The following is a 72,089-nucleotide window of genomic DNA, read 5'->3' as shown; positions in this document are numbered from 1 at the left end:
TGCTTGGGAGCAGCATTTGCATTGAAGTTCTCAATATATCTTGGCTGTACAGTGTGAAAGCTCTCCTGGTCCATACCACAGTGGCAGCAATGATGCTTCTTGTTTCATTTCAAGGCTGTCAGTCCCTATGGAAGATACCAGCTAGGCATAATTCTGCATAGCAGAATGGTGTCTCTTCTAGGGACACCCGAATCTTCTAATTTCTGATGTTTTCCACCTCTAATAGTGCCTGAAATTTCTTAAAAGATATGGTTAAAGGGGTTTTAATATCAAAAACCCCATAGCCCTGTGTAAATCTGTGGTAATGTCACTGAAATCAGTGCAGTTGGCCTATTAGTTCCTTTTGTTTTATAGTATCACCAATCAAAAACTCTTGGCTAAACTTAGTGGATCTCTATTTTCATCCTAGAAATACAAAATATAAAGCTCTCAAGAAAAAAAATAATATATATATATATATATGTATATGTGTATATATGTGTGTGTACATATCACAAAGAATCTTATTTTACAACAGAATATTTAATATTTCTCTAATATGCAAATTTATTGTGGTTCATGCTTTTCATTTCCTCACAAACACCTCAGCAGAACAGATCTTCTCCATCAAATGAGTTATTGGCCCTTCTCCACCTATTAATTGCAAATCATAAGCAAGTGCTGGAAAATAAACTTGATATACTTTAAGATGAAAGAGATCAGAAAATCAAAGTGGCTGAAATGTTTCAGGTGCTGAAAAAGAAGCCTGTAAGGCTGAATTTTAATCCTGAGGAAATGATCTGGAGCACAGCTTGTGCACGTTCCTGAGTACTACAGTCCTAGCTGAGCAAAGTTTTTTTGCCTCTGATTTAGTGCATGTGGCAGCTCTGCTGATGGGCCCTCCTAGGTCTCTAATGGTGTGCTTTGGATGCAGTGCTCCACACAGACTGAAGAAATATGCCATCCCCCTAAGACTGTTATTACAGAGTTCGTAGGAGTTAATTGTTTACAGTCTCCTGTTGTTTATTATCTAATGCATTACAGATGCAGCTCTAATTGAAGTATTCATGACTTTATTGAACAAATAGCCACCTATCCAAAACTCTAGACAAGCTCTGCATGTACCATAAGGTACAAATGTAATGCACCATAAAATGACAGTCAGCAGACAGCTGCTAACTCCTCAATGAGTCAAAGACAAACAGAGACTTAAGGATAGCAAACCACAGCCTGTACAGGGGAAAGAGGAAGAAAGTTCAAGCAATTCAAGACTTTGGGTGGTAGTGGCCAGCCAGCAATACTCACTTCCCTACCAGTGGGACTAAAAATGTGAGGAAAGTAACCAGGCCTCAAGTCAAAAATGCAAAGGAGCTCATGCATATATTTCAGGGGGACAAAGCTTGCTATATGCTGAAAAATAGCCTTACATTTATGAATTTTGAAGAGACATGTCTGATAAAACCCTCTGAGATGCTGACTGTATCGCATTGACCATGACACAGGCATGAAACTTGGTTGAGGGATTTTTTTCCACCAAGGAGGACAGACAAAGGACTTCCCCTATGCAAAACATAAATCTATTTTCAAAAAGTGTCTGTGCCTCTACTCTATAACACTGCTACAGTCACCGGAGGAGACAGAGTAGTTACCATATGGAAACAGGAGAGAGATGAATCTGCTTGAAGCACTTAACAAACGTAGACAGATACTTTTTTGACAGACTTTATTTAGGGCTTTGAAGTCCTAAAATGAACATCCAACTCAAAGACAGCCAGCGCAGACAGTGCTGCAGGATGTTGGGCACTCACTCAAGCAGAGCTCAACAAGCAGAGAGCTGAACACTGATGCAGCTGCAACTCCAAGGCTGGTTTTATCAAAACATGACAAGGCTGGGCTCATCCCTCTGCAGGCAGTGCAGGTGTACACATGAGGGCTGTATGCTTTTTGGGACCAGCTGTTAATACAGAGTTTTCCACTTCCCATGAGACATCATATATGCAGGAAGCAGAAAGGATAACACCTCTTACATCCTTATGCATCCTTCTAAAGACCACTGAAGTCAACTGAAAAGAAAGTGAGGTCCAGGTACCCCACAGATCCAGGTATTTCCAACCCACAGACCTCAACTTTCCTCAGCTCCAGCACAGCTGGCAAAACACAGGCAATAACAACATAGTCTGAACTGCTGAGAATTTCTGTGGTTTTTCATACTATTATTTTTGTTATCCTGTGGCTTTTTTTAATGTATACTTAAAGATAACATGGAGATAAAGTCCTGATTACCTGTAGCCAACATTTCATTGATTTAAAGAGGCTCGAATCTCAACCTGAGACAGAACAACAAGGAAAATATAAGAGGTGAAAGACATGAATGTAGCAGATAATGGGGAGAATAATTATGTCCTAAATCTTTATTACAGCTTTTATCACATCCACTACTCCTCACACTGTTTGTGGAACAATGCAAGAAAATTGGTTGTTTAAGTTTTAAAAAGTTTTTACAAGTCCCTTCCTTCTGCAGATAGACTGACAAGTTATCTATGCAAATTAAGAGTGAACGATTAAAAATATACTTTGGTTGATATGTGTAATAGGCAATTGCTTGTAGGGAAAATTTAACACATTTTTAAAGGAAAAAAAATAATAACTTGTGGTAGCCTGGGGGCAGGAGGCATAGACATGATGTTATTGCATGCTTTATGCCCATGCAATATTAATGCAATTGCCATGACAACTGTGACATCCTCTGAAATTATACACCTTTACAATTGCAGAACATCTTCTGAAGGAAAAATATCTCTGCAGCTAGCAGGAAGGTTGCTGTCATCTAAAATCTGTTTTTATGAGCATTCAAACATTTCTTCAATATTTCTTTCTTCTAAAGGCTATCATGATAAATTAGTTTCAAAGATTAACCATGTATTATTCATTTTTTCCATAGTGAAAAACAACTGAATGACTTAAATTTGCAAATAATTTTTTAATGGCAAGAAAGTGTAAAATAAATAAATAAATAAATAAATAAATGAAAAGGGAAAAAAAATAAAATAAAGAAATAAAATCTGAAAGTCAGGTCTTCCAAAAGAGGCACATCAATCATCTTATAATGACTGTAACAAACTGGATAAGGAACTGCTGCACAAAGCAGCAGACCAAAGTCTTATACAAATTGACAGGTTGAGCATGTCAAAATACAGTCATGGCTCATTCAGAGGTTAAGACAGGATGCATCTTCTACATATCCAGTATATTTTTTGCAATGAAGAAAGTAATCTGAATCACACTTAGAATATGGGAAGCTATATAATCTGGGGGCCTGAAGAGCAGCCATAGAGTAATCACTCAGTAAAGTACCATAAAGGCCACCAGACACCATGTCATGAGAATGCTATCCTTTCATAATGTATTCAGAAAAATGAAAATGACATAAGCAGGCTTTAGTAACAATGTCTCACTTCTAGAAAAAGCCTCATGTGCATTACATACACCGCACTCCTTTTTATAGTCTCGTTACAATTCCTTTCAAATTGAAACCAGGCTATGATTCAAAAGCCCATTCCTCTACTTATTTCATTATGAAGTGGAAGCACCCAGTACCTTGGGTTTATTAGGAAGAAAGTAAAGATATATGAAGCAAGAAACATAGTGCTAGATGTTTTTAGCCCCCAGGCATAACCTGTGATGGAGGTTTAGGAGAGAAGCTACTTGCTTTTATTGCCCTTTTACTGAGGGAAAGCTCATTGGGTAGTGTCAGAGAGAAATTAGGTTCATTTGTGTAGTGGCTAATAGCAACAACCTATGAACAAGTTGCCCAGAGAGGTTGTGGAGTCTCCCTCCTTGGACATCTTCAAAAGCCCCAGGGGCATGTTTTTGGCAAAAGGGCTCTGGGTGGCACTGTTTGAGCAGGGGTTGGACCAGATGGCCTCCAGAGGGCCCTGCCAGCCTCAGCTAGTCTGTGATTCTGTGAAAATAATAATTAATAATAATAATAATAATAATAATAATAAAGCATTTAAGAGTGTCAAGGTTCCTACTTATTTCTTTAAAAGTTGCAGATACAGGGGAAAAAAAAAATAACACAAAAGAGGACTCCTTGATCCATTAAAACCATGTGTAAAAGTCCAAATCCTTTCACTGTGTGACAGGTTGGTTTTAGACTTCTCACTAGTATCTATCTACGTCATGTCGTGGTTGGACACGCTCATGGTCTTAACCTTTATTCCCACCTCTCTAGCCTATCTTATAAACTATTACAGCATAAAACCAGGATATTGAGAACTTACAATGAGACCCACAGATGTTAATCAAGATGCCACTCTAATAAATTGGCAGATCATCCTGAACCTGTTTATCTTCCTTACAATCCAAGCAGACTAGGGGAACATGGGTCCGGTGGTCTGCTCTCCCTCTGGACCCAGCTCCAGGCAGAGTGGGAGAAGAGTGCTCCAGCAAGAAGAGAGGTGGCTGGTCCTCACCAAAATGCTCAGCACTGAAAAAGCAAGGACACAGATCTCAGTCACATACCCTGCATGGTGGTGTAACCCCAGCTACTAATGGGAACCATCCAGCATTTTCACCGTTATGCTTAGCTGCAATACTGGCTCTGTCATGTGCCTGTCTTGTGAGCAAAGTTAAAACCATATGGACAGACGGGCTCTGTGCAGCTATGTGACCCCGGCTGGAGGAGTATAGAAAACACTACCTTTCAATTCATTCCTGATGTCATCAAACTTACAGCAGATGTGAATTCGGCCCTGCGACACAAATTCCTGCATGTAACTTAGGTCTTTTCCTGACAGTGGCTGACTGTTGCAATATGGGATAAGTGATGATAAGGAGAGAGGGGGAGCCTTGGCAAGAGAGACTTACATAGTGCTCAAACTCCTTCATGCTTTGCCACAGTAAGGAGAGCAGCATAGCATGGGTGATGAAATATGGGCTAGGTATAAGAAGAGTCAACAGTCTTAAACCTTCTGATAATAATTTTAAAAAATAGTGTAACTAACCGCAAAATGTAGAACAGACCAAATGCCTCTCTCCACAGCCCTTCCTCCCCCGCTTAAGACAAGAAATAAATACTTCAAAGTAAATGAAGTCTGAAAATCCTTAGGACAAATTTTATCCTGTACCTGATTAAAACATATATATATATGTATGTATATATGGTCTCTCTCTCTATATATATATAAAGACCTGCAGATGAAAATACTACGTGTTAAACAGATCAGACTTATGCAAAGCTCAATCTTGTGATCACCATGGTTTTTACTCATCCCACAAATTTCTATGATTATGCCAGTAAGAATCCTTGACCCAACCACAGCAACAAATATTAGACAATTTTGTTTCATAGCTGTTTCTTGGATATACATTTACATACTCACTAAAATGAAACCACTTCTGAAGTAGAGGAGAGAAAACAGAAGGTATTTTTAGGGCAAATTTCAGCCACACCTGTTCAAACTGGCAGGAGCATCTAAGGCACACGTCATGAAATCTTTAACTCTGTATGGAGCAAATCAGTCCTAAGGACTGAGATCACAGAAGGCAGCCCTCAACTCATAACTCCCCATCCAGGCTTTAGTCACTAAATCACTCCTCTCCAGCTTGCAATTTACCCTGCAACTTTGATGATGATGATGATGATTATTATTATTATTCAGATTATCATAACATCAAGAAATACTGTAAAGTACAGGACTGAGAGCACGTTGAAACTATACAACAAAAAATGCTCCATCAACTTGAAAAAGTTATGCAGTCTAAGCACAAAGCAAAACCCAAGAGATTCCACACAGATGGGTGTACAAGCACAGTGCACCAATCCCTACCAGCATGACCAGCAAGGATCCCAGCACACCAGTGGGCTAACTATTATAAATTAAGCCAATGAAACCATGCTGATGTACTAAAAAAAAAATCCTGTTGGGTTTGTATTATCCTGAACTGCTGCTCCATATTTAATTACAAAAATCTTAAAGCAACACAAAAGCCTGCAGCAACAAAGTCAGTGCCTGCTGTGCACCAGCTGTCTGCAGTGATATAGCATGACGGATAGCCCCAGCCTCTGGTGGGGTCTGCAGACTAGAGCAGTCACTGAGCAACCAAAAATATCGCTGTCTTCACGCATTACAATCTTTGTTGCAAGAGTACTGTCCCACTGTGCCCACTTCCATCGCTGGGAAATAATTATCGTGGTCAGGACTTTGATCAACTCCAGTGGAAGGAAAAACAGGTTGCACACCATGAGAAAGATGCGATGGGGCTTGAATTTTAATCCTAATGCATCTCTGGGAAAAGCTGAAAAGCAAACTCATCCAAGCTTCCAAGCGCTCTCCCTCTGGTGGGCAGTGCCTTGCATCCTGGCCCTAGATCTCTGTCACTGATCACAACGCTCAGCACAGATGTTGAAAGAACAAATGCGTACAACAGGCAGAAATCCTTCTTTTTTTTCTTATTTCTTTTCTTTTTTTTTTTTATCTTCTCAAAATAATAATAATATTTAAAAAGCAGGACAAGGATCTAGTGTAAATGCAAGAGCTCACTGCTGCGGCAGCTGTCTAGGGAGGGAGGCTGGTCTGTATTTCTCCCTAGACTCAGATTCACTCCTGAATTCTTGTTTCAGGGGCACAGAAAAAAAAAAAAAAAAAAAAAAAAATCTAGAATGCTCTTTTTTGTCTCTTTCTGGACAAACTCAGTGAGTTTATTTCAGCAAGTTACTGTCATTAAATACATCTGAAAGCAGCTGTAAGTAGGGGAAAAACCAAAGAAAGTCATGCACAGAAGCATGCTGCCAGCACTTTGGCAGCAGTAGTTAATATTTTAGAGGAAGATGAAAGAAATGTATAATAATGCCAAATTATGAAATAACCAAGTCAGGAGAGATTTCTCTTGCTGCCTTCCACTGCTGAAGATGAATTCCTCAAACATAAGTCCCAAAGCATGATCCCTCCCTTTCTCCGTCACCATTCCCCACCCCACCCCTACCCACCCACCAAAAAAAAATAATTTTCTGTGCATAAAGAGTCTGAGTACAAAGGAGATGAAGAGGGGGGTCCAGCACTGAATATCAGAATATCACTCGGAACTTGTCCATTTTATTTCCAGCCTCCCCTTCAGCTGTTTATCATATTTTCCATCTGTTTCAAGAGAGGCTCTCTCTGATTTTGGAAAATCAGACGTGTTAAAATCATGCTAAAAATATTTCAATTGCAAAATATGATGCTTCATAAAATACCAGAAGGCCAGAAATAATTCACAGGGAAGCTTTCGAAATGCTTCAAGAACACTTTTGTATAAAATTGCATGCTGAATCATAAAAACCCTAGGACAGAGAGGACTCCCCAAAGACATTTAAAGCTAACTGAAACTTTTTATACCTTAACATTTAGAAATCTGGAGAAAAAGACATTTTAAAATATGCTTTCCTAATGCACAGACTCCTGAGTGGATGTTTGTATATCCCATTCATATATTTTATTTCCTGCAGTTTTCAGGTAAAAGCAAGAAATTTCAGGGAATTTTTAAGGAACTTGTGCTGCCAGAGCAAACAGGCATGCTGCTGTGTCACCATGTGCCTGCTGAGCAAGGTGAAAGGACTCTGCTATGGCAGTGCTGATGCAAAGTGAAGCATGTTGAATGCAAACACCTCGGTGGCTTGTGTGACATCTCCACCTGGGTCATCACCCAGCTGGGCTGCTGGTGGCATCTCCTGCTGGCACCACCACTGCGCTGGCTGCATGTAAATGTGTGAAAGGGCACTTTCTGGTCTGCCTCTGCCAACCTGACTCATTGCTGTTTTGTAAAAATGCCCACCCCTTGTGTTTGTGACTAATTCACTAAATTGTAATTTTACAATATGCTTTAACGTGTTAATTCCTCCATGTCTTTGGAGAGACTGCATTTTTCAGTAGATTTTAGTTGTCATATTTTGCAGCATCATTTCTTAAAGACAGGAAGAGGTCTGGTGCTCCTTCTCCCAAAACAGGGAGGGCAGTGAAGGGATATTACAAATGAGCTTGTAACACTTCAGTGTTTTATGCTTAAACCACTTCAGCGCCAGCTCTGACAGATACTGCAAAACCAAGAAAATCATGTGCCAAAAAAAGATTTCTGGCAGGCAGGAAACCAAGAATCATTAAGACCACTATAGATTGTATTATTTTTGACTGTTTATTCATGACTCAGTGACAATGCCTCTCCATTGTCTCCCTTTCATTGCATGTTATTTTAAATGACAACACATGGACAATATTGTACTGCAAGACTCAGCATGATAAAGGATTTTCAGCCAAATTCTCAGACAACAGGACCCAATAAATGTGCAATTATTTTAATGCAACCAGACCAAATTACCTGAGTGAGCAACTTGTATTTCATAGACCCACAATAATGAGCATAAAGTTAAAACTTGTAGTTTTAATCCCTTGCTGCAATATCCACCAGTAATTCTGCACAGTGGTACGCACCATCCCAGGATGGTCAGCATGCCAGCATCACAGCCGCATTTAAATAGAGAGCAAACTGGGTAAAACCAAACAGAAATATAATGACTCACTAGCCTTCACTACCTGCGTTAGTTAGGATTGTGGAACGACCTTTTCCTTTCAGCATGGGTTTGCCATCCTAGGTGGGAACCTCCAATCTTTACACTACAAATTTTCTACATGTGGTCTGTAACCAATTCTACATTGCCAAGGAAAGGTACTGTGCCAAAAGTCTCCTTGGTGCTTGGTTCCTGGTAATTGTGCTGCTGTCCATGCTGTTATTCATCTAGAGCAGCCACGCTAGCTTCCTGTAATTCATAACAAATTCTAACAATAATGGGATTGTCTATGGATAATCAGCTGTAAGAACCGCTGACAGAGCAGCAGGAAAGTAGGCTCTCTGTTGTGTCCAGTCCAGCTTGGAGGAGCCCAGAAGGAGGGGGCAGTACAGACCCACAGCCCTGGGTGCTGGCAAAGCACCTCCATGTTCAAAGCCCTGACATTCCCAAGCAGGGACCCAGCAGGGTCAAAGGCAGCCTGTTGTCCTGTTACAGCAGCTCTGTGTGTTGGGGTCTCTCCATTTAAGAAACAGCCTAGATGTGAAGAGAGGGATGGATCCCACCCATGAGTCCACCAGACCCCCCACACACACACATAAAATAGAGGAAGACAGCAGCAAATATTTCCTCTATAATGTCACCTATGTCACGGAAATGTTTGTTTGGCTTATTGCAATGGCCAGTGTTTTCCCAGGAGCATTGAGAAGAGCAGTGTGGTTAGACCTACAGGGCAACATCTGGTTCTTGTTATTCTTTCACTAATTTTCAGGGCCATGTCTCTAGCCCCAGCAAAGAGAGCAGCTCCATATTCCACACTGCTGCCTTGAGGAATGTTTTAGAATACCCTTTGTTCTAAACGTGTCCAGAGTACTCAGAGCAGAAAGGAAGTCTGTCATGAAGAATTACAGAAAATAAGAGAAGAGGAAAAAAAAAATCATTTGTTGCACTGGGTGGTGCAGAAGTTGTGCTATCTTGCTTCTGCCACATATTTGTGGTTGTTGTGAAATAAAATATCGATTGGAGAAAGTACAAAGTAGAAGCATTCATAAAAGCCTGAAACGTCAAAATTGTTAAGTATGCCAATTTTCAGGAATGTCTGATCTAGAATACTCTCAAGAGCACTTAATCTTTTTTTTTTTTTTTTCCCCCTCACCTACAGACATAAGCAACTGCAAATTTAGATTTAAAAAAAAAAAAAAAAAAAAAAAAGCAAGCGGCAAGTGATCAGCTGCACAAAGAAAAAGATGTTAACTTTAAAACTTGTTTTATGTCTCCTACTGCTCATTGCCGGGCATGGCAAATATTTGCCTAGAGGATTTACTTTTACTTTATTAAAGTATAGGGCCAGATTCGTTAACATACCCTATCTGCTTTATACTACCCCCAAGATAAAAAGCAGTCATAAACTCAGTTAAAAAAAAACAAAAAACAAAAAACAAACATATATATATGCTTACCCTGTATGGGTAAAATGAAGTAAACCAGCAAGAACATACTAGTCAGTGTAGCCATAAAATCTGTCTCCACTCCAACAGACAATTTGCCCTCCTTAAAATGTTAAACTTTAAATAGAAAATGTGTCTCTTGGCTACTGATGAAATTTCCATCTTTACTATAACATTGAGGTATGTCTTTAAACTTGCATATTCTAGTAGTTGTTCATGTTTTCCAAAGGTCACTTATATCACATTTCCAAATCTGTTGATGATTGAGCTTAAACACTAGGGGAATCATTCCTGTAATGACTTTGTCTCTCCCCACTTCCAGAAGCAAATCAAATGGTGAGGAATATTTAAGTCTCTGGTCACATATATAAATGTTTCAAACATGGATTCTGTAGTTAGTTCTTAAAAAAAATAAAAGGGTTTCATCACCTCTGAATTACTGTTTTTGAGTGTTACATTCAAAGCATACCAAAGTCAATTCAAGTCTTCTGAATAATGTTATGTCGTGGTTTAACCCGGCCGGCAGCTAAACACCACGCAGCCGTTCGCTCACCCTCCCCCCTCCCTCTCTGGGACGGGGGAGAGAAATGGAAAGTGAAGCCCGTGAGTTGAGATAAAGATAGTTTAATAAGACAGGAAAATAATAATAACAATAATAATAAAATAATAATAATAATAATAACAATAATAACAATAATAATAATAACAATAATAACAATAATAATAATAATAATAATAATAATAATAATAATACAATGGTGATAATAGGAAAGTAATAATAATATGTACAAACAAGTGATGCACAATGCAATTGCTCACCACCCGCTGACCGATGCCCAGCCTAACCCCGAGCAGTCTGGCCCCCTCCCCCCGGCTAGCCACCCCTATATATTGTTTAGCATGACGTCAGATGGTATGGAATACCCCTTTGGCTAGTTTGGGTCACCTGTCCTGGGTCTGTCCCCTCCCAGCTCTTACTGCACCCCCAGCCTGCCTGTTGGCAGGACAGAGCAAAAGGCTGAGATGTCCTTGGCTTGGTATAAGCACTGCTCTGCAACAATTAAAACATCGGGGTGTTATCAGCACTCTTCTCATCCTAAGCCAAAACACAGCATTCCACCAGCTACTAGGAAGAAAATTAATTCTGTTCTAACTGAAACCAGGACATCTATCCACCCCTTATTCCATACCATTTATGTCATGCTCAGGTTACACTCTTTTCCATACATTCTAATTAGTCACCTACAGTAGTCATAGTAGTGATAACATACAGTATTATATAGTAATTAACATGGTACAATTCAGTTCATGGGCTATTCTCACCCAGTATTAAATCTCCTTGAGGTACACACCGGACCTCTCCGTTCTTTTGCATCACCCACCAAGTGTATCCAGGTCCCTGAGCAAAAACAATTCCACGAATAGGTTTGCCTTTTCCTGAGGCAGGAGTAGCCCAGACTGTTTTACCCAGCATATTTCTTACATGCACTACAGGAACTTTATCCCCATCTACAGTACGTAACAGGTTTGATTGGGCAGGTCCAGCTCGGTTGGCAGATCCCCTAGTATTGACTAACCAGGTGGCCTTTGCCAAATGCGTATCCCAATTTTTGAATGTTCCAGCGCCCATTGCTTTCAATGTAGTCTTTAACAGTCCATTGTATCGTTCAACTTTCCCGGAGGCTGGTGCATGATAGGGGATGTGATACACCCACTCAATACCATGTTCTTTGGCCCAAGTGTCTATAAGGTTGTTTCGGAAATGAGTTCCATTGTCTGACTCTATTCTTTCTGGGGTACCATGTCGCCATAGTACTTGCTTTTCAAGGCCCAGGATAGTGTTCCGGGCGGTGGCATGAGGCACAGGATATGTTTCCAGCCATCCGGTGGTTGCTTCCACCATTGTAAGTACGTGGCGCTTGCCATTGCGAGTTTGAGGGAGTGTGATGTAATCAATCTGCCAGGCCTCTCCATATTTATATTTCAGCCATCGTCCTCCATACCAAAGAGGCTTTGACCGTTTGGCTTGCTTGATTGCAGCACATGTTTCACAGTCATGAACAACCTGTGCTATAGCGTCCATGGTCAGGTCCACCCCTCGATCACGAGCCCATCTGTATGTTGCATCTCTACCTTGATGGCCTGAGGTGTCATGGGCCCATCGGGCTATAAATAATTCACCTTTATGCTGCCAATCCAGGTCCACCTGAGCTACTTCAATCTTAGCAGCCTGATCCACCTGCTGGTTGTTTTGATGTTCTTCAGTAGCCCGATTCTTGGGCACATGAGCATCTACGTGACGTACTTTCACAGCCAGGTTCTCTATCCGAGCAGCAATGTCTTGCCACAAAGCAGCAGCCCAGATGGGTTTGCCCCTACGCTGCCAGTTGTTTTGCTTCCATTGCTGTAACCATCCCCACAGGGCATTTGCTACCATCCATGAATCGGTGTAGAGATAGAGAACTGGCCATTTTTCTCGTTCAGCAATGTCTAAAGCCAGCTGAATGGCTTTCACTTCTGCAAACTGACTCGATTCACCTTCTCCCTCAGCAGCTTCTGCAACTCGTCGTGTAGGGCTCCATACAGCAGCCTTCCATCTCCGATGCTTCCCCACAATACGACAGGACCCATCAGTGAACAGGGCATATTTCTTTTCATTCTCTGGTAACTGGTTGTACAGTGGGGCTTCTTCAGCACGACCCACCTCCTCCTCGGATGATATCCCAAAGTATTTGCCTTCTGGCCAGTCCATAATCACTTCCAATATTCCTGGGCGACTGGGGTTTCCTATTCGAGCCCGCTGAGTAATCAGTGCAACCCACTTGCTCCACGTAGCATCAGTTGCATGATGCGTAGAAGGGACCCTTCCCTTGAACATCCAGCCTAGTACTGGCAATCGGGGTGCTAGGAGGAGCTGCGCTTCAGTACCGACCACCTCCGAAGCAGATCGAACTCCTTCATATGCTGCCAATATCTCCTTTTCAGTTGGAGTATAGCGGGCCTCAGATCCTCTGTATCCCCGACTCCAAAACCCCAGGGGCCGACCTCGAGTTTCCCCAGGTTCTTTCTGCCAGAGGCTCCAGGTGGGGCCGTTCTCCCCGGCTGCAGTGTAGAGCACATTCTTTACATCTGGTCCTGTTCGAACTGGCCCAAGGGCTACTGCATGGACTATTTCCTGCTTGATTTGTTCAAACGCTTGTCGTTGTTCAGGGCCCCATTCAAACTCATTCTTCTTACGGGTTACTTGGTAGAGCGGGTTTACAATCAGACTGTAATTTGGGATGTGCATTCTCCAAAACCCCACAACACCTAGGAAAGTCTGTGTTTCTTTTTTGTTAGTTGGTGGAGACATAGCTGTTATTTTATTGATCACATCCATTGGGATTTGACGACGTCCATCTTGCCATTTTATTCCTAAAAACTGGATCTCTCGTGCAGGTCCTTTGACTTTATTTTGTTTTATGGCAAAACCGGCTTTCAGAAGGATTTGGACTATTTTCTTCCCTTTCTCAAAAACTTCCTCTGCTGTGTCACCCCACACAATAATGTCATCGATGTACTGCAGGTGTTCAGGAGCTTCCCCCTGCTCTAGCACAGACTGGATCAGCCCATGGCAAATGGTAGGGCTGTGTTTCCACCCCTGGGGCAGCCGATTCCAAGTATATTGGACTCCCCTCCAAGTGAAGGCAAATTGTGGCCTGCACTCTGCTGCTAGAGGGATGGAGAAAAATGCATTAGCGATATCAATTGTGGCGTACCACTTGGCTGCCTTCGATTCAAGTTCGTACTGAAGTTCCAGCATGTCCGGCACTGCAGCACTCAGTGGTGGCGTCACTTCGTTCAGGCCACGATAGTCCACTGTTAGTCTCCACTCGCCATTAGACTTTCGCACTGGCCATATGGGACTATTGAAAGGTGAATGAGTCTTGCTGATCACTCCTTGGCTCTCCAATTGACGAATTAGCTTATGGATGGGAATCAGGGAGTCTCGGTTAGTGCGATATTGCTGCCGGTGCACAGTTGTGGTAGCGATTGGCACTTGCTGTTCTTCGACCCTCAGCAACCCCACAACAGAGGGGTCCTCTGAGAGACCAGGCAAGGTAGATAATTGTTTAATGCCTTCTGTCTCTAAGGCAGCTATACCAAAAGCCCATCGGAACCCTTTTGGGTCCTTGCAATATCCTCTTCTAAGATAGTCTATGCCAAGGATACATGGAGCATCCGGGCCAGTCACAATGCGGTGCTTTTCCCACTCATTCCCAGTTAGACTCACTTCAGCCTCCAATACAGTCAACTGCTGAGATCCGCCTGTCACTCCACAAATATAGATGGGCTCTGGTCCTTTATATCTCGATGGCATTATAGTACATTGTGCACCAGTATCTACTAAAGCCTTATACTTCTGTGCGTCTGACGTGCCAGGCCATCGAATCCACGCAGTCCAATAAACTCGATTGTCCCTTTCCTCCCCCTGGCTGGAGGCAGGGCTCCCCTAATCCTGGTCAGAATCTTCTTCATTTCTGTGTTTGAAGGACTGTCTGCTGGAAGTTGGAGCAGCAAACTTTTCAGAGAATCCCTTTTTCTTGATTGTTTTCTTTTGCAACTCACGTACCCGTGCCTCTAGGGTCGCAGTAGATTTTCCATCCCATTTTCTCATGTCCTCTCCATGGTCTCGTAAGTAAAACCACAGGGTGGCACGGGGTGAGTACCCACCATATCGTCTTCCTTGTGTGGATGAACGCCTACCCCTGATAGCTGAGACACTGCTTTGTACAGGTGCGGAGGAGAATAATCTCTCTTCAAGTTGGTGAACCTTTTCAGAAAGTTTCTCCCAAGTGTTCTCTTTTGGTCGGTGGACACTGGTTGGTTCAGGTGGGGAGGATGATATATTCTCTTCAAGTTGGTGAACCTTTTCAGAAAGTTTCTCCACAGCTGAGATGCAGGCCTGTAAGGAAGAAGAGAGACTTTCTTCGTACTGCCAAAGTTGTTTAGCCACTTCATCCACTGTGGGTTCCTCATTCTCTTTCCAGGCCATTATTGCCAATGAGCTGGCATATGATGATGGTGCACTCCGTACAAACTTCCGCCACATGGGTCATGTACACCTGACTTCATCTGGATCTTTGGATGTTTGTCTGAGGTCTGGATCCTCATAAATCACTTCCCGTACGGCTAATTCCCTCAGGTACTGGATTCCCTTCTCCATAGTGGTCCACTTTCCTGGTAGACATAAAAGTTCTTCCTTGAAGGGATACCTTTCCCTCACAGCTGAGAGGAGACACCTCCAGAGGCTGTGAGATTGTGCTCCATCTGCAATTGCTTTGTCAATGCCTGCGTCTCTAGCAAGGGATCCCAGTCGCTTGGCTTCCCTGCCGTCTAATTCCACACAATTGGCTCCAGTGTCCCAGCATCGGAGCAGCCAGGTGACAAGCTGCTCACCTATACAGCGACCAAAATCTTTTCGCATATCTCGTAACCCACGCTCGTTTAGGCTTCGGGTAGTTACTGTTGATTTTTCGGCATCCTCATCTTCCTCCTCCTGAACCCTTGATGGCCCAGTGTCGTCGTCGTCTCCGTCGTCTCTATACCTAGATTTGGCAGAAGACTCTCTGCGTTCTAAACGACCTGAATCTCTATACCATTTTTTCACCTTCTCTACAGGGGCAGCTTGCACTGCTACTGCTCGTTTCTCTGACCTTGTTACAGGGTCTGCCACAGAGATTGGAATACTCTCTGCAGGGTCAACTTGCACTGCTACTGCTCGTTTCTCTGACCTTGTTACAGGGTCTGCCACAGAGGTTGGAATACCCTCTGCAGGGTCGACTTGCACTGCTACAGCTCGTTTCTCTGACCTTGTTACAGGGTCTGCCACAGAGGTTGGAATACCCTCTGCAGGGTCAACTTGCACTGCTACAGCTCTTTTCTCTTACCCAGCCACAGGAGCTGGAGCGGCTGCAGGAGCTGGAGCAGCTGCAGGAACCGGAGCTGGAGTGGCTGCAGGAACTGGAGTTGGAGCAGTTGCAGGAGCTGGGACTGGAGCGGCTGCAGGAGCTGGAACTGGAGCATCTGCAGGAACTGGGACTGGAGCATCTGCAGGAGCTGGGACTGGAGTGGCTGCAGGAGCTGTCACTAAGTTGATAGCAGTATCAATGGCAGCTCTATAGGCATGAGCCAGGCCCCAGCATGTTACAATGATTTGTGTTACTTTGGAACTGCCAGAATCATGACACCTTTTTCTCAAGCATTCTGCCAGTTTTTGAGGATTTTGCAGTTGTTCAGGGGTGAATTTCCAAAACACTGGGGGTGCCAACTGCTCTAGATGCCTGCCCATATCCTCCCATACTCCCTGCCACCCACAACTATACTGCCTCCGGGCAGATCTCCGGATGAGCTTCCTAAGTAGTTGTTTAACTTTAAGCAGAACCTGAAGTGCATTCAGGAGGCAGAACAACAAGACTATGCTGGTCTGAGTATCCCAAGGATATTCAATATCTTGGAGAGCTATTGTAGCAAGCTTGGAGGGTAAGAGGGTGGTGAAGGAGGAAGGCATAGTGATCCAGGAGGATACAGGGGTGGTGAAGGAGAAAGGGAGAGTAATCAAGTAAGAAAAAACATCTTCCCCTTTCCCCTCCACAGATTGACTCCCTAATGGAAAAAAACAATAGGTATAATTGCTAATAGTTTCCAAGATACAGTTTCCAAAATACAGAGTCGACGATGTTACTGAGTACAAATACCAAGTTAGAGTCATGACCAGATATCTCATCGTCTCATAAGCCATTGCTACAACACTCAGTACCATAATGATCTGAAACCAGGGCCCGGAGAGGATAAACAACATGACAGAGAGCAAATACGGAAAATAATGTACTATAATACTCAATTTGGAAAACAGGCGCAGCAGAGTTGAGATTAAAGCAATCAGCATTATGACAAGTGACTATTAAGCAGGTCTAATACTTACACCAATTTTAGTTTAACACACTGTGGTCAGATCTGCCGTTATCTCAACCTTTCGTGCCCCACGTTGGGCGCCAAAAAGACTGTCGTGGTTTAACCCGGCCGGCAGCTAAACACCACGCAGCCGTTCGCTCACCCTCCCCCCTCCCTCTCTGGGACGGGGGAGAGAAATGGAAAGTGAAGCCCGTGAGTTGAGATAAAGACAGTTTAATAAGACAGGAAAATAATAATAACAATAATAATAAAATAATAATAACAATAATAACAATAATAACAATAATAACAATAATAACAATAATAACAATAATAACAATAATAATAATAATAATAATAATAATAATAATAATAATAATAATAATAATACAATGGTGATAATAGGAAAGTAATAATAATGTGTACAAACAAGTGATGCACAATGCAATTGCTCACCACCCGCTGACCGATGCCCAGCCTAACCCCGAGCAGTCTGGCCCCCTCCCCCCGGCTAGCCACCCCTATATATTGTTTAGCATGACGTCAGATGGTATGGAATACCCCTTTGGCTAGTTTGGGTCACCTGTCCTGGGTCTGTCCCCTCCCAGCTCTTACTGCACCCCCAGCCTGCCTGTTGGCAGGACAGAGCAAAAGGCTGAGATGTCCTTGGCTTGGTATAAGCACTGCTCTGCAACAATTAAAACATCGGGGTGTTATCAGCACTCTTCTCATCCTAAGCCAAAACACAGCATTCCACCAGCTACTAGGAAGAAAATTAATTCTGTTCTAACTGAAACCAGGACATGTTAATAGGCATAAAAACAGGCCTTGAAATTGTTTATTGGAGAACAAGGGTGTGTCTTTATGTCTTGTTTTGTTTGTTTGTTTGCTTTGTTTTCTGGTGCAACTACTGAACTAGTATATTATCAATATTATTATTTAATCATTTAATCATTATTTATTTTCACCTTTACTTTCAACTCCGGAAAATAAAAGAAAATATACACTTCAGAAAGATCTTGGAAGGCTCTTTCCTCATCCATCCTCTCACCTCCCTTATTGCTACATAATGTAGCCCAAAAAGACTGTCAAGTTTATACACAGCTAACTTAGGAAGTACACACAAAATTTGGATGCTCGTCAGGTATTTTCTTTATAGCTCATAGCAGTTTCCCTGAGCTGTTAAGGGAACTGTCTATGCACTATCTCAGACTGAAAAGCATCAAAAAGATCTCAAACCTGCAATTTAATATACTCAGCTTTAAAACATGTAACAGCTCATGGAGTTCAATCACAATTAATGCAGTTTTGAGGTCGTTTATTTAGAATCCCTTTTTTGAAAGTTTTGCAACATTTTAAAAGGTTTTGGGGTTTTATTGCTCTTGAGATAGAAAACAAGCAAACAAACAAACAAAAAATTTTATTCTTGTCTAAACAGATAAGCGGTTTCTTATTGCTTTCAAGGCAGTGTTATCTTTACAGAAGGAACATTCAGAAGATGTACCAGCTTGCATTGTTCAAGCAACATAAATATGTTGCTGGAAATTATTCTTGCTAGACTTCAGCTGTGATAACTAAATAATGCAATATCCCCTTGAACTTATCTGAAAACGGCAATGTAATATTTTCAAGACAGAATTGTAAGCAAGCCTACCTGGAAGAAGAAAGGATGCCTGGCAGTGAAGAGCACATGTATTTACATCAGCTTTCATTGTATCTAGATTAGGTTGAACCTAACAGTTCTTTGGCTGAGTACATTCAGAGGGGGGGAAGCGTGGGGGCTAAGGTGAGGGATTATTGGATCCTAAATACCAAATGTTAAATCAGTCTTGGTGACTTAACCAAAAGCACCCTACATTAATAGCAACTCAGATCCATCAGCACACAGCAGCTTTCCCTGAACACTCATTATTCTACTAAGACTTAAACAGTGTAACCCTAGAAAATTCTTCCTCTCTCTCATTCCTGCAGTTTCTAAAAAAGTAAATCTTCATTTACTTTCAACACAGAGTCAATGTAGCTTATTAAACAAGAACAGAGCTGGTGTCAGACACGCAGGAACCGTGAGGGTCCTTGTGCTAGGCAGAACAAAGACAGAGCTTCAATGTCTACTACTTTTCAAGACAGAAAGGAAATAATATTACATATACTGAGATCTGACCATATTTGACACGACAAGATACAGACATCTTGAATTGCAGTATCTGACATACAAAAGACAAATATAGCTCATCCTAAGGAGGGAATCACACAGATACAGGGAACCTCAGGTTTTGGCTTTTTGTCTGCAAATTTTCAATAATCAACAAGATTTTTGTCTTTAGAGTAGTACAGTGACGGTGCTTAATATTTTAACATATTATTTTTGCCTGTGGGTGCTGGACTTGTCCTGTATGGTAGGTACACATACCACCTATATGGATGGTATAGGATACATTGAAACAGGACAATCTTTCTGATTTTAACAGTGATATGTCAGCCTAGTGACACTTTTCAGTCTTCAGTTTCTCACTCATAGAAAGGGAATAACTTTTTTTAATAAAGCACTTTGAAAATATAAATTAATTATATAACAAAAAAAACTTGTAATGTTTATTTATAGAGAATATAAGGATGCCATTCCTATGAATCTTGATGGAATACTTGCACTAAGCTAAAATACCTGAGGTGGAAAGCATAATGTAAAAACATGGCTGAAGATTATTAATGCAATGAGGACGATCCCTCCTCTTATTGCCTCCTCTTAGATGTACTTATTGTCAAAGTAAATATGAACATCACTTTTCAGACAGAAAAAAAAAAAAAAATATATATATATATATATGTATAATTCAGTCGAAAGGAAAGTAAACAAGAAAAAAACATGGGATTCTTTAGTGATTAAATTTAATCTCTTCTATTAGGAGTCTAGTGTGTAGGCATCGACATACTTAAACAGACTTAAACAAGAAAGCAGAAAAAGTAAGAAAACACTGAAAATTGTAATATAGGTTAGAATTGCAAATCCTTCTATTATAAAAAAAATATCATTGGCTGCTAAAGTAGCCACTTAAATTGTCTCTGGGTTACAAGTTTCACTTGAAACCAGTACCTTTAGCTTGAGTCATGGCACTTGAAAGGAAAAAGTTTTCAACTGCTAAAACCATTATCATTGTTTTCTAAAAAGCAGGATCCTGAGTACCTCAAATTGAACAGATCCTGAATTTCCTTTATCAGGACAATAGAGTAATTTGCTCCCTCCTTCTCTCCCTCTCTGCTATTCTTACACAGAATTCTGACAGCCCAATTCAAATACTGACAAGTCACTCATATTATCAGGTGATTTTATTAAACTAACTGGGAAAATAAGGACCTGCAAAAGCACAGTTTTATTAGCTGTATTGGTAAAAGAAACACAATGTTAAATGTATGTGTTTCATCATTGGTTTTATCACTTGAGGAAAAAATGTATATGAATGCACATGCTTTTTTTCCAAGATGACAGTAGCTGCCCCAGAAGAAAGCTCAGACAACCCTGCCTTCCTATTCCTAACTGCTCAGCCCAATAGCTAAATGGAAATCATCTCATTCAAGTATAGGATTGTGGAGCAAAGAAAATGACTACCTTCATTCTTGGGACCTAATCCATCTTTTAGAAAGATGACATCATTACCAACTGCTTGTCAACAACTACGGCTGAAGTGATTTCCTGTTACTTATTACACTTCCCTTAAAGCTGCATTTTTGCAGTCCATATTCACAGCCTTGCAGGAAGAGGATGCATATTTTAGCAACACCCTTGAATGTTTCTGTCAGGGAGCAGAAGAAAACAGTGCAATTGCTAAATCCCATTGGTCTACCTGGTTATTTGCTACTGAAGAACAAAGTTAAACTAAAATGGTGGATTTATGTAAAGCAATTAAACACCAAAGACTGAAAAGAGCAATATAATCATATATTTTTTTCTTTTTCTTTTTTTTTTTTTAATAGTGTTTTATTAAAAAAAAAAAAAATGGGGTCACAGCTTATTTATTTTATTTTAAACAGCATGTTTCACATTGGGAGTTATGAAAGCACAGCAAAATTCAGGATGTGCAATCATGTCCTGTAGCAGACATATAGACCTGCTTCACAAGGCTTGACTTCAGAAAGCTCCAGCAGGAAACCTGCCCTTTTCATTTTCTTCACACGTCTACAGCTTTTGTTCTGCCATATTATCCCCCATAAAATTCTTGACAGGATGTATGCACTATTTCACTGGCTTTTTCTTCACCCCAATCAGTTCCAAATATATATATACATATATATATATATATATATGTATATATACATATATATATACATATATATACAATCAGTTCCAAATATATATATACATATATATATATACACATGTATATATGTACATATATATATATATATGTATATATATATTTGGAACTGATTATATATACATATATATATATATGTATATTTCTTCAATCAAGACAAGGGCAGAAATTGCAGATTTATTTGCAGATACTGCAATTCAAGATGTTTATAGCTCTTTGGCATGCCAAAATACCATAATCCACGTCTCCATGGTAGTTCCCCTTGGGTTTGGGAAATCCTAAATCTTCTATATTTTATGACTGCTCACTCTGAGAGTGCTAAGGCCATAGAGAGAAGTCCTTAAATACCACTGCATCACTCCTCATTCTGCCTCAGTCATAAACAGTTCATCCCCACATCCTTTATGGTAGGACAAAATGCAGGAACTAAGCCCTACTGCATGCCTTGCTTTGATTGTGCTCGCTTGGGGCAGGAGGAAATGTCAATATAGGCTACACATAAAGGACAGATCATATAGGACAGTCAGAAACTGTTAGCACCTAAACGGTGAGCATCCATCACAGGCTTAGGCCACAAACAGATCTACAGCCTCTTTACTTTAAGTTGATTCCTCACTGACCAGTGCAAGTGAAGGATTTCCAAATCCTGCAGAGGACAATGGTAAACCTCTCTAGAAGGAATAAAAAACCTTCCTCTAAACAGAATGAGTTCTCAGGAGATCATATGCTCCTTCAGCAGAGGTAAGAGCTCTGGGCATGGTAATTGCAGACCATGGGCATGCCTACCAGGCATAGGTAATTTTAGCAGGTTGATGCCTGCTGCTGTGCCAGCGATACACTGGCTGAGCAGCATGCACACCCTCTTACCTAGAGTGGATAGTGTAAGATGTGTCTACATTAAGAGTTTTGCTGTGGATCAAGAACGTGCTTCCAAAGCAAATTTCCCAGTCATACTTTCCCGTTCCCACCATGGACAAGTCCCACAAATTCTGAACCAGGAGTGCACCTACCATGTTCCAGCTGCTAAGGGGCACTTGATCCAAAAGAGCAGATCAGAGCTAGAAATCCCTTGAAACACACAGAACTTAGGCAATGCATCCTTAGCACCAGGGATTTTACCCCCCAAAAATCTGATCACTAGCTGACATAACCACATAGACAAATCACCTAGGAACATAGGGAACATCAGAGACCTTCCAGAAGAAACAACAGTTCATGATGTCATCGATCCATGGTACAGCGCAGGCAAGACACTGTGGAACACATAAAGTGAGGATAGTATGGTCACAGGGTAATCTACAGCACCTGGGGGAAGGATTTAAAGTGATGATGCCTATAAACAATAGCATAGACACAGCCTTGCTCAGCTGCTTCCTATATTTAAGGTGTATTTGGGGTGTTCTCTTCTGTTTTTCTCTAAGGCATATAAAATCATTCCAGGCTGGAATGGGTCTGGCAATTTCAGTTTCAGCTACAAACTCTTTTGGTATTAGCTTTTATGAATCCTTGAAAAGAGGTTCAGTTTTACTTTAATAGGATTACTGTCAGGTTGTATTGTAAGCAGTGTGAGTGCATAAGGTTTACCAACTTACCAGTGGACTGAAGAACCTAAATGTGAAGAGAAGCTATGGAATATATTTCTGAGAAATTAATCTGAAGTCAGCTATCTTTTGTGTCAGGGACAATAGGATAAAACAGATTAACATAAGATAAAGTTTAGGTGGACTTGCTTTCTAAATGGGCATATACATTTTCTGAGAAAAAGGTTATATACGTAATTTTCAAAGCAGTCCAAATCTGTGTCCTTGGAATGTTTGGACTACTTTTCTATTCTACGCCTCTACAAAGAAAGGCTCAGTACCATTCCAAGCCATATGAATTATTAAGCACTAAATACATTGTCTATATTACAGGTCAGAGAAACAGACATTAGAAATGACTGAGGAATAATAGTGCAATTTTGAAGACATCCTAAAGAGTAAGGCTGAAAGATTATCTCATATTCACTTGTTCTGCCACAGACTTTACAAGCAAGTTCTTATAATGAATTAGATATGCCAGAAAACGGTCTTTGAGAGATTCTATTGAAATCTGTTTCAGTCTGTTTTCAGTTATAGAATAATCACCCTACGTCGTTTCCATTAGCAGAGCAGAACTTTCATTTCTTTCTTCCAGAAAAATACCCTAGACACAAGACACCGAATTGCAGTGCTGAGGGATGAAGTGTGATGAATGCTCTGATGTTTGTGTGCTTCTCTAAAGAGGTTTCCTATCCCGATCCAGACCAGGCTAACCCCTCAGATTCATTTACTGCAGGAAAGTCCTATTTGAGTGGGAAATCATGATGTCACCAAAAGAACTGCACATGTCCCAGCTACCCTAGCTGTGATTCTCATTGTGGAATGACTTCTTACACATCGTAATTAGCTGTGGATCTGGATCTTACCCATGTCTTGTCTCTATGAAACGCTATTCCAGATAGTTCACCTCAAATAATCATCTATGGAAACAAAGCCAAAAGGATTTTATATTCTTGGTTAGAGCAAGTAATCGGTCTAGGAAATGAGGCAACTCCAATTCAGGATGTTTGCTTGCTAAAACAAGCTAAAAGATTTACAAACAGGCTGATTTTGGCAGTCCTCTAAATCATCTCAAATCAGCTTGGTTTTCTATTTCACAGTCCACTGCCTTGGATCAGCTGTGACTACCACCATTAAACCGTCAGCAGAGAATTGAGAGGTGCCTTTCTCCATCAGCAGGGCCATGGTGACTGAGAACTGCACTTTTATAAGTGCCAGGACTATGAAACCACATGATAGAGTTGATAGTTGTGCGCAAAACACTTAAAAATGCAACCTAGCAAGTACTCAAAAACACATGCCAAAACTTTCTTTGATCATACATGCAGCAAGGAGCTCAGGAGTTGCATGGAGGACAGCCAGAGGCTGCCCGTATGTCCATATGATCAGCATAGTGAGACCGTTACAGAAGAGAGATTTACAAGTAAGGATTATATATTGCTTTAAAAGGGTTCATTGTTTTCTTTCTATGTTCCACAGAATCGTCAGTCTCTTTCCATCTGCTTCCTCTCCAGAGCATTAAAAATAGCATTCACAACAGAGACGTTCAAATCTTATTTTTCAGCTACAACAAATCCCACAGCCACTGGCATGCCCAGCTGCTTCCTCTTCCCCAAGATCCATTCACTGCCTTTCCTGTTACCTACCTCTGTTAATAATAATAAAAACAACAACAACAAAACACTAAATCAAATGCATTACTTGGCAAGTGCATTTATTGCCACATTACATAAATAACTAGAGGGAAAAAAAAAAAAAAAGCCTCTAAAGAAGTAGAAAACGTACGCTGGTTCACAGTTTCATTAATCTACTCAGCTTTTACCAAAGTCTGTGTTTCATGAGCTAATAGCCCAAGATAGGCTACAGAGGCATTTCAGGCAGCCTGCATTTAAAAATAATCTGAAAAAGGCCCCAAATCCTTCAGTAGAGTCCCAAAACAGAAAAAGAAAACATGAATATTTCTAAACTCTGGAGAAAACATTTAATAATTGTGGTCCAAAATAATCATTGTATCACCAAGATTGTTTAGCATCCGTGCTTTAGTCTTCCCAATATTGTTGCCATGTATCATGTATATAGTGACACAGAAAACAGATCAACAACAAAGAAGAATTTGGAAGAAAAAAAAGGGGGGGGAGGGGAGGGAGGAAGAACTCCTGTTAATTTATCCCATAAAATGTTTAAACCTAGAATAGGGCCATGAGGACATACCTGGGGATGGAAGGATATTTGAGACATTTACCATAAAGAAGATCACAAATCTGGAAGAGAGACACAGTTAGGATAAAACACTTTGCAACATAGGATGTTTTTTTTTATTATTATTATTATTGTTTATTTTTATTTCATTTTTTTTCCCCCAAAGCATTTCAAAATACCAAGGCCACAAAATTAACTATCTGCCTATTGAGCTGAAGATCCTCTAGTAAGCAGCAGACAGCCACTGCTAGCTGAGATCTATAGCAAAGATCCATTAAGCAAACCACTCAAGTGCTCCAAAAAAGCACTAAGTTCAGTCATTTGGCTTTTACTGCTCCGTTATTCATACCTGAAAACCAAATGAATCTTTATGACTCAACTTGCACGTTGATTATGCTGTTGCATGATTATGTGGCTCTGTGGCATGCTCTCCATGCTGTCTGACAGCGGAAAGAAAATCAGATTTAAAAGACTAATGGATGTAGGAAGATAGATGATGGCAGTTAGCTTCTCACCATAGCTCTGTATCTCTTTCAAATAATTCAGTGCAGAGGGGCAGAATGATGCACCACTGGATACCTACAGAGAACACAAGTGAAGAAGAGCTGGGCTGATACAATGGCTAACGACATACCTTATTTTGATATAATGATATGCTAGAAACCTGTTTGCTGTGTTTAAAGCACAGAATCCTGTACAGACACTAACTACAGTATTTTCTCTGCAGAATACTCTTCCTAAGAAATATCTGCAGCAAAAGTCCACTCCTCCTGGGCCACTGCCCACCTATGAAAGTGCCCTGAGGAGCAATGAGAATTAAAGCTGAAAGAAACCAATTTCCTAGGAATTACCTTCTGAACCAAGTAGGAGAAACTCATGCCTCTGGAACTGAATCCCAGTACAAATGGTTGACAGTTGAGCATTGGGCAAAGTAATGCATTAGTGAAGATCTTTAGTCAAAATCAGATCAGGCAAGAGACTTGTGGAGAAGCAGCATGCCTTTGCAGAAATGTACTGTTCCGCTCTCTAAACTCCTCATATTGACGGTCTTTCCTTGATATGAACGAGTTCTTGTAAAATGAATGCTGCATTCTGATTTTTATCTATCTTTCCTTGGTCTCATAGCATGGGGTAGACGGGGTTTGGGGTATTTTGGCCTATGGTAATATGTTTTTCTGTTTTCAAAAAAAAAAAAGTATAGAAAATTGTTTAGCAATCTACAGTCCTCTGCAGTAATATTTAAGCTTTGGGAATGGAAAATTTTGAAGCCTCGTTGAGATGATTCAAACTGATATTTTTTGGTAAAACACTCATTTTGTATTCTTCTCCCATTCATCTTACAAAAAGGAAAATTCAAAAAAAAATGCTTTCCACTTTTAAACCCCTTTCACTTATAAATAGCCTTGCAATTCAAGATACTCAGGGAGAATTGGAAACTGATACAGGAAAGAATTGCAAGAATTATTGAAGGACTAAAAAACATACGTTGTAAAGAAAGTCTCATAGGCTGAATCCATGCAGCTCAACAAAGGAGAACTAGATTAGTCTTCAAGCAAGCTCTGTATGTAACTTTTTCCTGCTTGCTGGTAGTTCCAAAAATAGTTCATAAATTAATTTCAAACTGAATTAGATGTTGTAAGCTGCTGTAAATAAGGTGCCATCTGGGAGGGGAAAAAAAAAAAAAAAAAAAAAAAAAGTATAAAAGGTTGATTTTAAAAGGTTTTTTGATTACCATTTAAAGGTGAAGTGAGAAGGCAGCTGTAATGTTATGCAGCATAACACAGCTGGCTAGGACAATTATTCAAGACATCAGCAAATAAATTTGGCATCTGCTTCGATTCAGAGCAAGAATCTGAGCAAACGTCTAACTCTCTGAGATCTTCTATCACACTTATTTTACTTGGAATAAAAATTGTTGTGAAAGAAAGCATGATTACGATTGGTAAACGATACATATAGATTCTAACCCTTGTGGAAATAAGAGAACTATTTCAGAGTACTTACTAGCCCAGACATGAAGGCACTTCTCTAATTCATTCGCCTCAGAAATCAGATTGTGTTTGAACTTTGGTACCCCAGTTGCCAGCTGAATAACCTTGTAGCAGGATTACAGGTAACACTATTAGTGCCATCATCTCCTCAATTCTTTGTATAGTGCTATCACCAAAAATCCAGCATAAATCTACCTCATAAATTAGTTTTTGAAATGCAGGCATAACACCATCATGCACTTAATTGTTATTGGAAGCATGCAAACCTTTGTCACCTAATCTTCATAATTTTAATCTTACAAATTATTTCCTTTTTGATCATTCCTTTGTTTCTTCTTAGATGTACAAGTTTCACTGTGTTTTAAATATGCCAAACTGCCTTGCAATTGCCATAGGCTAATGGCACATACTCATTACCACACGCCAGCTGGTAGGTGACCACACATGCCAACACAGGGCCATGAAGATAATGAAGGGACGGGAGCATCTCTCCTATAAGAAAAGGCTGAGAAAGACTGTTCAGCTTTGGGGTGAGCAATTGGCTAACGGGCAGGGCCCAAAGGGTTATGGTAAATGGGGCTATGTCAGGCTGGCGGGCGGTCACCAGTGGGGTCCCTCAAGGCTCCATTTTAGGGCCGGTACTTTTCAATATTTTTATAAACGATCTGGATGTAGGAATAGAGGGTATTTTGAGCAAGTTTGCTGATGACACCAAACTTGGAGGAGTTGTGGAGGACTCAAATGAGGGCGTAAAGGCCTTACAGAGGGATCTGGACAGGTTGGAGAGCTGGGCGATCACCAACCGCATGAAGTTCAATAAGAGCAAGTGCCGGGTCCTGCACCTGGGACGGGGAAACCCTGGCTGCATGTACAGACTGGGCGATGAGACGCTGGAGAGCAGCCTAGAAGAGAGGGATCTGGGGGTCGTGGTAGACAGCAAGTTGAATATGAGCCAGCAATGTGCCCTGGCAGCCAGGAGGGCCAATCGTGTCCTGGGGTGCATCAAGCACGGCATCGATAGTAGGTCAAGGGAGGTGATTGTCCCGCTCTACTCTGCGCTGGTGCGGCCTCACCTCGAGTACTGTGTGCAGTTCTGGGCACCACAGTATAAAAAGGACATGAAACTGTTGGAAAGTGTCCAGAGGAGGGCTACGAAGATGGTGAAAGGCCTTGAGGGGAAGACGTACGAGGAACGGCTGAGGTCACTGGGCCTGTTCAGCCTGGAGAAGAGGAGGCTGAGGGGAGACCTCATCACAGTCTACAACTTCCTCGTAAGGGGGTGTCGAGAGGCAGGAGACCTTTTCTCCATTAACACTAGTGACAGGACCCGCAGGAACGGGGTTAAGCTGAGGCAGGGGAAATTTAGGCTGGACGTCAGGAGGGGGTTCTTCACAGAGAGGGTGGTTGCACACTGGAACAGGCTCCCCAGGGAAGTGGTCACTGCACCGAGCCTGTCTGAATTTAAGAAGAGATTGGACTGTGAACTTAGGCACATGGTCTGAACTTTTGGGTAGACCTGTGCGGTGTCAAGAGTTGGACTTGATGATCCTTAAGGGTCCCTTCCAATTCAGGATATTCTATGATTCTATGATTATTAGTGTGTATAAATACCTGAAGGAAGGGGTGTCCAGGAGGACAGAGCTGGTCTCTTTTCAGTGGTGCCCACTGACAGGACAAGAAGCAATGGACACAAAATGAAGCACAGGAGGCTCCATTTGAACATCAGGTAGCACCTGATTATTGTGAGGATGACTGAGCTCTGGTACAGGTTGCCCACAGAGACTATAGGGTCTCCTCCTTGGAGATCTTCAGAAAATACCTGGATGTGGTCCTGGGCAATTGTCTCAGAATGTCCCATTTGAGCAGGGGTATTGGTACAGACGCTGTCCAGAGGCCTCTTCCAACTTCAACCATTCTATGGTTCTGAGATTTGGGAAACTACTTTAACTCAAGATGCTGAACATTAAAGTGAGACAAACATTGTCAACAATGGCTCATTGTTTCCTAAAATCCTTTTGAAAGTGATTAAACAACTGCTTTTACAGCTTCACTGAACGTCAGTTTATGCACACAAACCTTCTACAGCATTATCACAGTTTGGCCTCAAAGGACTTTAACACTTGCACTCTGGTAGTTTATTTACTTATTTATTTATTTTAATGTGACCATTTTTATGTCTATTGTCTTCATCAAAGATGTCAACCGTAACAGATAAAAACACCAGACCTACCAGGAAGCACTACCTGTTCTTCATTGCAATCCCATGGAAGACTAAAATGCTTCATTCTGCTTCCATTACAGACTGTGGAAACATTGTATTTCAGCACTGATCGCAAAAAGGCTCACACCGAGCACTTGAATGCTCCATTAATCTTCGTTTCACAGATTTACCAGGGGGAAAATGAAGTTAGAAGCAATAACTTGTCCCTATCTCCACATTTTAATATTTAAAACACTATAAAACTCATTTAACAGCCTCAGGATTCATCTTTTAGATCATCTTTGAAATTCTATATCACTAAAAATTCTGGTTGTGAAGAAAAACTCATTTAAGACTAGCACACTGCAGCTATATTATCATTTTATTCTTTCTGGCATGGCTTTTAACTAGAGGAAAACAGATCTTCTAGGGTTAAGAGTCTACGTATGACAACGTGTTTCAGGATTCAGTGTACAACACACCAACTTTCCACTGGTGCCATCACCTCTTCTAAAATTATACTAAATCTGAGAGCATTCAAATACAATATTAAGAAAGATCAGAGTAGCAGCTGCCCCCCACAACCTCTGTTCTGTCCTATGGTTCTCTCCTTTCTCTCCCCACCTCCTCAGCAGAATCTGGGGGCCTCTTCTGTATGGCTTTTTGCCAGGTTGCTTTTTATTCCTGCTTATGAAGTTCTGACAGGCTGGAGTGAAGCCCTAAACGAGTATAATTGCCACCAGTGACATGTCCCTTACATGTAGCAGGCAGCTCAAAAGTTTTCAGGCTCAAAAATACCCCATGCGGAAAGGAGCACAGCTATTTTCCTCAGTATTTATAAGATCAGGCCTTCTGGGCTTTAAATACACATGCATCTCACAGCCTCATCTGGGAAACAGGTATGCAGCTGAGACTGTATGTACCTCAGTGTGCCTCCTCCCACTTGGAGCTCCACACAACAAAAACAGATGCAAGCACATACAGAAGACTTTATGCCACATCACTCTCCAAGAGCTGCTTTCTTTCAAATATTGGACACAGCTGTCAAGTTCATCACAGAGTATTCTCTTTAAAGCTTTCCCAGAACATCAATCTCATACGCCTCACTGACTACAAACATCTTGAAAATGTTTTTAGTCTCAGTAGATGATATAGTTTATGACTTTCTCTGATCCCTTCCTTAAACAGACTCAGAAGGCCAAGGACTGACAATTTCATACGGAATTAAGTTGTAAGTAGAAAAACAAGGCAAATTAATGATATTTAAGCTGAAGCAATGTAACTTGGCTAGGAAAGATACTGGCAGAATCTACAAGCAACAACTTCAGAATTTAACAAAATGTACTCACATTTCCACGAGCAGTATCTGACAAATTGGGCTTTTTTTTTAAGTAACATTTTGTAATTATGAAGGAATAAAACTGTATTTTTGTTAAAGATTAGAAATACTGGAAAGATCACCAGAAGTTGGATGTGATGAACTACTCCTGTTATCTTACTCCAGATATCTTAAGATATCAAAAACAGGACAAATAATCACATCTTAAACACAAGTTCAAATATGCTTGCTAAAATAAAGTATAAAAATGAATATAATTTGTATATACCTTTTCTGGTTGTTGGTGTTCCATTTAATATTCTATAGTATGCACTGTTGAACCTCAATTTCTTCTTAATAAATACACATATACACAAGTATATAGAAATTTAACCTTTGTCAATTCACATCGAGTAAAATTTAATATTATTCTTTGTGGAAAATTATCTTGGTTTTATTAATAATGCTTTTGACAAAAGTTAAATTATTTCAAGTTTGTGATCTATGTAATCAAAATGGAAATAATTGCACCTTTGTTTTAATCCACACACACACACAAATCTGGCATGCAAAACAAGTATAACTTAGTTTCATAGTGATTTTAGAATAGATTTTTGTTTTCTTCAACTGATTTCAGAAGAATCAGTATGTTGAAACAGGAATAGTCTGAACTTGTGACTACACCTCAAAATATTTTTTCATAATAAGACATTACAGTTCAAGTTAAATAATTACACCTTTGAGTACAAATTAGCTTTGAGTGCAAAGCTAATGGATTATTTGTTTCAGTTTAGGCAACTGCTACTATATGCTGACACATGGCCTAGACCTTCTGAACATAAAGTGGTATGATTTGAAACGTCTGTCCCACTCAGCTATTTGTACATTACAGTCTCACAGTGCCTTCTGATTCTTGCAGAAACAAGGACACTTATCTTTAAAAGGTGTTTGAGATGTGCCCTGCGTCACTGTGATCAGACTCTGGAAACTAAACTACACCTGCTCAGGTTCCTGGTTTGCTACTTTTCTTCATGCTTTCCAAAATACATCTGTACAGTTTTAAGTACACTTACTAAATCAGCCTGTATATTCCTACATTACTGATACAGACATTTGCATGATGTCTGTAAGCGGAATTAAATATCAGTATATTCCACAAGACTCAAAGTAGCCATTCTTGCGATGTCCGCATGCAGGACAGCCCAACCATGAGTGGGAAAGCACACTGGCAACACCTCTTCCCAAAATTCTCTATTAGTGAAGAGACAGACAGAGGAGATAGGAGGATAAAAAAGTGAGCTGGGAACAGGAAGTTCTGTGGGGCTGCGATGACTTCCGCTGACAGCATATTTGGTCTTAACCATCTTTTGTTCCACCTACTGTCAAAGCAGCTTCTTTGCAAGAACTCTAGAATCAGAGCTGGAAATGGTTTTCTTGCATCTATGCAACTTGAATTTTAAGATTCCTGTTTTTCAGAGACCACAATACCAACTTTTCTTTTTTTTTTGCAAAAACTTCAGGTACACCCTGGTATAGATAAGGACTGGTAATTAAGACACTCACGTGTACGTGATATGTTCCCGTCAAACTTCCACTTCCTGTTTTGCCATCTCATCTTCCTCGTGAGTATAATCTCTTACAAGCTATGAACTATTCAAGCACAAGTTCCTTACAGCCTCTTGTTGCACCTCCTACTTTTTTCAAAATGAAATAGTCAAAGAATTGAAGTTTGCAATCCTGGCATTACTCTTTGACCCACAGGCTATTAGTTATTAATATGAGGTATAACAACTTGAAGAGACATCCACGCCGTAGGATAGCTAGCGTCTTGGTAGGGTTTCCTTTTTGCTTGATTTGAAACAGGAACTTATTTTCATTCTTCCCAATTCTAAATGCATACTTGTTATCATGCTGTTCAGCATGCTACAGATTATTTCCTCCCCCCTAAGGTTTCATGTAGAATTTAAATAATGAAGCTGCTAATTGTGTACATCAAAACAGGAGCTGAAATCCAGCAAACACTACTCTCCCTATGCTATGAATCTGGACTCTGTCATTGAATTTAGTAACTACTTCATAGACAAAGTAATCTTCTATCAAATAGGTAGCATCGTAAAGCCACATACCAGATGTTCCAAACCCCATTTCCTCACAACTGATCTTCTTAAAAATAACAATGCTTAATGATGGCTGTGTTTTAGTTAGAGATTTCAACCATGGACAATAAGCTCACAAGACCCTGGAGGCTCGAGAAGCCTCCATCGAGCTACAATTCCCTAAACATACTAAATTGTTAATAACTTAAAATAGTCTGAAGGAATATCTTGATAGTAGAAGGAGCTGCCTTGTTTAATGCTAGAAAAAAAAGCAGTTTGCCTGGATACTTTTTTGTGGAAAAAATTCAAGGAGTGAAGAACTGGAAGAGAACAGAGGCTCAGACTGGTGAGGCTCAAGACTGTCCTCAGACCAGCAAGATTTACTCCTTTGTTTCTTTCTTTCGGACTCTTCAGACTGAGAAGGAGCTCACTGACAGAACAGAGATAGAGTGAAGCCCTATTATAACTGCAGTGAAAACTAAGCATGTAGCTCCCACCATTGCATGTAAGTCCTCATAGCTTTTCCTAGACCGGCAGGTTAAGACGATAAACAGCTTTCATCTTAGGACAAAGAATGATCAACTCCATTATTCAAGATACTCAAACAGTTTTGCCCAAAGTAGTTAAGACAAGTCCACTGCAGCATGTACCAACAAAAAAAAAAAAAAAAAAAAAAAAAAAAAAAGTATGTAGTTAAAATTTATGAAGCTCAGGCAAGTTCATATGATCAGTCAAATGTAAGTAATATTCGTATTGGCATTATTCTGTATCATCTAATTACAACCTAAAAAGGAGAAAGGATTTATATCAACAGTCTGCTTAGTTATTATTAAGATCCGTTGGGCTGAAAGACAAAGCTAGACAAATTCAGAACAGAATCAAAGTATTTGCTTTCAGTACAGATAATTATTAGAATATGTCATACAAAAAATATATATAACTTTTTATCATATCACTATTGTTAACATATACAGGAGTTCTCAAATTAAATTTAACAAATTAATTTCTACCAAAAACCTAATTTTGGAAAGTTCTTGATGGATGTGATCAATTACATACTTGGCCTTTAATATTTGAATATGAACAATTTTTGTACAGTCATTTTATAAAACTAGACAAAGAACCACTACAGAGAGAACATCCATAAGGAAACATACCAGCTGTCAGCTCAGTAAGTCAAAAAAGACAAGCTCATCCTCCTGGACTCAAAAACAAACGTATTTCAGAATTTTGTTCTGTCTTAAGACACAAATATTGCAGAAAATACCAATTAGGAAATTCCCAAAATTCTCAAATTGAAGCTGTTAGGAACAGTAGTTGTGGAAAAATATTTAGAAACTAAACTGAAAATGACAATTTTATGCTCATTATTGTTTTTGTTTCTTGCAAAAACTTTTGCCTTTGCATCTTCTAATTTTTACTACCTAGTTATCTCCATAGGATGGATGCAGAAATATTTCTATCAGCATCTTTAAGGAAGAACATTTCTTTCAAGCAAGGCACAAAATTTAGATTTATTTATGCAATTTGATTAATCCCAATTTTTGTTTACATCAAGTACAAAAACCAACTTGAACGTAGGTGTAAATACAATTTCCACAAAGTAGTTCAATGAGATTTAAAATCAGTTACATATCCAGAACTGTAAAGCACAATTAAAAGCAGCCCAGGATATACAGATTGTTTACGATAACTGCTGAAAGATTTCAATGTATGAATATATTTAACAACCTCCAGTAATAAATTAGAAATTCCTTTCTAACCTTTCATTTGAAACACACGTAATAATTCTGTACCTAAGAAAGGAAACATCAAAGCATAAGAAGTGCAGTTTTACTTAAGCTGAGGCCTAAATGAAACATATGCACAATTAAAAATTAAATAACAGAACAATGAGTTGAATATTTTGGTTGAACATTTCTAAGAACATATAAGCTATGATAATATAGAAAAATAGCAACAGATTCAAAGACTTATTCTTCAGTGTACTGTAGCTGCCTGGAATATTCTAAACAAGTATAGAAAATCATACTTCCAAGTTTGGTATGTTTGTATTTTCTAGATGACATACATTTGAGACAACCATCCATGAACTTATTTACAAATAGAAGCTTATTCCTTTTAAAATAGGTATAAAAATCAGTTTTGGCACTAACCATAAGGCAATGGATGACAAATACCTAAGATTGCAAGTCACATAATGAAAGCACAACCAGAAGAAAATCATAATCTTTAACTTATTATTTAAAGAGAGTATGAGACTTTAAATATCACTAAATTAAAAAAAAAAACAGTATCTGCAAAATCACCGAATCACCTTACTCAACATAATGAAGATTCTTTTTTATATGCAACAAGAAATTGCTTTAATTCTTGAAAACGTTGTGCCATGTCTAGTTGGAGAACTTAATATTTCTGTAGTGATTAAATTATCAAAATCGTTTTAGTTTTATTACCAGAAGATAGCAAAGAGTTAAAGGAGAACACAATTTTAATTCTCAATAATAATAATAATAAAAAAAATCATATTACTCTGAAGTCCTGCCTTTGTTAATGGCATTTTTTAAAGACCATTCACTCCAGTGAGTAAAGACCACAGTTTCTTTTTTTTTTTTTATTTCTACAAGTGTATTTGTGTATTTTTAACTTCCTTTTTGCATTTCCATGAGTTTCAATAATAGCTGAACCTTAAAATTCAATTTCTCAGTGTTGCCACGTTTGTGCTGCAATGACTGTAAACCCAGATTTCATAAGCTGTGAATTTAAGTTTTAAAAATATTTTTTTCATTTACCCTAAATTTATAAAAACGTTTTTTTCAAAACTTAAGGCAAAAAAACAAGTTTTATTGGTTAAGCTTCTTTAAATGTGAGCAGGTGTATGAGGCTGTTTAAATATCAAAAAAGCTAACGTCATATACAGTATTACCAACAAAAGTAATAAGGCAGCATGCACCCTCAAGATGAAAAGAAAATTTAATTTTACAAGATGTTTAAATAATCCAAAGGCAAAAAGTGTCTGTCTCCTCTAACAGTATCTTCATAAACCATGGAAATTTTAGAGGACATCAAATTACTAAAATATTCCGTTCAACGTTTATACAAATACATTACTACAAGTTTACATACAGTCAAAAGACATCTCAGTGTTACCTAAGTAATTAAATTTACAAGACAAACATAAATAAAGCTGTTAAAACAGGCAAGTACAGTACTGATCTATCATTCAGCACAACATATTTTGTATTTCTTTCAACTTGAAACCAATCAGATTAGAATTGTGCGAAGTCATTCTTCAAACCTAAAAATAAAATAAAGAGAATTAAGTATATGTATGCAAGTTTCACACAACATTGGCATGTTCCAAATGCCTAAGTCCTTTTTTCAGGCATATAATTTACCATTTAACAACCTCTTCTCTGTTCTTAGAATAAGCCACAGTCTTTAAGGTTATTTTTAATAATGACATCAGTTACAGCATCGAAAACAAACTGCACATTTTTTGTATCTGTGGCACATGTGAAGTGAGTGTAGATTTCCTTTGTGTCTTTTCTCTTGTTAAGATCTTCAAACTGACATTGAATGTAAGCAGCTGCTTCTTCGTAAGTGTTTGATCCTAGAAGGAAAAAATTACTCAGGTTTCAAACAGGAAGAACAAGATGTATATTATATCTTTGAGGGAAGTTATTTCCAAAGAGTAACTTAAATAAATAACTACTTAAACCTAAAAAGGAGTATGCTGATTTAAGTAACCTCACTTTACAACAAAGTGAGTAACCTGCTTTACAACAAAATGTATAGGAAACCCTCTGGACACATTTTTAATAATAATAGACTAAGGACTGCAGGAAGAGTATTTACTGCAGTGGTAGATGGAACAAATCATTACTGACTAAACGCTCTTCCCTAGACTAGGATATTTTATTTCCTTCACTTTCACTTTTTATATTTTTAACACGTTTGTTTATTTCCAGCCAACGTCCATTAAGTTACAAACAAATAGCATACATATTTCTCCTAAGCCTTTTTTTTTTTTTTTTTTTTTTTTGACTCCAATCTAATATCTTCCGTACAATAGAACAGTCTGGAGTTACAATGAAAATGATACATAACTAGTCTAAGACTTATTAGATAAACTTTTGCTATGTATTTCCCGAACAAGCCAACTACTTCTAATATATACTCTCCCTCAAATAAACTCTGATGTATGCTTAGGGATTTCTGCTCAGTTAAAAAAAAAAAGTACAACAGACAGGAGGACAACAGAATAAAAAATGGGCTAAATAGATTAGGTTGACAAGCACTGCAGCAGTAATGTAAATGTTACCAGTGGACCAGCATTATTTCATCTGGTTGAAAAGATTAATCTTACTTCAGCACTATTTTATTTGTGATTCATAAAAAAAAAAAAAAAAATCTACCAACTTAAACTGCATTTTACTGAAATAATTTAGACACCTAGAGTTATTAAATTCCTCCTAATTTGTGCATCAAAAATAAGGAAATTACTTGACATTTGCCCATTCCCAATACCTGCATATTCAGGGTAGCAAATAGTGAGAGGACTCCTCTTGATTTTTTCTTCAAAAAGATCTTTCTTGTTCAGGAAGAGAATAATAGAAGTGTCTGTGAACCATTTATTGTTGCAGATACTGTCAAACAACTTCATGCTTTCATGCATCCGATTCTGTAATTTGGAAAACAAAACACAAACAAACAAAAAAATCTTACTGTATTTTATCAGACTTCAGCAGTAAAAGCAGGATACATATGTTTTGTTAGCCACAAATTAACTAGGTAAGTTGTAAAACTAAATCTAAATTTCCAGCATGCAGAACCATATTTTACCAAGAGAAACACAGAAAGGCCAAAGAACACTTTCATGAACCTAACGATTTTTAATTTTTTTTCCAACATAAATGATTCCATGATACAATGAAGGTTTAAGCAACTGCTTTTTGATTTTTCTTTTCTCATTTCCAGGCTTAAGTTTTTTCTAATTTGATAGGAATTTTTAGTGTGGTTTGACGTTTTGCAGTAAGGATATTATAGAAAGGTTTCCAAGTAACCTGAATTTGCCTTACACTTATTAGACCTTTTGAAAATTGAAAATTAAATTCTGCATGTAGTCAAGATTCCAGCATAAGGAAAGGAGTAGTTCCAAAGAAGTAGAGAATTAAAAGAGCAGGTTGGTGGATTTAAAAATAAATAAATAAATAAAATAACTCTGTAGAAAAATTATCTAACGTAAGTAATTTGGCAATGCTTCCAGCCATTTACGTTGCAGGATAGCAGATATGACCTATTTTAACAACATTTGACTTGCTGTTTTTTTTTTCTTTTTTTTTCTTTTCTTTCCTCCTCCAACAGCATTTTGCAAGAAGCTACAGAACACGAGGACTCTGTTAATGATTTACACACAACAGACTAGCATCACTTTCAACTACCCAGATAATAAAAAGCATACACTCTGTGCACATTGATGTGGGAGGAGTCACATCTCGAAAGAAGAGAAAGCATAGAAAAGGAAAAAGAAAAAGAAAGATTTCTACAACTAAGGAAAAAGAACTGAGTAAAACATTTGGGAAGAAGAAAAACATGAAGGCTGAAGAAATGAAACAAAACATAGGAAAGTAGAAAGAGAAAAAGCCATTTCTTATTATATATTGCTAGCACCTTTAAAAATGCTAGGATATGTACTCCTGACATCCTCATTAATTTTTGCATCCTTTGAAATATGAAAAAATGCAACTGAAAGAATACTTGTCTTAATGTACGCCTGAGAATATGAGGAAGTATTTTTGAAACTTGAAAGCACAAACTATCATCATTTCTCTAAAACCTTTCACACAAAGACTATGTATTATAAAGGAGTACTACTGTAAGAGATACTGAGCTTTCCTTTCAAATTTATTCAGTTTCTATATAGCAACTACACTACTTCAACACCAAGGTACTTGCCATTTCCTCATCTTCAGCCAAAACCAAGTCATAATCACTTAACGCCACACAAAAAATAATTGCCGTAACACCCTCAAAACAATGAATCCACTTCTTCCGCTCTGATCTTTGGCCTCCAACATCAAACATTCTGTAAAACAGAAGTACAAAGCAGGAAATGAACTTTGGAATTTCCAGCTTTCTGAATGTTACGTGATAAACTCTGAAATCATCAGCTGTGCAAGCTTGATCAAGGAATTTTGAAAAACAGCATAAAATCTGCAACATTTATTTCAATTTAACATCTCAGCATAAAAACAACCTTAAAAAACACTTCGAAGTTTTACTATACATTTCCCAAAACATAAGAGAGTGAGTTGAAAGGTATATAAAACTGCTTATTTATAAATAAATTGTACAATTACAAATAACTTTATTAATGAAATTAATTGTAATCTATAGAAAAAAATACACAATGTTAGCTTAAAAAAGTGCAAACTATATGAAAGTTTTTCAATCTTTCTCCCAAATGAATGAAAAGTCTTAAGTAATAAAAGGTCAAGAATATAGAATTCTTTACAACTAAGGGCAGAGCTGCCTGTTTCAGTACTCAGGAGAAAAATGTTATACTAAGAAAGTTGGACACAAACACCACTTTATTATTGTTGTTATCTCAGTATTCTGAATCCAAATCTGAATGTAAAATATATTTCTCAGTTTTTCATATTTAACTTGGAATCTCTAAAAACTGATGATTTTCAACTCATCTCTACTAAAATCTATTACAACTTGATTTTTTCAGCTGACCATGTTTAAACAGGTTTTTTTATTTTTTTATGAGACACTAAACATTATTTTAAAATTATCTTCTTAAAAGACAAAATAGGCATCAAATAATAAGGAATAATGATAATTTCCCCTCAAATAAAGACACTTTTTGGAAATGCAGTTAGGTGGAAAAAATAAGACATAAAGGTGTTTTGTTTGTTTGGCTTTTAAGTTCTCAGCTTTACTGAAATAGAGTAAAAGGAAAAGACCACACTCCAGAAGTTAGCAGCAGATGATCAACAAATTACTACTCTATAACACTATTTGCTTTTCTCTGCCATCTACGTACTTTACTGGCCATTTCCTAACTGTTCTGAGCTAGAGTGACTGAACTTCTCATATCATTATGTACTTCAAGTATTTTGGAGGCCAGATATAATGAACTAAACCAATAAAATAAATAACTTCATCAAAAAGAGGGTAACAGTGCTATCCTGAAACAAATGTACATAGATGAATCTTCTCAGTAGGACAGAGCACTGACTTTTTCACCTGTCTCTTTCCTGTCACAGAACAAGAAGTCTTGTTTCAAATTCTTGTGATTACTTACAGTTTCAAAACAATGTGAAAAGGTCACCATATGACTTCCCTGGCTTGCTTAACAAATACTCTATCATGCAAAAATTGAATTTTTCCTCCTAGTTACAAGGAAATGCAATTATTCCTTTTAAAAAAGACCTGACTTTTAATGTCCTCAGTTGATTTTTTCAAGTAATTTTAACTTCCTTCTAAGTTATCATGAAGAAGCAGAGAATTCAGTAGGTACAAAAATGTTAATATGGGAGGGAGAAGACAGAAGAGGAAGAACAGGACAGACCATTTCCTACAACTCCATCCAGTTTGCTCTAAGTAGAAAAATAGCCAGCATCTGAAAGGAAGTTGTCAGGAGCAGGGGGTCAGCCTCTTCTTGCAGGTAACTAACAGGACCAGAGGGAATGGCTTCAAGTTGGGCAAGGGGAGGTTCAGGTTGGAAATTAGGAGAAATTTCTTCTCAGAAAAAGCAGTCAGGGACTGGGACGGCTTGCCTGGTACAGGTGGAGTCCCTGTCCCTGGGGGTATTCAAGGAAAGGTTGGATGTGGTGCTTAGGGACATGGTTTAATGGGTGACATTGGTGGTAGTGGGATGGTTGGACCGAATGATCTTGGAGGGCTTTTCCAACCTTAATGATTCTATGAAAGCCTTATTTGGTTATAGAATGACATATGACCAGGGAAAGAAATCTAAAGTAATAACTGTTAAGATGCATAATTATAACTCCTGTAAAGGTATTCCAGCATGGACTGAATCATTCAGTATTATACCAGTAATAAGGCTACCACACTGAGGTCTTTTGGTAGTCAGCATGGCATGTAGGCTTGAACAACAACATATCTCATTGTTCATAGAACATACCAGAATATAAATAAGAAAGTAACTAAGAAATTAAGAAAATTGTTCCTTGTACATTTTCTGTGGATACTAGCTTTTAAGGAACATGATAAATTAGAAGCTTTATACCAATGGCAGAACTGTAATATCAAACTGCATGGATCTCAACTGGATTAAGCATATCACAAGGCACCACTCAATGCAAAAATATTATTACTAAGATGATAACTGAGATGTGTAAGGAAACATGGCACAAAATTGCACATGAAAAAAGAACCGTGTTGAAAAAAAAAAACTCTTTCAAAGAACTGCAAAAATATGACATCCTCATGCACATCCTCGTGCATTTGGTGCTCTTACGGTATTTCATGGTCCTTATGCCAACCATCATTTTGACTTGTGCAGACTACATTGCCAGGATAGATTCTGGGAAGTGAGGGAAAATGCATAAGACTGAAGACTTTCAGAAGATAAAAGAAAGTGTAATTTTCAGTTTATATGAGCAGATGCTGATTTTCACCAGAAATCTTTGTTTCAATTCAGAATAGACTCTCCACCAGTGGCATTATTTTACCAATGATGCCTGGTTTTGGGTTTGTCTTTTTAACAGTGCACTGAAATGTCCAGTACTTTACAAAAAACACCTTTTCGCACTCATCTTTGATTTTTTTTTTTACATGCTAAAACTTAGTGCTAGGTGAAGTTTTGGCACCAGCTGGACAGAACATCTCAACAGAAAGTAGTAAGAGCCTGATGGTTTGGCTTTTGTCATGAGGGTTCTTTTACATATTATATCAGTACAGAGAAAGACAGGCACAGAAGAATAATTTGGCACACAAAATTCTTCTTCAAAAAAAAAAAAAAAAAAAAAAGATAAGGTAGCAGTATCTTTCCAAATAATTAGCCATTTCAGAGTGGTCTCAAAGCTCCTAAGCCCTGCATCTACCCCATTCGAAGCCTGTATATATAGCCTGTTAGGTCACAGTCCCAGCACACAAACACTGACAGCAGCTGCCTAACCTGCAGACAAATTTAAAAGTTTTAAAGAATGAGAAGCTTAAATGCTTTACGTATTTCTCCTCCCAATGTGTGAGTGTTTTGTGCAAGCCCATCCTTTGCCTCTGGTTCTAAAACTCATACTGCAGTCAATGGTTCAGCTACTCAAAAGAATCATGTATTGCTTATTCATGATAAATTTGTCTACAACAAACTACACGAAATACAATGCAGTGCTGGAAGAAAGTTTGTAACAGCCAAATCTACCTCCCTTATCTAAAGAATGATGTCATTAAAGAAATGCTTTATTGACTTTCCATTCCATTTACTTAAAGAAAGCAAACATTTCCAGTGAGATTGGTGGCTATGCCATATTAAGACAAATTCACTGAACTAAAGGTAAAGCACTAAAGATGCTTCTGCAGTCATCACCCTACTTATCTATGTTACTTAGCTATATAGGTAGCTCTCTCAAGGGTTTATCAGCAATTGTGCAAATTTAAGGATTTGTGCAACGTATTTCATTAGCATGTTGTTTTTTTGTAACTAGTGTTGCCAGATTTGACATGCTCTGCTTCTTTCAGGTTATTTAATCTAAGAATATGATTCCAGTACCCATACAAAATATGAAAAGTGTGACATAGGCCAAAAGAATACCAGTTATTTATTGTGATTTTTGAGTTTGTTAAGGTTATACGAGTCGTTTATTTTCTCCCTCCAAGCCCCAACCTTGTAGAAGACTTATTATTTGACAAATATTTTAAGGTAGGGTGGGTGGTTACCAAAAAAAAAGGTAAGATAACTATCTGGAAAGTCTCACTTTTATTAAAACTGAAAGCATCTTTGATCATCTCACTTTCCTGTTTTCCCCAGGTTGTAAGAGGAGGTGTGGGGTACAAACTTAGATAGAAAACCAACTGATTTAGTGTACTACATAAGATTAATTGAACGCCCATCAGCTGCAACTTGTCATTTTTAGACATCTTAAATTGTTCTGAGTCACTAGATTTCTATTAAATATATATATATATAGAGAGAGAGAGAGGGAGAGAGTGAGAGAGAGAAAGAGAGTAGAGAAGGAAACATTAAAAGAAAAAAAAAAAAAAAAAAGGTTTGTCTTTCTGACCAAAATCTGTTGGAAATATTATAACCTCTAACAAAGTCTTCTGCTTAGGTATACTGTTATGCAAGCGATAATCCTCATTATTATTGCCCATTTAATACGTTCCACAAAAACATTTTCATAAGCATTTTCAAAATCATTTCCAAGATTACTCCTTAAGAACTTAAAAAGAAAAAAGGATTCCTCAGAACACTTTAAGAGCTATTATTTCATGGAGGAAAAAAATGCGTACACTTAAACCCCTAAAATTAAGAAACAAAATATATTTTCCACAGTACTGGTGATGTTGAAACATCAATATTACAACACTTACTAAGCAATTACATAAAAAACAGAATTTTCCATGACAATTCTGAACAAATTTACTCTATAGATGTTCTGACAACTACGTCTACACAATCTAAAATGTACATACAATGCAATTTTTACTGAGATTTCTCTTCATTCTTGCTAATCAGGAGTAGTTACAATAGTATTACATTTATATTATTCTTTGCTTTCATCATGGATGTCTTAGGACATAAAATGGTCAGAATATTAATGTTATTTTGTAAACCTCACATCACAGGGAACATAAATCACAGTCCCTCATCACTAAATAAAGTACTACCTTAAAAAACTACCAATCAGTTTTGAATTCAGTTCTCCATGAAAATTGAGTTGTTGTTTCTTTAACAAGAGCAACAAGTGTTTACAAGCCTCCAGTTCTACAACAGAATTTAAATGGAAAAATCTGATAGCACAGCTACATATTAATGCAATACAATATTGAGTATTATGAGATTTGATTTACATAGAAAGTGTCTTTACAAAAAGCTTCCAATATAAACAAAGCATTTATTACTTAGTATCTCCATATTTATTATGAGTTATGATAGGATTTCAGATGACTCCCAGTTGCCTTCAGAAAATTGAGCCAAGCATGAAGAAGCTTTTCAGCTAAAAGAAAAATAATCAAAATTGTGGCTATACAAAATTTGCTAAATTGCATTACTGAAAGTGTACCTACAAGAACTTTACAGAAGCCATAACAGACAGATAAACATGCAATATAATTTACATACTTAAAGTGAAGATCTTTGAAAGTAAAGTGAGTTTCCACTATTCCTGTAGTTTTCACTCTAGTCCTGAGAACATCCTGTTGGGTTGGAATGTAGCTGGTTTGTGCTATTCTGTCCAAGTCATTCAAGTAACTGAAGATAAAAATAAACACTGCTTTCAGTTATTCCTAAAATAGTAGCCAGATAATTGCAAACAATCACAGAAGTCTTAGGTCTATTCATTACATTGTACCTGACTTTTATATGAACTCTCTGAGGTAAGACAGAAACGATAAGACACAGATTATTTTCCTGCTAATTTTTTTTTTTTTTTGAAGTTTTAGATACACTTTCATCCTAGAAGAAAACATACACAACTGACCCCAATAGAAAGAATTATCATCAAATTCCAGGATGTAAATTTCCACATTTACCAATTTCCACGTTTGTTCCACATTTACCAATTTTATTTGTATTAACTAGAAGACAACCTTAATTTTTGTAACCTCTTAGTGAACTACAATTTTCTTTGAACTATAAAGCAGAAACTAATTACTCTGGAACTGATAACAGGTGTGAGAAGGACAACCCAGTATGTTGGCCAGAATTAATAAATATTTTTAGACAATGCTAAATATATGATCAATATAACTTTGTATTGAGAATTTCTAATTACACATTTTTTACAATATTAAACTCCAGTCACTGATAATTAATATTAATATTGTGCTGCATACCAAGAAGCGTGAAGTTTCTCATAACAATACAAATCTTACTTGTGCTTTTTTCATAGTGATAGAAAATATATCAAGTTCTCTCTTTACTGTAACCAGAAGTTTGCAATTTTCAGGATAAAATAATATGATTAAAAGACCAACTTTCTTATGAAATTGGGGAAGAATTTTTCTTAAACAAACAAACAAACAAACAAAAAAACACTGAACAGAGGAGGTAAGTCATCCTCCAAATTATTTAAATTCAGTTATACCACACCTCTTCCTCTCCACTCACAAAAGTTATGTGCACCATTCTGACCCAAAGCAGACAAAATCTTCGTCTAGGTACTTCTAAATTTTCTATTTGTATGGGAACAGAACTGCGCAAATGTTAGCCTTTCCTTTTATTCCTTTAGCTACTACTTGAAAACAGAAGTACTGTTTGTCACATAGTACTTACTAGGCAGCAGAGTCATTAAGCTGGTATTCTCTAGATCTGTTGAAACAAGCTTGTACTCCACTGTCTTTCCACAGTCTTTTGATAACGCCAGCAAGCTCTGCAGTCATAAATCCTTCTTCTGCTGCTCCAGCTAACACAAAGAGTTGACGAGCATCATCCTTTAGTGTGCAAACAGAAAATGGAAAGAACAAACATTAAGAAATATAACAAAGGCTATATCCTTATCCTGTCACTCAGGATTAATAATTACATTCAGTAAAGGAGTAGGTTACTTAACCTAGTATACATTAATGTAACCAAACAAAAAATGAAAGAAAACGATTAGTTTTCTACACATACTATGACTTCCCACCTTTTTTCAACAACATAAAAAGACAAGGCAACTCAGTTTCACATAAGATGACAAAACTTCTCATCAGTTTGTCACTTGAAATGAACTTCTATAAATGGAAGTAGTAACATATGTTAAAGTCTAACATTGACCTTATGTGCTTAGCATATGCCAGAAACTGAATAGAACAGTTACAATGCATATTAGAACCTTTGGATATGCAGATGTATATTGACTGCAGAATACACATTAATTGTGTAACATTCAAAAGATTTGTTTGGAATTGACAAATATTCATTAGTAAAGAGAAATATACTTAAAACTTTTCCAGATAAATCAGTTACACATATCCATCAACTTAACTATTCTACATAGATCAAGGTTTCTTGGTAACTCCATGTCAAGAAATCAAGTGGGTTTTTTGTTTTTTGGTCACATATTTTGGTTTGTTTTTAAGAAAAATAGCAATTGGTGCATTCATATAATGACTGCCTCTGAAAATGAGGCTATTGTAGTACAGGACATCAATCCAGCAGTCTCCTTTAACAGAATTTGAATAGTTGTCTAACTTATCCAATTCTGACTGAGAAAAGAGACTAAAAATGTTAGATCTGTAAGATACTGGAGAAAAAAAAATGCAGCAGCTGGGTAGAGGAAAAACATATCCACATTAAAAATATCATGTGAGTAGCTGCCTGACTGTAGTTACAGTTTGTATGTGATCTATTGCCAAGGTGTGCCAGCCAGCAAAATCAGCATACTTGTGGCCTGTAACTACTACCCACAGCATGTACTGTTTGTCCAATAAATAAAAGAAAGAACAGATGAAAAGGGAAAAAGAACAAAGGTGAAAAGAGAGGGGTTTAGGTAAATTAGCTGGGAACTGAATTTCAAAAAAGAGAATTAAAAATGCAACATGTAAAGTTATTCTCACAGAATAGCAAGTATAGATACTGATGCAAATCTGTAGAAAAAAAAAAAAAAACAGTTTCTATCACCTTTGCTGTTCAAACAATAAGCTGTGAGGAATAACATTTTCAGGATAAACATGGAAAGTAATGGTTATTCTAAAGAGATTGCCTGCTGTAGGCTTAAATAATCAATGGTTTTATGACAACTAACAGGGAAATTGTTTGCAGATAAATTGAGTAACACTGATATTCATAGCCTGGAAACAAAAAGTCAACTCAAGGTAGACTTGAAGACATTTACACCTATCTGTGTGTATAAACAAGTAGTTATACATATAAACAACAGGTAACTAAGACATAGGTCTTGTGAAAGCTACATTTCTAAAAATGGACATTTGTCAAAAAAATGATCAGAATGCTGATTATTTGTACATCCACAAGAAAAATTACTAATAAGAGTTCAGTGGATTGCAATAATAGTTGCATAAAAAGAAAGAGCATTAAAGATCAAAGAGTAGGATAGTCAGATCTCACTGACTGTAGCTTCAACAATATGCCCGCATAAAAGAAACTTGAATAACAATTCTGGTTTTGAATGTTGTTTGTGGATGAAAATGTCAAGGATCTACAACTGATAGAAACCACAGGTCTTGAAGGATGAGCCAATATATTACAATACATGACAGAAACTGGAAATCGTCAGCCAGTCCTGTCATGAACTATTAAAATGTCATTTCACACCTACCATGGTCTGACTTTACATGCAAAACTTACTCTGTTTCAAATAACTCTGTAAGTTCTCTCTCTATATTCTCTAATATTGTGGGGCTTTTTTTTTTTTTTTTATTGCAAGGGTGGAAGAGGGAGCAAGAAGAGAATTAGTTTCTATTTTTAAAAGCCCAACTATTAAAATAAGAAGTGTTATTTGTTACCCCCATATACCTTTTTTAATCATGGCAAGTACTAGATACCATAAATGATATAGGACCGAATCACAGAATTTCTAGGTTGGAAGAGACTTCAAAATCATTGAGTCCAACCTCTGACCTAACACTAACAAGTCCTCCACTAAACCATATCACTAAGGATATAACAGCTGACTCCTGTTTTCATTATTAGCCAATGTTAGATAATTTCCTTTAATCACACTGCAACAAGGCTGCTTCCATTCAAGTCTAATACTGACTTTCAACAGCAGTGTTGCTCTCTAAAGAGACCACAGATCACCAAAACCTGCCTAGGTGCTAGGGGATAGGCAGTTATTTCACAACCATCCTCGACAAAAGTTTCCATTATCACTTATATTGTTCTCTGAAGTTGACAGATTATTTCAAGTTGATACCATACATAGAACAACTTTCAAAATCTTGCTAGTTACTTTAGCTGATCACACCTAAATTCACTCCTCACTCTCTTTTCTTTTCACATGTATTTAGTAACAGGCATCTACCACCTGTCTTTTCCAAACGTTAACTGCCAGACTCTAGGCAGGACTTCATCAAACAAATGCTGAACTAACATGCAGTAAGATACCACTCCTGCCCTGGCAAACTTTGGTCTCAAGATACAACACAAAACATGAGAACAATGCTAAAGAGGAATAACAAAACAACACAAAGCTTTTACTAGTTACATTTACAGTTAAGCAGGTTTCAGATGGAATTAACATATGTATATAAACTAAAAATGATGAAAGACTTAAAGGAAAATTGTCTAATAATTTACATGTGACTACCAAACCGACTTAAGATTTCACTTACAACTTCAATACCCACTTCACGTAACGTTTGTCTTTGTGACGCATACCCAATGCATCAAACAAGGTTATTGAGGTCACACTTTTTTAAGCCGTCAATAAGATTTTGAACAGAAGTCTTTATCAAGAATGAAACATTTGCATACTATTTCTTATTCTTCAAGACTCCCCCCCCAACTGTAATTCAATCTTAACACAATGAAAAGAACCTAATTATGACAGGATATCCTTCCAACTACCTTACATATTTATTTCAATACATGAAGAATGAAATTTCTTCCTCCAACCTTCCTGCAAGATAGCTGATATCTATACTAGTTGGCACCCCCTCTCACTAATGTCTATGCAAGGAAAATAAAGCCACAAATCCTGAATTAAATTACAGTGCTGTTCAGACTAGGAACTTTGGTGATATATATCAGCACTGCAGCACAGAGTGGACTCCTCCAAACAGTGCACAAGCAAAAACGATTAAGGAAGCATTTTATAGAGAGATTTCGAGCATCTATCCCCCTGACCAGACAGGGACACAAACAGATTCACCACAGGTAAGAGTACAGGGTTAGGATTTGAGAAGATAATAAGCAAAAAGGATCAGTTCTGAAGACTGTATCTAATAAGTGGATGAAATCGGATTCAAAATGTACAGGAAAGCCTAGAAAAGATCTCTGATTTCTTGGGAAAAATCCCTAATCCATGTGGTATGATGAAAAGAATGGATAGCAGCAGCAGGTATCCAGCCTGTGACTTAGAGTACAATAAAGTTATCCACACTGGAAATCAGTATGTAATGGGATCCAGTCCAGAGGTGGGAATGTTTTAGGCACTACTGTGCCTACAAGTCGATAGAGAAGTGCAGAGAACAGATAGATGCCTACCTGCCTACTAATAAGTATCACTACACAGCTTGTTGTTTTTTCAAAAAAGCCCTAAGACTCAGGTGTTTAGTTCTCCAAATTTAGATACACTTTGGAGAATTGTATCTAAACCAAATAGGTGTTCTGAATCAATGAAGAGCTGATTGCTCTGTAGAGCATTGTGCAGTGATAGAAAACTAAATGACATTCATCTTTATCAAACCGTCTAACCTACAAAGATTTTTAGATAGAAGAGATTTTTTTCCAGGAAATAACAATGGACAAAAAATGAAAATGAATTTTATGAACTTTATATGTGCATGTGTACTTCAATACTCACAGCCCTGGTTGGATCACCAAAGTCTATCTTCAACCTCCCCATTGCTCTAATGATAGCAATAATGGACTGAATGGTGTTACTGTAGACAACAGCTTTGTACTGTTTACATTCTTCTTCTGAATAACCAGCTTCATGGATAATCCTACGTAAAGAAAATAAATAAATTCTCTATTCAAGTAAAAAAACAAACAAAAAAAACCAACAACAACAAAAAAACCATTTCTCTATAAATACATTTTACCGTACTTACTTCATTTGTTTGACGATTGTGCTTTTCCCTGATTCACCAGCTCCTGCAAAATAAATGTGAGAAAATTCATTAATTAGACTTCTACTCATCTTTGACAAGGCATTTAAAGTAAGTTTCTACGTTTCAAGTACCTAACCAATGTAAAGAACTTCGGTAGTTCAAAATGTGCTTCCAGCTGGAAGCTTCAAAATCAAGACATTTTAACATTTTAACACTCAACTCTGAAAAGTTTTTGTAATGCAAACAGATCACCAATTGTCCAATTTCAATATGACCAAAGGAATTTCTAACACCTTTAAAGTTCACTGTGACCAAAGGAAATCACTAGTAAAGGCAAGAAAAAAAAAAGGATAAAAGGGAAATCTGAGAAACTATAAAGCCAGTCAGCCTCACCTTGTTCCTCAGACTAATGATAGAGCAAATATTCCCATAAGTCACTTCCAGGTCTGCAGAGGACATTAAGTTGTCTGGGAAACACTAGGAAAGATTTATCAAAGGCAAACTGCGAGCAACTACCTTGATAACTTTTTTTATTAGGAAACAGCTGGTTCTGTGGAAGTAGAACACCAAAGGATGTTATTTACTTTGTCTCCAGTAGGGATTCCAATGCCATCTACCATAGTATCCTTGAAACAAATTGCATAAATATTGATGTCAAGGTGTCTGAAAACCTGTATAGACAGCCAAACTTAAAGGCTAGTGATCAATCACTTAAAATCTAAAATTTAAAATCTAATCAGTTACAAAAGAGAATCTTCGGGTGCTGATATTGGGTTAATACTATTTAAAATGTTCATCAATGACCTTAAAACCAGGATGGAATGCTCCTGCATTAAGTCTGCAGACATCAGGCTTAGATATCAGGAAGTAGTCAAAGTGTTGGGAGAACAAAAGTGTTATTCAGAGGGTCCTCAACAAACTAGAGCAGACAGGAACCTCGAGAAACTGAAATAAAGCTGAACTGAAACAAAGTCCTGCACATGGCACAGAATAACCCATGCAATAATACAGGCATTAGATTAATGGGTTAGGGAACTGCCTTACACAAAATGACTGCTGGATCAATGACCTGAACAGTCAGCAGTGAGCTCTTGATGAAATGAAAGTAAGCCACATTCTGAGCTGCTGTACTGGGTCTGTCTGGAATAGAGACATAGCAGCCCAGATAGTGCTGTATTTTAGATTTGCGGTTAAAACAGTGTTTCTAGCACACCAGCATTTTAACTATTGCTGAAAAGTGCATGCACAGCATCAAGGCTTCCTCACTCTGACCCTGCCACTAGGCTGAGGTTACAGAATCATAGAATGGTTTGGGTTGGAAAGGAACTTTAAAAAACATCTAGTCCAACCTTTCTGCCATGGGCAGGGACACCTCCCACCAGACCAGGTTGCCCAAAGCCCTATCCAACCTGACACTGAACACTTCAAGGGATGGGGCATCCACAGCTTCTCTGGGCAACCTGGTCCAATGACTCACCACTCTCATCGTAAAGAATTTCCTCCTTATATCTAATCTAAATATTCCCTCTTTTAGTTTAAAACCATTCCCCATTGCCCTATCACTACACAAACTTCTGATGTCCATGTAAAAGGCTTGCTTTTGACAAACATACTTCATAGAGTAGCAACAGTTCTCAGATTCTGAACAGTCACAGAAGTTCAGTACCAGGATATTAATGTAAACAGAAAACAGCACTTTACAGAAATATAAAGATGAACACTAACCTCAACAAGTTCCTGATAAATACCACACATTTTGACAACAAGACAGATTCAGGAACAATAGTTTTACTGTAGAAGGCAAAATCGATGCATACCTTCCAAGAACCAGGGGGCATCATGACAACATCAACACTTGTAATGGCTACCAACTAGAAGACAAGGCCTCTTAACCAACATTACACTTGCAAAAATACAATTATGGAAGTTATTCATTACTGTGACACCTGAAGCATTTATAAACTAAATACTTCATCTATAAATAATTGTGTGCCTCAGCACAAATAGGTGTCAATGGTTTAATTTCATGAATAAAACTGATCTTTATTTTGCTTTGGTTTAATATCTTTATTCAGATCACGTGAAGAAAACAAATGGAGGTTTTTTTGTTTGTTTGTTTTTTTAAAGCTTCATGCTAAATTGCCTGCAGTTTGACTAACAACTTTTATAAAATATGTCAGAAAATGACATATTTTATTCACTGTCCCATACTGAAAGGAGATTTGCTATTTTTGCATTCCAGAAAGCAGAGCTCAGCCAGGCTTTCAGATAGACGCAGAGCTGCACTGATATAAAATATCATTTCCTTTATCTCAGTGTGTTCTGTACAGCAAAATGAGAACTGTTGTAGGAAGTATTACACGGGAGCAAGCAGAATTAAATATTTCATGTGACAGCTGCACATAAAATGTCAGAGATGGCCATACTGTCACTATGAAACCCTATCCAAATTTAGACAGACTTGAATGTATGTTCCTCAATCATCTAGTAAAGGATACTATTTATCACTTCTGGTACTGGCATATTTGATTTCAGCTTCACTACTGCCAATAAATTTAACACTGAGAGCCTTATTGGTTCAGACAGTAATATAAAAATATTATTAGAATAGTAATAATATAAGAGAAAATGATTGATAAAAGGAGATGGCAGTGCTGCTCTGACTAGAAAAGCAGCAGTCTTTCAGTTCCAAACTTGAAAGAATGGTGGGGAATTTTTGTTTGCTTGGTTTTGAATGAAAGTAAGTTAACTGTCAGGTCATCTCCACAGGACAAAAGGCAGCTTTAGGAACTGATGAGTATTTTCATCCCTCCTGCGTACTTGGTGTCCTTTGTAATACATCATAGGAGCTCCTCAGTAAGACAAGTCAGAGGGCAACATATCCTATGAGAATCCCATTTAAAACAGAGTTGTCTTCAAAGCTTTTATTGACATAATCCAGTACATCACCTACGTCTAGTACTCTTATTATACCTGTTTGCCAGAAGGCAGATAGATCTTTATGCTTCATTATGCAAACTGACAGTGTGGAAAAAAAGTATGTCCACCTTCATCAGCACAACTGAACACAGGAAACAGAACCATGTTTCCTGCATAAACCCTACTATATAGACACTAAATTGTCATTTTTCTTTTGAAGAAAACTTTCAGCTTTGGAAACAGAAGGGAGAGGAAAACAAAATGAGGCTTCTTTGTGTGGAAATAGCTTAAAAAAAAATAAAATTAACAGACCAACTGTATAAATAGCATTCTGAATAAACTGAGTAGGGCTACCAACACTCAAATCTAAGAAACAGCTAAACAAATGTTTGGCTCTCCAAGCTTCTATCAGGCCAATTACACAGTAGACTTACACAAAATATTAAGACAACTACATGAAACTTTAGCAAACATCATTATAAGCAGGTTTAATACTCATTTACTTTCTAAATGGAGCATGTCTGTATTAAAAAAATAATTTTAAAAAGTATTTTTGTAATTTGACTATAAATAACAGGTCGGCAAAAAATGTTACTTTAAACTACTCTCAGTATCTCATGATTTATTATCCCCCACACTGCCCACATAATAAGTATTCCAGAACTACAGATTTCACAAACAAATGTTTTATGAACTCAAGCATAGAAACTGATGGTTTTAAGCTCTAAGATCTTGACAGTAACATTTCCAACTTGTGAAGGACTTGATAATTGCTTACTGAAGAAGCTACTCATATACCAAAATAAATAGCAGTCCAAACTATTTCAAGTACATAGTATCCCTCTTTAGAAGAAACCAACTGTTAAGTGCAACCATTTCTAATAGTACAAAGATATTCCTGGCAACGTAACACAAAAATAAATGTGGATTAAATTTGAGTGAAAGAAATACTTGGTAGAGTTAGATAAAAACTGATGAGTAGAACAAGGCTGGCTTTGAACTATCAAATCAATCTGAAAAGGTACAGAACCTACAAACAAGTAGAATAGTCTTGTATGTTTCCAGAGAAGAGCTCAAGTCTGGACAAGAGTAATTAATGTAAAACTTTCAATGCGTGCTTGTCAGCTCTTCAGACTGTAAAGAAGAAGACTTGCATCAGACCAGCTTAAATAGACAGGCAAAGTTTATACTAAATAATTAAATTGTTGGATTAATCCACCGTAACACCCTTTCCCCACAACTCTCCTACCCGGTCTTCCACCAGATATTACCACTTTACAGTAGCAGATACAAGGTGAATGGTGCCTGCTCCTCAGCTATCCCTGAGGACGGCACAAGCAGAATGCCCAGTGATTTCTGCTGCTTCTGCTATGGGGACAATAACCTCTTACAACATCACAGAATTGCCAGACAGCTCGCAAATATCACCTCTTAAATTTATCACTTCATGAAACGTTACCAGAAATGAGACTTCTATTAGAACTCAAGCTGTTAATCATTGTTACTATATTCAAAAACACCTACGTGCCAGCTAGTACAAGAAAAACAGTGAAAACTTTGTTTCTACATATCCACTAGACAGGCTGACCACTAACTGAAATATTCGCCCACACCAGCCTCTACACAAATATATTGGTCTCCGGTCTCTCTACACTCCTCACAGAGTTTATTTTTGTCTTGTGCTTCCCCCTTCACCCTTTCTGAAACCACATTGACAGTTATGCTTCTTAATCATAGAATGGTTTGCGTTAGAAGGGACCGTAAAGATCACCCAGTTCCAACTCCCCGTCATGAATTTCTTCCTAATCTAAATCTAGTTTAAAGCCCCTTGTCCTATCATTACACCCCCTGACAAAGAGTCCCTCCCCAGATTTCCTCTAGGCCCCCTTAGGTACTGCAAGGCCGCTGGAAGGTCTCCCCGGAGCCTTCTCTTCTCCAGGCTCAACAACCCCAACTTCCTCAGCCTGTCTCCATAGGAGAGGTGCTGCAGCCCTCTGATCATCCTCTTATCCCTCCTCTGGGCTCATTCTAATACGTCCATGTCCTTCATGTGCTGGGGGGCCCAGAGCTGAATGCAGGGCCTCAGGAGGAGTCATATGAGAGCACAGCAGAGGAGGACAATCACTTCCCTCACCCTGCTGGCCACACTTCTGTTGATGCAGCTCAGGATGTGGCTGGCTTTCTGGGCTGCAAGCACACATTGCTGACTCATGTTGAGCTTCTCATGAGCCAACACCTCCAGGTCCATGTGCCTTACCATAGTTTCCAGGAGGATCTGCTCCATGATCTCGCTGGGCACAGAGGTGAGACTGACTGGGCTGCTGGTCCCCAGGTCTTCTTTTTTTTTTTTTTCCCTTTTTAAAAATAGGGTTGTTTCCCCTCCTCCAATCAGCAGAAACTTCACTGGACTGCCACGACTTCCCAAATATGATGGATAGTGGCTTAGCAACTACATCCACCAGTTCCCTTAGGACTAGTGATGTATCTCATCAGGTCCCATGGACTTGTGCACCTTCAGGTTCCTTAGCTGGTCTCAAATTTACCTTCTCCTACAGTGGGCAGTTCATCGTTCTCCCAGTCCCTGCCTCTGCCTTCTGGGGCCCTGGCTATGTGGCTGGAGCTCTTGCCAGTAGACTGAGACAAAAAAGTCATTTAGTACCTCAGCCTTCTCCATAACCCCAGTGACCAGGTCTCCTATTTCCTTTTGGAAAGGGCCCACAATTTTCTTAGCCTTCCTTTTATCACTGAGGTAACTATAGAGGCCTTTCTTGTCCGTGACATCTCTGGCCAATTTTAATTCTAACAGGCTTTTCTGCCCTGATCCCTGGCTGCCCAGACAATGTCTCTGTTCCCATGCTCTCTGTTCTTACTTACACTCTCTGTAGGCCTCCTTTTTCTGTTTTGAGTTTGTCCAGGAGCTCCTTGTTCATCCATGCAGGACTCCTGGCATTTTTGCCTGACTTCTTTGTTGGAATGCATTGTTGAATATTAACCAGCTTTCTTGGGCACCTCTTCCCTCTAGTGCTTTGCCCCATGGTACTCTACCAAGCTGAAGAGGACAAAGTCAGCTCTCACAAAGTTCAGGGTAGTGAGCTTGCTGTGCCCCCTCCTTCCTGCCCTCAGGATCCTAAACTGCACCATTTCATGGTCACTGCAGCCAAGACTGCCCTTGAGCTTCACATTCCCCACTGGCCCTTCCTTGTTGGTAAGAATGAGCTCTTGCACAGCGCATCTCCTCGCTGGCTCTTCTATCACTTGGAGAACAAAGTTATCGTTAATGCATTCCAGCCCTGCTGTGAGGTCCTTCCAACAGATAACTGGGTGGTTGAGGAGCAGAGCTTGTGAACATTAGGCTGCTTCTGTCTGTCTGTTGAAATCCTCATCTGCTTGGTCTTCCTGATCAGGTGGCTTGTAGCAGATCACCACTATAATGTCACTCGTCCCTGCCCTACCTCTAATCCTGACCCATCAGCTCTCTGTCAGCTCCTCATCCATCCCCAGGCAGAGCGCCATGCCCTCCAGCTGCTCACTGATACAGAGGGCAATGCCCCCTCCTTGTCTCCCCTGTCTGTCCTTCCTAGAGCTTGTATCCTCCCATTCCAATGCTCCAGGCATGGGAGCCATCCCCCCACATCTTCATCATGTCAATGAGGTCATACCCCTGCAGATGTACATATATCTCTAGCTCCCCTTGTTTATTCCCCATGCTACGTGTGTTTAGCATAGAGAGATTTGAGTGTTGAAACAGTTCTGTAAGGGCATCTCAGGCTTTGGAGAAAGACTCTCCCTCCTGCTGGTCCTTGTTACCAGCTTCTTATCCACTACCATCTTGCTTTCTTCTAATTCTGTGGCAGCTATAACTGCTGACAGCTTGTGCTCCTTTTCCCCCCTAACTGTGTTTGTGGAGCCAACCAAAGGTTTTCTCTTAAAGGGTACTCATTACTTATGAAGTGGCATTAGTCTGGGAATTTCTGCAGCTACTGGAATTTGAATATGTCAGCAGATTTTGAATGAATTAAGAATGAAGCTGTGTGAGTGTTATCTGGAAGAAAATATTTCAGTAACTTAACAATGCAGTAATGGAGTGTGAATCCCAGATTACATCACTGGTTGAAGCCACAGGAGTGACAGATTCTAAAATTGTGACACTGACTCAGATGAAAGAACTGAAAAAATTCTCAAAGTTTCAGTAGCCACATGCTGGTTTATTTCTAGAGCAGAATAACTATTTAAACCTACAATCTCTTGAAAGAAAACAGAAACATTGCCTTAGATGAGCAACAGTGTCATCATAATTTAAAATCTGAAGTATTTTCTTCAATTAATATGTTAATTCATATGCATAGCTTCACACAAATGGCAAGAAATGTCCAAACCATCAGAACCATGACAAGCTGAGATTCAAAGGTTTTGAAATAAGCCTCTTACATGATTATGCCAAAAATCAAGGGAATGGATAAATTCTTAGAGATGAAAACTACAGTTGTCAAAGATCATACATGATCGCTAAATGCCACACCGCCAACAGGTAAAAGACTTGCGGCGCCAAGTTTATTTAACATGGCAATGCCAAGAGCAGCTTGATAAGGCTATCATTTAACTACTTAAATGCAAAGCTATGCTACTATCTTCTAAAAGAAATGGCAATCTCCTAAAAATTCAAAGCCCAGACATTTGGTGTTTTTAATGGAATAGCAAATAACCGACCTACTCTTCAAAATTAAGGACTTTAATTTGTTTGTTAGTTAAAAAAGTGTAAGTAAAAGTGGTTATCTTTGGAGGGTACATATTGGTACGCTCAGAAACAATAATCACTATATAGTTTGAAGTCATGTTATGAAAGGATGTGATTAAAGATATTCTAGAGTGTGAGTTTGAGTGGGTATTGTATGACCCTACTACATGCCAAGTGCTCCAACAGAAATAACCACCCTCTTTGGTTTACTTTAATCAAGATGGCTACCATCAAATTCAGCCATCAGAGTACAACATGCTTAATATCATTAAACATGTAGAAGTCCACCCTGCCCTTTTTTCTTGACAGTGTGGTTGGCCTTCATGGTCTTTTACAGTTCACTATAAACACTAAATACAGTTCAGCTATAAACACGTTGTGCAAAGATGGAAAGTTCAGTGACTGAGATACCAGACAGAATGTCTGCTATTAAGCAGACAATCATTAGTCACAACCAAAGAAACTTTACAAAGAAGTTACAACTGCTACATAGGTATACATTATGCCAGTTATGCTGGTGGAGACATGTAACAAAAGAACATGGAATTCACATCTCATGCTCCACTTGCGATTCAGAACAACACTATTGTAATACCTACAGTTGTGACAGTTCCAATTGTCCCTGCTACCTCAGATTACTGTGTAATGATACAAACAATTGGGAAAAATCAGAAAGCAAGGTGGTTACATTCATAACAAAACAGAAGGAGATCTCTTGTGTAAATATGAACTGTTTGTTGTTTTTTTAAAGCTCTATTTGTCTTTTGACACCAAGGCATCATTTGCAAATGAGACAAATGGGTATTGTCAAAGTTTATAGAAGGGCAAATGCAGTTATACTAAAGGTCAGCCCATTATTTTAAAAGTAGCGTAATAAATCTTAGTTCACACAAATTTTTAGTCTTCACTCATGTCTAGAGAGGTTTTCATCTTGTACAGCTTGAGGACTATGAGATCCATAAAGATGAGGATAATAAACACATAGATTGTCAACTGAAATTCACTAACAAAAGGTCTCTACCTCTACCAAAAAGTTGTAGGGACTTACAAGCAACACAGAATGGAATATTAAATGAAAAGGTCTAGCTATCCACACCGATCTTTTTCAAAAACACATTCAGAACTCTTATTTGTATTTGAATCAGAAGAAATAAAGATTGCATGCACATGTATTTTTCACACAAAGCTCCCTACAAGCAGAATATTATTTTTGGTTAACACTACTGAAAGAAAAATCTATTTTTTAAAATGGATTTTGAATTAAACAACTGGTCTCAAATAAAGCTGAGAAAGCTTTGCAGTTCATCAAATTTCAACCCATTTGAACAAGCAGTCACAACCAGCAAGACCAGAAGTGAGAAATAAAGATACCTATATAAATAGCAGTTTGTTAGCCTCAAACAAGTATTTTGTCAAGGTTAAATCTATTCTAACACCAAAAGGCCCTACAATTCAGAACAGCAGACAGAAAATAATCTAAGTAGCTTCTCATCTAGGAAATAAAATGACATCGTTTGCTAGCAAACACTGAGGCACTAAAGCATATTAGAAGGAATCCTTGTTAATGTCTTTAAAAGCTTTAGAAGGCATATAATGGTTTTGCTAAGAGTCTACCGGATTTAATAAGGATCAGTAACTGAATCAGCATACAGCTGAGAAATCCTCTTTCAAAATGCTTAAAGAAATATTTAATGCATCAAAAATGCAGACAATACTTAAACAAGACTTAGCAGCCTACTTGCAGTCAGTCTCGTACTGTACATCACTGGTAGATTCTGAAGTGAATGGGAATTCAAAATTACATTTGATTGACCAGAATCTGTAAGTAATCCAGACAGTTGTCTCTTTTACTCCCAGTTCTGTTACTGCAAGCCATTTTACCTCCAACCATAGACGATTTTAAAATTACATTTCAATACTCCAATCACATTGTACCCAGTTTATAATGTTGGTATGACTTCACTGTTTTAACTGGAGACTACTATCTCCATTCTTCTGTGTACTCTACTGTTTGGACACGGAGCTGGTAAAATTATGGTTCTTAGCCACTACCATCTGGCTTCTGCACGAAGCACTGGGCAGAAAAGGACTCTTCCTAATAAAGACTACAACCTCTAAGTTAGAACAGCATTCAGAAGAATAAGGAAACATAGGTTTCACTCTCCTTAGACTTGGAAGGAAACCAAAATTCACACCTCCATTTTCCAGTGAAGTGCTCTGATCAACACACTTCTTGAAAAAGCCTGGCACTATCTCCTACTCCAGCAATGTTTTAAAATAAAAGTGGGTTTTGAATGAGCTCAACACGTCCACCGTCTGGACCTGGTAGGTGAACACAATTTCACATGATTGTTAATTGAATTGTACAGTAAACTGTGACAGAGAAACACAGAAACTGAAAGAATCTCATTCAGTATCCATTTGCCCTTACAACCACTGCTGCTCATTTCCAGTGCTCCATTTGCATCAGGCACATACCTCTGCTGTTCATTCTGCAGTTACCGATCCAGGTGCCCAGCAGCAGACCATTATGTTATTATCATCAGTTAAATTGACCACTCCAGCAGCAAACTAAGTCAAAACAGAATAGCCAATTTGACTATTAAACCAGCACAAAACTGAATTAAACACTCAGAAGTGCCAGGGAAAGGGTAGAACCATTCAGACAGATGCTCTAAGAGCTCTCTCCTGTTAGCAATACTGAGTTTTTACACTGGTGCAACTGCTTATGTCACTACATTATTAAACAACATACCCTGCTTATTTCCAGCATTCCAGTATGGATTTAGAAACCAGGCAGAAACATTATTAGTTTCCCTGGAATCTATTAAAAACACAGAGATTCAGAATTTCCTCCCCATCAAGATGCACAATTCATGTTATGAGCAAAACAAATTTTATCAGCTTCATCTACATAAGAAAATTATATAGATAGATGCATGAGAGAAATTTTTAAAACTTTACAAAAGAATGATGGGGTACAGGTTGCCATTTAACTCCAACAGCTGTGCCTCTAATCAGTGTTTTCATGTCAAAACCCAGACCATATTAAGTTCTAAAAGATACTGAGAATTATAAACCTGCTGCAGTTTCAACAGGAATTTTCATTACAGTACATTGATTTCTTCTTTAAAAGCAATCAGTTTAGAGCAATGATTGTAGGGACTTCCTGTCCACTTTGGTTGCCTAGATACAGTTACATTTCACCAAAAAATGCAATCAGGTACCTTGCTAAGCGTATTATATATGTTTCAAATGCAATAATACATTTCTAAAAAGCACATATGAAAAAGTAACGCTGTACAGTTTATTGCATAGACTGAAGCACTATATATGCAAATGTTGATTCCTTTAAATAAGTAGTTATATGAAACGTATTTTCTAATTTCAGTATCAATTTTTATAGGTATATCAAATACTGCAGGTTACATGCATCTCTCAGTACAAATGCATAACTCTCATATCAACATACGGATGTACATCAACACCTCTAGTTGATTTATCAAGTTAATACCTAAATAGAGAAGAAATGGGGTTACTCAGAGGTTCAATGGTCCTTCAATTATTAAAGCCAGGAAAGGAAGGCAATTCATGTGCTTTAAGGTATGTTTAACATAAACACTTGTTAACAAGTCTCTAAAGAATTGTTTCTTAATATGCTGTAAGTGAAGTACCCCAATGGTTCAGATCCTGAAAGAATGATATTATGAACAATTAAAAAAAAAATCAGCCTCCCTGGGCAGCCTGTGCCAGTGCTCAGTCACCCACACAGCACATAAGCATTCCTGGTGTTCAAGTGGAACCTCCTGTGCTCCATTTTTGTCCATTGCTTCTTGTCCTGTCAGTGGGCACCACTGAAAAGAACCCAGCTCCATTTTCTTTGCCCCCTCCCTTCAGATATTTATCCACATTGATGAGATCCCCCTGAGATTCCTCTTCTGAGGCTGAATGGTCACAGCTCTCAGCCTCTCCTCACAGGAGAGATGCCCTAGTCCCTTGGTCATCTTTGTAGCCCTTTGTTGGGCCCTTTCCAGCATGCCTAAGTCTCTCCTGTACTGGGGGCCCAGAACTGGACACAGCACTCCAGGCATGGCCTCACCAATGCTGAGTAGAGAGGAGGGGTTACCTCTCTCAACCTGCAAGGAATAATCCATTTGGGTATCTGTGACACTAGCTAATCTTTAGGTCATTTCACTGGGATAGCATACACAGACACATAACACTTTACCTCTTGTAACATATTCACGCTATGGACAGTTCCAGAGATCTTCAACTGGCTCTGCAGCTTTGCTAATTCGAACAGCAAAGTCACAATACTGTGAAAGATCTTTTAAATTCCTAACTAATACTTCTACACTGTGAAAGGGTTATGAGCAGACAGGTGCAAACAGAGCATGACATTTCATTATTCCTCCATTTCCCATTCTGATTCTCATTTATTTTGTCCTGCCTGCACCTACCAAACCAACTCAATGGACAAGGAGAACAAAGCATATTTAAGAAGAGGTAAGTCTTTTTACAGGCCAGTCAGCCTCACCTCAAGAGGACAAAGCCAGGCTCTTTTCAGTGGTGCCCACTGACAGGACAAGAAGCAATGGACAAAAATGGAGCACAGGAGGTGCTGCCTGAACACCAGGAGCACTTCTGCACTGTGTTGGTTATTGAGCACTGGCACAGGTTGCCCACAGAGACTGTGGGGTCTCCTCCTTGGAGATCTTCAGAAGCCTCCTGGACGTGGTCCTGGACAGGCTGCTCTGGGTGTCCCACTTGAGCAGGGGCTGGGCCAGATGGACCCAGAGGGCCCTGCCAGCCTCGGCCTACTTATTGCACAAGCACACATTCCTAATAGGCAAAACTGTCTCAGCAAAAAAGCATTTGCTATTTTGTCTCTGTTTTCTAATATATTGCAGTATCTTCACTATCCTTCAGCTCAGAAATGCCTCTAAGTTGAGCCACTCCAAAAACTCTCCATTTTTCCCATAGTACTTCCTGCTCTCACAAGTTTGAAGTCTCAAGTTTTCAAACTACCCTTTATATACATTATGAGCTTAAATATTTCTTTTTTTTTGCATACAGAATCTCTCAGGCGAAGCCAACCAAACTCCATTTAGAGAATAACAAAACAGTAATTTACACAAAGCCTGAGACAACAGTAGGACACTGAACAAACAAGAGCAATAAATAGAACAGCTGAGCTCAGTAAAGCTGGTCAATGACTAAGAGTCAGCCTCAGAATAGCAAGTTTTCCATCAATACAGGCTCTCCTATACACATTTTGGAAAAAGCCTTATAATAGCTAATTATCAAGTCAGTTCCGATCTTTATGGCAGCGTTTCCATGGCAGAAAAAATCTTCACACTTAACAGAACATCTTAAATCTCTCTTCTCTACTTCCAGTTTTCTACCTTGACATTTGCCAGAAAGCACATTACAGGAAACACTGCAGACATCCATCAAACCCAGCAGCAAAACTCACTTCAGAATTTCATGCCCTCTGAAGCAGACCGATGGCTGGGTTTCAATATATTTGGCCAGATTTTAGGATATGCCCGTTTCTTCCTTCTGAGAGTACCGAGACAACTACAGACAAATACAGCAGCAACAGAACAAGGTACTTCAGGGATACAGTTACATAAATCAGCATGGCCTAACTCTACAGGACAAAGCTTGAGTTCAAGTTGTCCCAACAAAACTATGTAAGGAGCATTACTGCAACCCGCAGTTAGTTAAAAATGGCTCTTCATGAAAGGGGGTGAGCTTCAATAATAAAATCTCTAGGACTGAAGTAAGCTGTCATATCAGCACGATGGTACAATTAACTGTGCTGCTAGAGAAGGTAAAAAGAAACCAATTAAGGTAGTGTAATACAGAATTTGTGTTGTCTTGAGGCAGCGTTGATGCTGGGAGTGAACTGTATTACTAAAAAAAAAAAATACCTTACTGGAGCTTTTTTGGTTTCAGATTCAAGAGGGCGAAAAACATCAAGAAAAAAAAAAAAAGCACTGTGTTGCTTTTAAAAGACAACTAAAGGGAAAATAATCTTAAGCATAGACACTGGAAATATTTGTTGGGTAACTCTTGAATTCCCCCTCAAGAAACGTCTAATGGTTGATACAAAAGTTAAACTAATTTTTATGTATATCCATAAACTACACCTTTTAATCAAGAGAGGAAAAAGGACAGCCCCCACTGCAGGTATCATGGCACAGTACAAAACACACAGTTTCTCTTTAGCCATTTCTAAAATCATTTCTTTCAGGGTATGTTGTACTGAAGTGAATTTTTCATCAGGATGTTAAAGAATTAAAATCACAATGCAATCATAAATGGCGACTTCATACAGAAACTTTCACAGTGAAAATAATTTGCATCGTAGTAAAGAAGTCTATATGCACATCAAAGACCAATATTATGATGTTGCAAATTATTACACCAGCATTAAAATAGAAAAAGACAAGCATAAAAACCCAAACTGCAATTATACATAGCTGTGCTTTCTGCGCATGCATGAGCCTCCTTACACAAAAACAAGGCGAATTATTACACTATGAGAAATCTAGTAATTTTGATTTTATCCTTTGAAAGTGTTATATTCCGTACTAAGGCTTGAGGATTACATCAATTTAATTACAAGTCAAATATAGAAGTCCACATAAATAACATCCTGATGCCAAAGTCCAGCTGTATCACATTAAAATTCAAGAGAGCTGCTGTTTCAGAGCTTCTCCTAAAAAGCACCTAAATCTAAGCAGATTAGATAGCAGAGTCTGCAAAACAAAACCAAACAAAAAAAAAATGGGGGGGGGGGGGAAGCACAAACTATTAGCTTAACTTCAGTACCTGGGAAAGTTATGGAGAAGATTGTCCTGGAGGATGTTGAATGGCCCTTAAAGAACAAAGCTATTATCTGGCATAGTTAACATCAGGTCATGAAGGGAAAGTCCTGCTTTAGTAATTTGGTCTCCTTCTATGACAAGGCCACCCACTTAGTGGCTGAAGGGAAGGCAGCGGATATAATCTTTCTGGATTTCAGTAAGGCCTTTGATACCATCCCTCACAGCATCCTTCTGGACAAACCGTTTAACTGTGAGATAAACAGGGTGATACTATGCTGGGTGATGAACTGGCTGTACAGCAGACCTCAAAGGGCTGTAGAGGGGCTACAGCTGGCTGGTGAACCATTCAGCACTAGCAGTGCTCCCCAGGGCTTGGTTCTAGGGCCAGTCCTGTTGAACTTTGTTATCAATGATGTGGATGTAGGAGTGGAGCGCATTCTTTGCAAAACTGCTGATGATGCCAATCTGGGACTTGCTGTTGACTCCTTGGAGCGACAAGAGGCCTTAGAAAGAGCTCTAGATCGGAGCACTGAGCAATCAGCAACCGCATGAAATTCGTCAAAGGTAAATGCCAGTCAAAAATAAGTGATTCTCCCACTATATATTCTCCCAAAGCTGGTAAAAGGGCAAGAAGGCACATGCTTTGAGGAAAGGCTGAGGACACTTGGGTTGTCTCGCCTATAGAAAAGGAGGCTGTGAGGTAACCTCTTTGGTTTCTGCAATGCCCTGAGGAAGAAAAAAAGGAGAAGCCAATCTCTCCTTCACGATAAGCAATGATAAGACACACAGGAATGGCACAAAGCTGGGCCAGGGGAGCTACAGGTTAGATACCAGGAAATGCTTTTTTACTGCGAGTGTGATAAAACACCGGAACAGGCTTCCTAGAGAGGTGGCTGATGCCTTATGCCTGCCAGCATTCTAGAGGTATTTGGATTAACAATACGCTTTAATGTTTGAGAGGTTTTGATCAGACAGCTGGACTTGATGATCTTTGTAGGCCCCTACCAACTGAAATATTCCATTCTAAACAAAAAGTAATATTAACCACTTCTTTTAGGTATCATTTGTAAATATCTGATGGATAGTTGCCTTTGAAGATCAGACAGGAGATATTGTCAAGAATGTTTTAGGCCAGTACAATCAAAGTTGGCATAACTTAATAAAGATGCGGTCAACACCTCTGAAAGGTGCAATATATGTTTGTAAGAATAAGGCTTGAGAACTTCTGTAAATTGAGACTTCTAAATTCTTGTAGGTTTTCAAGCATGGAGAAAGAATACACTGGAGGAAAGGCAAGAAAATGAATGATACAAAAAGCACTTTTTTCTTCCCCATGGTGCAGCGAGGTCTGAAGGAAAGTAAAGATTATGAGGATGCTGCTGCTGGAAAGATGAGTATGCAGTGGGAGTCAATTGTCTAAGCAGAGATATGCAGGTCTGGAACAAAAGAAAAGCAGCTAGAGAAAATGCTTGAGATGTGAAGGTTTAGAACTGAATGTAATTCTAGTTAATGCCTTAAGCATCAGGGAGGACTGCAGCGAAAAAGATTAAGAGCAGTACTCTGCCTTAAACTGAAAAATAGGTTAAGAACATGACAACATTGTTCCAGTGTGAATCACGAGCATCTGTTCAGGAATGGAGAAGTAGCTATACTGGTCACCAGTACAGAAGTATCTGGTGAACTAAAATCTGGACACATGATTATCAAGAAAGATGATGCAGAACTGCAGTTGTCAAATGTGATCCGTGGCTTCCTGGTCCCCAGGATCCACTCCTAAAGAATGTGAAAGAAATACCTTCCTGAATGCCTTGTTCGATGAGCCTGAACACTTGATTTGCTGTATTAGGCAAGAAATGTGATAATCCACAAATCAAATGTGCTAATCCTATAAACTCATACTGCCAGTTTGAATGTATTCATAAAACTTGATGAGTTAACCTCATACCAGAAGGCTTTCTTCTAAATGAGGTACTGCCTGTTCTCCTGCAGTTGGCATAAATTCAGTCTTATGTGCTCTGGCTAATTCAACAGAAAGGCACTTGCAAATCCACACCTGATCTGGATCACATGTATATTAATGCAGCACACAGACCAGCCACGGAGAGCCACCATCTCCTAACATGAGTAGAATTACATTTGTTCTGCAAGCATCATTGTAGGCTTTTTTTTTTTTCTTCTGAACATCAAGAGTTAGAAAGATGGGGAATCAGAAGACAGGAAGAATGTGGTTCAATTGCCTCTATTCCTTGGAAGCCAGCCAAGATAGAAGATATACCTGGTCTGAACTACTTCTTTGAAAAGCAGTATATACGAGTTTATCTGTAAGAAACTACAACAACAAAAAACATAATAAAACAAAATATTACTTCAATCAGGAAACAGGTATACGAATGATCAACTTGATACAAATGTTAAGTGCTTAAGAAAAAGTGCTTTGTGTAATAAATTTTTTTAGCAGTGAACAACATATTAGACTGCCCTTAAATTTCATGGGAAGTCAAAAAATGTTTCTTCATCACAAATAGGAGATTCATTTAAATTCATTTTGGATCAATGTAACAAGCTCATTTATTTAATGATTTTAAAGTAAAATAAAATCACCAAGCTCCACATACAAACACATTTGCCAGCTGGCTTACAAATTATGTGCTCATGTTCAGCTTCTAATAACGAGGATGACTCTCAAATTTTACAGAAAAGGTTCTCCTGCTGTTAGCATATCACATTAAAGCTCACAGAATTACAAAGTTACAATATTATTTTACATGGATAGTGTTTCAAAATCAGTATTCTTGGTACCAAATTGGTACCAAATGAGGTACCAATTTATAGACATTATAAGTTAAATAACCCAAGCAATACTACTTTGAACAGAGTAAGTCTGGCTGCTTCTTCCTAGAGACAAGACAACAAAATATAAATCTAACATCGATCAGTGATATTATTCACAAACTCATGGTTTCTGCACAGCAGTCATACCTCTCTCAAATCATTGAAATTCTAGAGAAACCTTTAGAAAAGCTTCTAAATTTAGTTTTATTCCATTATATGCCAGAAATAGACTGATTATAATTATAACCATATCTTCCAGGTGAACATACTAATTCAAATCTCAGTAGGATTCTCTAATCACCATACAAAAATACAGCTTTTACAGATGCTGGTGTAAAACCTCTCCTTGGGCCAATAGGTTTATAGCTACACACTCTTTTTCTACATAAGTAAGGTATTTTAGATGCTTCTCACACCACATATTTTCCTGCCAGCAGACCACAACTTGTACTTTTCCTTTTATTCTGGTATCTTTTTAGCAGAACAAGCCCATAAATAGATGCAGGAATACAACCGAGTTGATGATCAACTATGACATATGGGCAGAGCAAGCAATTCGGAAAGTGAGTGGTGAGAAGAGACTGACTCTAGTGGAAGTAACTTAAAATAGTTTTGCCATCACATAAAGCATTTGCATAACATTTAAGACATCTGACACAGTTGCAAGGAAATTTAACAGGAAAACTTTAATTCCAAGAAAACTGAAACACCCAGACATATCCATGGGTGTATACACAAAACCTCATTTGGAGTTCAGTAAACATTTATGGAATTTTGTGTTTAAAAAAATTATTTGAATGCTGGTCCTAGAAGAAGTTAACCTGTTAGTTTTCACACCTCATTTTAATAGGGGAGGGGGAAACACTATACCAACTGAGCTGTATTATGAGGAAATGCATGCATTTGACTCACATCCTATGATTTTCTGAGATTCCAGAAAAGAAAGAGAAAAAAAACTTCCTCAAAAACTTTTCTGTATCAGAAAGATTTTAGAAAACAAAACCATAACTTTATACACCAGAGCATCAAACTACTAAAAACAGTTACAAAATTAATTCTCAAATTTAAAGCATCTTCCTATAAAAAGAGACTTTATCCATATCCAAAGAATATTTTAATGACTACCAAACTACATGTACTTAATGTTCTAAACAGAACAGTGAAAATCTGAAAAATGTTTTAAATGCCTTGCCAGAGCACATAAAAATAATTACTTTGGCACCTTCACGACATTTTCTGCAGTACTACTACTGATCAAATAGAGCACAACCTCTCCATGCAACAGTCTGAGGCTTCCAAAATTGCACAGGCACAGTACCAACCAACAGCCTAACCCTGGAAAGCAAACTGGAGAGAAAAGCTTTGTTTCCCTCATAAGCAAGATTTTAAAACTATACGTACATTTTAGGACGCTTGCTTTTCCCAGACTAGGCTTGCCTCAGCTCTGCATGCACACATGAAAGTGCTTCAGTTTCCTGTACCTGTCTGGGGCTATTTTAGAAGTTTGCAGAAGAACAAAGTTACTTAAAAACTGTAAACGGTACATGGCATTGGCAGTAAATAGACCACTGCTGATGAACACTGTAGGAAAATAAGTTTCAAGAGGAGTAAGAAATTGAGTAGCACTTTAAGAAAATTAGCTTCAGGAGGAAAAGGGCACCATAAAAAACAAACTCCACAGCTTTTTAGCTCCAGGCTAGAACGACCCAGTCTGGTTAACCATAAAGCACATCACGCAGGATTCCTTATAACATCAGTACAATACAAGTCTTGTAGCACCCAGACATCCACAAGTTGTACAACAGTTTGGGTCCTGCACAAAGATATTTCTAATTAAACCTTGCTTCTTTGTTTCTTTTACAGCAATTTTAAGAAGTAATCCTACTTCTGGCTCTCCACATCACCATACCAGTCAAAACACATAAACAAGTAGCTCCAAGTACAGACAAGCAAAACCCAAAAGACACGATGCTATATAACGCAATTTGCTACTTTACACGTTTTATAACCCCCCATCAAGGCTTTACTTTACGTTGTCGGGTTCCAGCAACATAAGCAACTCCGAGAAGGATGCGAGAAGTTGCAGGGCGCCTTGCCTTCCTCCCCCTTGACACTAGGTAAGGTCTACAACAAGCGTTCAGACCAAGCGCCCCCCACCCCACAGCCTTCTGAACCCCTCCCAGCTGATGCACACGGAGCCCCCGGCCCGAATTTAAGCAGTTTGCCCCTTTGTGACGGATTTAAGGCCTCCTCTGAGCAAACAATAAGCCCTGAACCCTTTCCCCTCACCCCAAAGCGCCCCCGGGGGCATCCCTCGGAGGGGAAGTGGGGGGTGCCTCGACGGGTCCTCGCCAACCTCAGGTCCACGGGGGGGTCCCCAAAGGGGTGCCCCCAGCCCACAAACCCTATAACAAAGAAGGGGGGGCTGCTCCCCGCCCTGCCCTTACCCAGGAGGAGCAGCTTCACCTCCCGGGCCGCCTTCTCGCCGTCCTCCCGCAGGTTCCTGTCGATCATCTTGCTCCTCTCCACCGCCGCCTTGTCCTCGGCGCTCAGCGTGCAGCCCATTTTGGGATGGGGGCTGCTGCTGCTGCTCGATTTCGACCGGGAAGGGAAATTAAAAAAAAAAAAAAAAAAAAAAAAGAAGAAAAAGAAAAAAGGGGGGAGGGGGGCGATGTCTACCTCCTTCCCCCCCTCCCTCGCTAGAGCGCACGGAAGCGTTCACCTGGCACGTTTAAGAGTAGGAACGGGAAAAAAAAATAAATATATATATATAAAATAAATAAAATAAATAAGGATTAAAAATAAAGGAAAAAAGATTAAAAAAATAAAGAAAAAAAAAAGAAAAATATAAAAAATAGAGAAAAAAATCAGTTAAAAAAAAAAAAAAAAAGCACACAAACACAACGAGGGGCTGGGGTGGGCTTCCCCGAAGCCGTTTCCTGGGGAAACGCGGAGATGGCAGCAGGGCTCCCGGAGGCTGGAGGCCGGGTACCGGGCACCGCCGGGTCCCTCCTTCCTTCCCTCCTTCCCTCCCTCCCTCCCTCCCTCCCCGCCGCGGAGCTGCCGCGCCCTCGCCCCCGCCCCTCCGGAGGCGCCCAGCCGCGCGCGCCACCCACACGGCGATGGGAGGGGGGGGGCGCGCGCGTGCACGCGGAGGAGGGGCGGGGCGAGCGCGGCGGGGCGCGGCGCTGATTGGTGGGGAGAGGGATGAGTGACGGGGCGGGGAGGAGAGGCCGCGTCGTGCCGCGCCTCTGTGGCGTCACCGCGCGGCCCCGCTCACCTGCCTACAGCGGCGGAGGGGGGGGGGTGAAGCGGTTGAGGGTGGGGATGTGGTGGTACCGAGCGGGAGGTTCCATTGTGCTCAAAGGGGAGGGGGGGATCGTGCCACCGCCTGACGGAGCGGCCCCAGAGGATGAGGATCGCCTTGTGGCGGGGAGGCCGTTGTCATCCGGCACGGTCTCGGTCGCCGATGTCCCGCCCTGCGATATGTCGCTTCACGACGCTTCGGCACGCGGGACCAGCCACCCCCCACCCACCCCCCCGCGCAGGGGCGGCCTCGAAGCCGTTCCCCCGCGGCCTGTGGAGAGGCCCCTGGTGGAGCAGGCTGTGCCCCTGCAGCCCGTGGGTCCCACACGGAGCAGATCTCCACGCTGCAGCCCCGTGGAGGAGCCCCGGTGGGGCAGGGGGATGTGGCCTGGAGGAGGCTGCTCTAGTATCTTGGCAACGTGCAATAAATTATGTTAATCTTCTTTAATGTTGGGTCTTTTTTTTTTTTTGCCCATGATAGTAATCAGTGAGTGATGTCTTTATCTCAGCACGCAAGGTTTTTTTTTCATCATATTTTTCCCCTGCTTTTGTTGAAGAGGGGGAGGGAGAAGCAGTGTGCTGGTGCTGGGGCCACCAGTCTTTTGATGTCTCATCTTTGGCTACCAGTGGGTCCCTTTCAGAGCTGGCTGGAATTGGCTCCTAGAATCATAGAATCATTACAGTTGGAAAAGTACTCAAGATCATCTGGTCCAACCATCATCTTGCCACCAATGTCACCCACTAAAACATGTCCCATGACTTCACCACCTCACTGGGCAAACCGTCCCGATGCCCGACTGCTTTCTGAGAAGAAATGTCTCCTCATTTTCAACCTGAACCTGACCTGGCACAACTTGAAGCCATTCTCTCTGGTCCTGTCACTGGTTATCTGTGAGAAGAGGCCAATCCCCAGCTCTCCCCACCTTCCTTTCATGTAGTTGCAGAGAGCAATAAGGTCTCCCCTGATCCTCCTCTTCTCTAGACTAAACAACCCCAGTGCCCTCAGCCGATCCTCACAGGACTTGTGCTCCAGCCCCTTCACAAGCTCCGTAGCCCTTCTCTGGGCCTGCTCCAGGGCCTCAATGCCCTTGTACTGAGGGGCCCAAAGCTGAACACAGTACTTGAGGTGCAGCCTCATACTGATAACGTACAAGTAACGTACTCAAGACTCATAACGTACAAGTCTATAAAACAAGCATGTTAAATTAAGTTTCGTCTTCTCCAGTGAGTCTTTAGGTTTGTTTCTTTCTTTCTATAGGATTTCAACACTTTCTGCTCACAGAATGGGCTTAAAAAGGAAATAATTTTGACAGCGCAGGTGGTGTTTTACCAGGAGAATGCTAAGTTAGGCTTACCTTTTAGTACACTAGTTAAACTGATTTTTTCCCCTATAATGCTTAGCCTTGATGAAAATATGTATCAAGTATGCAATTGTTACTGGCTGTGTTGGATTTTTTTCTTTATACGGGTCTTTGAATGTTAGCACTGGTTATACCGTAAGTAATGACACAAAATGAAGTACATAAATCTCATCAGCTAAACTTTGAATTAAATATTTTTAACATTTTCTTGTTACAAGCATGCATGCAACCCTTTCTTAAAGAAACTCTGAACAACATTAATTATTATGACTTCATAAGACCTCTGAAACATTTTATCTGGTTGTTCTTGGTTGTGCTACCTCTCTGAGGAGTGTCTGGGCAGTGAAGAGGTGTATTTTCTCTGCCACCAATCATTTGCCCTCCTGAATGGTTCATGCATGCAACAGAACAGTCAGGCACAGCTAAAAGGCAGCAGCAGTGTGTAGGAACACCTCCTGCACTAATGAGTAGACTGAAATGCTGGTTAGCGGTCTGTCTGCTAAGACAAAATATGATGTAAAAGGGGTGGGGGGGGAGTGACATGAGAATGGAAAAAATAGTAAGGTAATGAAATTATATTTATGCCAAGA

At 39.0% G+C, this 72,089-nt stretch overlaps 1 protein-coding gene across 2 annotated transcripts; it reads right to left on the bottom strand.

Annotated features, from left to right (window-relative positions):
* Positions 1-35,551: 35,551 nt before the first annotated feature.
* Positions 35,552-69,836, bottom strand: GNAI1 (G protein subunit alpha i1). Of its 2 annotated transcripts, XM_084300842.1 has the most exons (9): positions 69,280-69,836; positions 49,511-49,553; positions 49,261-49,402; positions 45,066-45,223; positions 43,914-44,042; positions 38,555-38,684; positions 37,127-37,280; positions 35,995-36,209; positions 35,552-35,894 (listed from the first exon to the last, which is right to left on the bottom strand). In XM_084300842.1, exons 1-8 carry the CDS (start codon positions 69,395-69,397, stop codon positions 36,019-36,021), a joined length of 1,065 nt encoding a protein of 354 aa, XP_084156968.1. In that variant the 5' UTR covers positions 69,398-69,836; the 3' UTR covers positions 35,552-35,894; positions 35,995-36,018. The 2 variants fall into 2 exon arrangements, with proteins under 2 accessions (XP_084156968.1, XP_084156967.1); XM_084300841.1 differs by having other exon boundaries at positions 35,552-36,209.
* Between the last annotated feature and the right edge of the window lie 2,253 nt (positions 69,837-72,089).

This window comes from Netta rufina (genome assembly GCF_964035555.1).
Source record: "Netta rufina genome assembly, chromosome: 1".
Taxonomy (NCBI): domain Eukaryota; kingdom Metazoa; phylum Chordata; class Aves; order Anseriformes; family Anatidae; genus Netta; species Netta rufina.
Note: the sequence above shows the minus strand (reverse complement) of the source record. Positions and strands in the feature narration are given on the sequence as shown.

Bases quoted from the DNA above. Each gene is read 5' to 3' on its own strand.
- GNAI1 (XM_084300841.1), bottom strand. From the start codon at position 69,397: ATGGGCTGCACGCTGAGCGCCGAGGACAAGGCGGCGGTGGAGAGGAGC. The intron at 49,403-49,510 runs GTAAGTACGGTA...TTCTTTACGTAG, and splicing joins ACAATCGTCAAACAAATGAA to GATTATCCATGAAGCTGGTT. The intron at 45,224-49,260 runs GTGAGTATTGAA...TGCACACTAAAG, and splicing joins TTGGTGATCCAACCAGGGCT to GATGATGCTCGTCAACTCTT.